At 40.3% G+C, this 72,089-nt stretch overlaps 2 protein-coding genes across 5 annotated transcripts; both read right to left on the reverse strand.

The window, feature by feature from the left end:
• Positions 1-7,843: 7,843 nt before the first annotated feature.
• On the reverse strand, positions 7,844-46,464 carry LOC111871681 (clavesin-2). 3 transcript variants are annotated; one of them, XM_033754348.1, is made up of 8 exons: positions 46,341-46,464; positions 29,607-29,891; positions 27,974-28,065; positions 25,721-25,871; positions 20,135-20,328; positions 12,407-12,517; positions 11,379-11,523; positions 7,844-9,337 (listed from the first exon to the last, which is right to left on the reverse strand). In XM_033754348.1, the coding sequence occupies exons 2-8, from the start codon at positions 29,869-29,871 to the stop codon at positions 9,282-9,284; spliced, it is 1,014 nt and encodes a 337-aa protein (XP_033610239.1). In that variant the 5' UTR covers positions 29,872-29,891; positions 46,341-46,464; the 3' UTR covers positions 7,844-9,281. The 3 variants fall into 3 exon arrangements, with proteins under 3 accessions (XP_033610239.1, XP_033610237.1, XP_033610238.1); XM_033754346.1 differs by lacking the exon at positions 46,341-46,464 and adding an exon at positions 35,372-35,487; XM_033754347.1 differs by lacking the exon at positions 46,341-46,464 and adding an exon at positions 35,332-35,487.
• Positions 46,465-54,861: 8,397 nt separating this feature from the next.
• On the reverse strand, positions 54,862-63,651 carry LOC111871687 (alpha-tocopherol transfer protein-like). 2 transcript variants are annotated; one of them, XM_023864950.2, is made up of 7 exons: positions 63,231-63,651; positions 61,820-61,911; positions 60,732-60,882; positions 59,951-60,144; positions 57,936-58,043; positions 56,849-56,993; positions 54,862-55,330 (listed from the first exon to the last, which is right to left on the reverse strand). In XM_023864950.2, exons 1-7 carry the CDS (start codon positions 63,349-63,351, stop codon positions 55,299-55,301), a joined length of 843 nt encoding a protein of 280 aa, XP_023720718.1. In that variant the 5' UTR covers positions 63,352-63,651; the 3' UTR covers positions 54,862-55,298. The 2 variants fall into 2 exon arrangements, with proteins under 2 accessions (XP_023720718.1, XP_033610244.1); XM_033754353.1 differs by lacking the exon at positions 54,862-55,330 and having other exon boundaries at positions 56,862-56,993; positions 57,923-58,043; positions 63,231-63,650.
• Between the last annotated feature and the right edge of the window lie 8,438 nt (positions 63,652-72,089).

Raw genomic sequence — 72,089 nt, forward strand, 5'->3', positions numbered from 1 at the left:
TCCCTTCTCTTTTCGCTTTTCTGGACGGGGGCCGAACTTGTGCCGCCTGTCTTTCTTAAGAAGGAGGTTCTGCAAATATATTTTGGGTATTGTATTATTTCAACAACCATATTATATTCTTATATATATATATTAAGGAGTTTGTTGCTTTTCGTCCTACCTCGTTGTCGTCCTATGTTTGTTCGCAGCGTGCTGTGTTGTTTTTAATGTTCTAGTATGTCCTGTATCGCGCAATTTATACTTCCTGAGTTTGTGACGTTAATGTGGGTGTTAATGTGATGTTGTATTATGAGGTCGAACATGTTATGTTGTTTATTACTTTCCTTTGCGTGTTTTTGTTCTTCTATTAATTTATTAAGCTTATTAAAATGATATATATGGAAATCTTCTTTTATATTCATGATGTCTCCTTTTATGGCTTTCTCAGTCACTTCCATGATTATTGTCATCGGTCCATACACCCAATGTAATAGTAGTTTCTAAAAGTATTGATGTTCCCTCCGATGATGGTCTATAGGGACCGAAACATGTTAGGGTGCTAAGAAGTGAAGTAGTAAAACCTTCAACAGTCACACTGGACGGAATTGTTTTATCATTTGTAACAGATTAATGAAGTTTATATTACCCCATCCGATTAATCTCAGGTCCGTTTTCAAAATATCCTTATGTGTCCGGGTCTTCCTAGTGGCCTCTTTCCTTCTGGCTTTCCCACCGAAACCCTAGATGCATTCCTCTTCTACCTTGTGCGTGCTATATGTCCTGTCCATATTACCTGCCTTGTCTTGGTCATTCCACTTGTAACTATATTTGCCGAATAGTTCAGATTATGAAGCTCCTCATTATGCACTTACAGAGGAAACAAAGATTCAACATATGAAAGGTGAACAGAAAAAAAGGAGACTGCTCTTTCTAAACTTCCATTGTGATTTTATTAAGTTGAATAATGGGCACACGGCCTTGTGCTCAAAGGAACAAAATGCATTTATGACCTGAGAAATAATACAAATTGAAGATAGGAACATTAAAAACTACGGTAACTGGCTTACCATAACAAACAAGAAGCAGTTAAAATTAGAAAGTCATTACATTTCAACTGACCCACAATGAACTAACTGCATGGAGCAGGTTCTTTCAGGAGACACAGATAGTGCCTAAGCTCTTCAAGGAACTGCATCCATTTCGCTGAATCCGAAATTTCTTTACTTTTTCCAATAATATTCTGTGTATTGCAGCCCATTTTAATATCACCCTCATTGTACACCAACAATTTCCAAGTTATTTTTGTTTTTAGACTTTCTAAGAAAAATTGTGTACTTATATCTCATTTCCTTCATACATGCCTCGTCTACTCTCCATCTCATCTTTCTTCATTTAATAACCTTAGTAATATTTGGTGACGGCTTTAATCATGTAGCTCTTCATTGTGTAATGCTCTCCATACTCCTGACTCCTCCTGTCCCGTAGGTCCAAATAATCTCATCACTCAGTTCTCAAATACAATTTATTGATCCTTAAGGTACATTTCGTATAAACATTCCACAGAATCATTCTGCACATATTTTAAATTCATACAAAATTCTCAAAAAAAGGAAACAACAGTTTTTAAATTATATATTTCCTTCAATATTTCACATTTTGGTAATACTACTAAATACAAAATTAATGTTAACAGCGCTGTATCACTTTTCATACTATGTTCAAACTTAAGTTGCCATATAGCTCTGTCTAAGATAATGTGCTTCTGGGAAAATATTATGTACCCAGTTTATTTTATTAAATGTTAGTCTGTACATCAATTGTAAGCGACGTAAATAATGACAGATGATAGTACTTTATAGTTTTATACAAAATCAAAGATAGGTTTTGTAACACTTCGCTTTCACCTTCAGAAATATAGAGTTTAATTAAAAAATAAATATTCTCTGACTTTCTCTTCTTCACATTTTCCTAATATTTATTTTTATCGCTCTCTTGCAAAAAAATTTCGCTGATATTAATTCTGTTCTTCCATTGTTACACCGCGTGGCTGTGCAATGTTTGACATATCGATCATGAAAATGAAGTCTGCATGCACCTGTGAAAATTCGGCAGTACCGCCTTCAGCCATTTTGTGTAGCAAAGAAAGAACAGAATTAAGATCATTAAACAAACCATTGTGAAATCCTAAAACCAGTTCCAACAATATATTTTGTATTAATTCTGAATAAATACTATTTAATTTCTCTTCACCATCTAAATATCTAAGGAATTTCAGCTATTAATATAGAAAAATCTATATCGTCTCCGTCTGCATCCGCTTGAAATCACACTCCCCTCTAAAGTTGAAATAGAAAAATTGTGTAGAGGAAATGTTATATTAAGAATAGGTAATAGATACTCTTTTCGTAGTTCTTAGGAAGCTGAAGCAGTATGTATACAAAACATACATACATACATACATACATACATACACACATACACACACACATACATACATACATACATACTTCTGATGTAGATAGACATAAGAAATTTCGTAAAGCATTGTGCTACAGATTGTCTTGTTACACAGCGAACATTCAGCGCAGTAACTTCACACACATCTCTCAGTTATTGCAACATATGTAGCGGAAATAGTAAACCATTGTCTCCAGTACACTTGAAAATTTGTAAATATGTGTTATAATTAAAGATTAACTTTCTGAAGCTTTCGAAATTATAAGAAATACGGCCTACCATTGAGTTTTGATAAACTTTTTATTATTATACTTTGCAGAAATTCAGCAAAAAAAGAATCCGATTTTGTATAATATAGAGGTACAAGGAACTGCGAATGTTTATCAATAGTATCGTCACAGGGCAGCTGAGAGAAGACAGTAGATACTATACAGCCTACAAACAATAATTTAACCCAATATAACGCACAGTTTCAAAACAATGCCTTCAACTGAAATTTTATAATGATTTAATTTACAGTTGCAGATTGGAAAGTGTAACTTCCTGTTGTGTTCTTAGGTTGTTGGTTGCTATATTGTCGCTTTTTTTACAAAGGCTACTTCTACGATATGTTCGACCTTATAAAGTCACCATCAGGTAAATGTGTTCAAGTGATTCCTGTACTGCACTGTTTCTTATACTTCATTTTTTCTAAAATAGATTTAAAACTAATTCCAAATATTGTTAATTTTGTTCAAATATAATTTTGTTGTACTTCGTGTTTTCGGTATTTTGTACGCTATTTCAGTTCTTAATATTTTCTATGAAAGATTTGTGGAAGATTAAAATTTATTAAAATTAATTAACAGAAATGAGTACCAGGAATTAAATAAATAAATTTCCTGGGGAGTAAAGCGTGGCCGGAGCGTAAGGCTGACAACCTTACCCCCATCTTTGAGCCGATTGTCTAGGTAATGTGGGACCCTCAACGTGTCACAACCCTATGGGCCTTCAAGGCCTGGTACAGGGATAACTTTATTTTTTTATTTTTACTTTTTAGTAGCTCCAGTGTTTTGCGACAAAAAGCATTACTAGTTATTTCGTTACTGACATATTCAGAACTTGAATACACGTATATGAGGGGTAGGCCTCCTCGACCCTTGCGCCGCGACCTACAGTGCTCTTTTGTGCTTTATATTAAGAACTCAATACTAGCACAGCATAGGCCATGATATGTTTTGGAAGAAGAAGCGTGTCAAATTAAATACAAGGGCTACATTTTTGCATGTCTGCAAATTTTGCTTTTAGCGCCAGTTTCAGAAAAAGACCCGGCATTCGCCATTTATCTATCTTCCTTTTTTTTCCCTTGGCACAACAGCCCCAGTGGACCTAGGCCTACCTCCATGAACTTCTCCATTCACTTCGGTTTTTCTAGATCTTACACATTCGGTAGGACTCCTTGGGCGGGTGATCAGCTCGTCGCAAGGAACAGAATATAAACATCCATGCCTCGAATGGGATTCGATCTCACGATCCCAGCATTCGAGAGGGCGAAGAGATTTCATGTCTTAGACCGCGCGACCACTGGGATCGGCATATTAACCATCAAGCTTATTTTATTTTCTAACAGTGGGATATAGTTTATATAAACAACAGTGGCTCTTTTGCACATATATTGATTAGAGGGAAAGAAAATTCCAAATATTTATGGCTGGTAGCGACTGAGGAATACGAATAAAAGGCGCTGTCATCCACAAAGGAATTGAGCTCATTATAGTATATAATTTCTGTCGTAACAAATTATATGAAAATTATTTTGTAGGGTTTTAGATTGTTTAATGCAGTCGATATATTCAAAATACTCCACTGGTCATGTATTTGCAATAATAACTACGTTCTGTTGCATCATCAGAAACTTTACCTGACTGTTGTGGAAACGGTTTATAGTTCACACATATTTTTTCACAAGACTTAATTAAATGGAGCGAGTAGAATATAGCTTTACTCTTTACAAATTCCATTCCTTCGGTGGAGTGAATTTATTATATTTCCGCGCTAGGTTGAATTATTTGTTAGACATAATCAAGGAACATTCATGTGCTTTCATAAATGAGACTGGTATGCTAGGATTGCATTGAGAAGAAAATGTACACCTTTAAGTACCTAACTGAACAGAGTATATACGTAAAATTGTATTTGTCTCCCTTAAATATGTCTTAGTAAGCAAATAATATTTAGCTGTTCACTTATTAAATATTACTGTGAAATATGAAAATTATTTATTACCTATATTTTCTTTTCTTAAACTGGACAAAATGTCAGGCTTTCATTTGCCCAATAAATACATTTACATACTCGATTAATATTTATGACTTTGCATACTTCTCATTCATTTTATTTGTAAGGTATTTTTTAAGAGTTTAAACATTAAATCTGTTACGAATTAATGGTCTGTGTTAAACATTCTTTTCTGACGTCTCAGTTTTTCGAAATGACAATATCAGATGAAATTAATCTTTTATCTTCCTCTTGTGCTGACTTCTTGTGGTCCGGAGTAGGCTAATAAAGTTTAAGTAGTAAAATAAAATATGTCAGTGCACATAACTAGATGTCTGCATTCTCAAAAGCAAATCCATATATACACACATAAAGGCGTTAGTGCAGAAGGCACATTCATGGTATATTTTGTTGTAAAATAAATTTTAGCTAGTCAAAGAAGCTTTTCGTCTTTTACTACATAGTTTTCACCGCAATCCATCTTGCAATAAGCTTGATTAAACTTAAAAAGTCCATTCCTCCTTGGTGTAGCAGGTAATTAAGTCCATACACCAATTTATATTCCATCAAGTTACACATCACCCTTATTTATGCCATGTGCTTATGAATTAATCTTTGCTTGCTAGAGCACATAACGTTGCCACAATTCAGTATTTCATACTGTTACTAATGTGTTATAAATCTAAGAGATCATAATCACCGCTGAAAACGTCTGATCTACAGAATCATTTGATAAATTAATGTTGCTTCATATTTTTAAGTGCTTTAAAGGAAGCAGATTTAAAAATAATGACCATTAAGATGGAGCTTAAATACTCATACCACAGAGTAGGCCCACTGTATAGCACTACATGCTGTGTAAAATATATGTATATTCAGATGGAGTTTTGGCTTTAGAAGAGAATAATCCTACCGTCAATTTTAAGGTTATTATACACTTCACTCCATAATTTAACCAGATTTTTACTTCAGTCTTAACATAAATCTTTTCACTCATTCATCTTGTGGATGTGTCACTTCATTTAAATAACTCCAGACGGGGAGCGAAGGGACGCACCAATCAACAGCATATGTCCCCCGATACTTAAAGCATTTATCAAAAACTAAAGTGCAGTTCTCATTTGATTTCTATTGAAATATACGAGGTCTAACAATAAAGTTCGCGAACTCGCCACCGTGTACTTGCCATGGCAGCAGTGGACAAAAACCTAAGTATGGTTTGATGACGTTGGCATATCAATGTTTCACAGCTGTGTTGTTGTTGAGGTATGATAGTCTCTTGCTGAGTGGCGTCTATTATTGTCTGAGTGTGTTTCGGTGTGCCGCCGTGCGAATGTCGGGGCTTGAATTAGAGCACTGTCTGTGAGGGAGTTTTTAGCTAGTAAACAAATAGCTGTGCATGAACACCCTCCCTATTCACAGGATCTAGCCCCCAATGACTTTTCTGTGTTCCCGAAGATAAAGGAAATAATGTAAGGAAAAATTTTGATGACCTTGATGACATCAGGAGTAATACGACGGCAGTTCTAAAGGCCATTCCGTAAAACCGGTTCCAAAATTGTTTTGAATGGTCGACTAGGCACGGACATCGGTACATAGATTCCAAAGGGGACTACTTTGAAGGCGACCACAGTGATATTCAGCAGTGAGGTGTGTAGCACTTCTACCGCGTTTAGTTCGGGAAATTTATTGTCAGATAGCGTAAAAAAATATTTTTGGTCGTTCGTTTTTAATGCATTCGATCTCCATTCAATTGACTTTTTGTGATAAATGAATGTGGTAAATAAAAATATATTTATATCTAGAATATAAATGTAGTTAAAGAAGGTAGAACACTTACTCCAAATATCTCAATACTTTTATATATTTATTTGATTTCTATGCACTAGATGGCTTGGCCTGGTGGATTCGACATTTTCGTATATGCAATTATAGATGCTAATATCGTTTTAACAAATAATTGAGATGCATATGTAAACTTCGGCCTGTAACAAATATTTCGCGCCGTAACAAGTTTCATAGTTCTGCTAGTCTTTCCTCACACGCTGTGTTACCAGTAGCTTTGAGCGCCCAAGATTTCTCCATTCCGTCTGGCGTTTGAAAGTGAATAATTATAGAACACATGTCTAAATCAATCTTTTGAGTCAATATACACACCCACACGTAGTTTATAACATACTCATATATACTTATGTACATATATCCATATATAATTTACTTAATAGATTTACGGCTTATAAATTGCCCATTTGAGTGCGACAGATGTATTCTCAGTACTTAAAAAGCAACATTAAAATGTTAGTAACCGTGATTTGTGTCTCATATTAACACCTTAAAAACATATTATCTTCTAAATGATACATAAAACTTCAGTCCTCACCTCACAGGAAACACATTACGTCTCCGCTACAAAGGTCAACCAGTTAATGCTGTTTAGGGGAAAAATCGCTGTCTATTGTGAGAACCATACGGAACATACAAATACACTGTGTGGGCAGAATCAGAGTTGCAGTATGTTAAAACAGGTGGCAAAAATGGTAAATACTGGGCCTTACATAGTTGCTTTAACGAATGTGATTCCTTTTGTTAAATTTTAATTTATCTAAATAATAGCAATGATCATGGTTATAAATTTAATGCGATTAAACAATTTTAGATCATGTCTCTCTCCTGTTTAATATTTTTACGTCTAGTATTGTATTCGGGCTTTACTCACTTAAAAATTCAAATCACATTTACAACACCAAAATCAATCGTCATCCTAAAATTATACTGCCAGCAATTCAGTATCTCTGTACGAGTACAGATAAATGTGAATAACTCAATAGATCGATAACTCTCAACTAGTTAAGCCTGCAAATAATTATTTGCATATTTAAAGATTATTTTCTTTTATGTTTTAGCCATATTTACTATGTAAGTAAAGTAAAAGAGGTATTGTAAAACCCTGTAATGGGCCGTGAAGGCCCATCGGGTTGTGAGACGTCGAGGCTCCCACATTTTCTGCAGAAAATCTGCTCACAAATGGCAGTCAGCCTAACGCGCCGGCCGCCTTTTATCCTTAAGAAAGATTCCTAGTACTCATTTCTGTTAGAGGCTGATTCAAACCCAGGGCCATAGTGCAGCTGAAAGGATTATGTCAGTTAAAAATTCCACCTCATCGGGACTTGAACCCGCGACTTTCCAGCTTGTAGCATGGTGCCTCAACCAACTACGCTACCGCATGACCCCGGCTAAGAGGTGTGCCATTTTAAAGACGAAATTTAGTTAATTTGTGATAAGCTTGGAATGCAATTTGGAATCCAAGGAACAGGCTTGAGAATAAGAGGCACTTTGGAACATAAAATACACTTAGTGAGATATGCACGCGGAATGAATCCTAATACACACGAGTTCTCTGCAAATTTAGGATAATTATACGCGATCCGTGTTGTGACACTTGTGTTTTGGCAATGATTGTGTAGTTTATTTAACTTCAAATGACGTTATGGAATACACATTCTTCTTCTTCGTACACTTGTACAGTTACATTTGAATAATTGTTCAGAAGTCTTTCAATACAAATATGCTGTAAAGGTTTTAATGAGACTGGCGTTCTTATGGCAGAGAAACAGCAGTAAACTGTCACATTGCTATGTTTTGGTGGGCCCAGTATTTTACCTCTACAGGAAATATTTCTGTGTGGAAGTTCACTCATATAAAGTTTGGAAATTATTTTGCTATTTAGGATTTGAGGTTCTCACAGGTGTGGTTGTGGAGATTTACCTTCTAGGATATAACGCCCTGTAGTCCGCTGAAAGTCAAAGAACGTTCCGGAGGAACATATCACCTCCATCTTCAGGGTCGAAGAAAAAGACGAGCAAAAATCAGCGTGAAAGAAAGTGGCAAGCAGATGGTTCTACTTGATTTTCAGCAGACTACACGGCGTTATATCCCAGAAGACAGTACTCTTATTCTGCCATTGGTTGGTAGCTATGTGAATTACAATTCCTATCTCCTTAGGCAGATTTGCATGCGTCAACGGAAAGTGTTCCCAATATACGCATTTGTAATATATTAAAATTTGGAAGTTCTACTCAGGGAAATAGAAAACAGAATAAAGTACATAGAGTGTTGAAAGTAATATAGGAATGGAATATATTAATACTGAGTTATCAGCAGAAATACTCCGCCTTTTTAAGTAATTAAAAATATCAGTAAAATATACTTATGTATGAACACAGATTTACATTTTTAAAGGCCCCAAAGTTTCCATGGTTAAGAGAGACTGAGGCAGTGAATTGGTTTTACAGAATTAAGTAAACTGACCTGTATAATACTGACCAGATCCTAGTGAAAATGCTGATGAAACTTGAAAGAGACTGTTGTTATAATATAAACTGTAAGAATTATATTTCCTTCACTTAAGGCGAACATAATGTAGAAGGAAGGAAAAAGGGGAATAAGGGAGGAGAACAATAGTTTTAAGTGCGCTATAAAGGAATCGTAATGCCCCTGTTTCGAACCTTTAATTCAGGACACAAGGCTGGAAACTGTTCTGTATGCAACTTGCTGAGCAACCATCTTGGTTCAGAATCCGTGATAATAAATCATTTCGTCGCATCTTGCGGCAATTCACGGACTTTATAGCCATACGTCTCCAGTTCTGAAACAATCAGAGCTAATTAATACTAATTAACATTAGGTTTAATATCATGCACAGAATTATACAAATTCCACTGCAGCCGTTACTAAATATCGTCAAAGGAGTTGTGAAAATGGTCATGAATTGAAGACAATCGTCTTCTGGGTTTAGGCGCCGCGTATTTTTCGTTTTGGCCGACGTTTCGGAGCAGTAGCTGTAGCTACTGCTCTCTGCATTCCAAGCCATTCAACTGCTCTGAAGATGGAGGCGATACGTTCCTCCGAAACGTCGGCCAAAACGAAGAATACACGGCGCCTAAACCCAGAAGACGACTTTCTTCATAGTCATCGCCGTGAAAACCTCAAAACTTACATGGTCATGAATTGTTAGCAGACAATGTCACTCACTCATGGAGTTGAGCCCCTCTTAAGAAGCCGCAAATTGTGCAGCTACTCAAGAACTTCCCAGAATTTTGTGGAACCCGAAGATTCATTACCGTGTTCACAAGAGCCCGCCACTGGTCTCTATCCTGAGCCATATTAATCCAATCGATACTATTCCATCCTATCTCTCTATGATCCATTTTAATATTGTTCACCCATCTACGCCTTGGTCTCTTTCCATCTGTCTTTCCCACCAATATCCCAATATGCATTCGTCTTCTCCCCATTCTTGCTCCATTCCCTGCCCGTCTCATCCTCCTTGACTTGATCATTCTAATTATACTTGGAGAAGAGTACAAGTTATGAAGCTCCTCATTATGCAGTTTTCTCCAACCTCCTGCCACTTCATCTCTCTTCGGCCCAAATAAGCACACAATGTCAATGGTTAAAAACTTGAGAGTGGTAAGGTGTTAAAGGAAAAACATGCAAGGTTGTTCTCATGCTTAATTAAGCACTATGCCACGAAAATGCATATGGTAATGGAGGTATAGCTCCACGCATTCTTAACCTCGACGCTAGATATAGGGATCTAGGAAATGTATCCCTAGAACACACTGGAAAAAGAGCTGGGTATGCCCAAGAGCCGATCTCGATAATTTAAAGAAAAGTTAAATCTCTAATCCCTGCCTGAAACCGAACCTCGATTCCTCAGTAACACAGTCTGCAAATCAGTCACGGTTCTTCTAAGTATAAGCCAAACTTCTTGCTTGTTCCTTGCTTGGTTTGTTCTTCGACCCTCAGGATGGAAACGGCAGGATCCTCCGAAAGGTCGGTAGAGTCTACCAGACTGCATGGCGTCACATCCCATCAGATAGGATTCTTCAGGCAGTCCATAGTTTCCGATTAGGAAGCCCTCAAATGAGAGGATAATGTACCATCCCCTATTTCATGCCACATTGCAGTAAATGCTGAGACATAACGTAAGAGCAGTGATGTTTGCAATACATGTGTAATGCTCGTACCACCAAGACTTCGTAAATCAATACACATTTATTAGGAAACCACATTCAGTTGTTCATATCTGTTAGAAATACTGTACCTCTTTGGAAACTAGACATTCTCGTATACAGAAGGATAACAATGCAATGAATCTTGGGGTTTCGGGAATGAATGAATCTGGAACGAAATAGAAACCACTGGCCGATTCCTGTTAACACGGTGATGAAGCTTCGGGTCTCGTTAGAGGCGAGGAATTTTTTGACTACTTAACTTTCCAAGTAAGACCTTGACCAACTGAGTTAAGATTCTTTTTAGATATTGAGTGACATTTCCTTAAGTACGATGGTTTATGGGTGACATTATATCTTATTCTTTTTCTTTACTGGCATTACAACTCTGCGTGGGACTTGTTCTCCTCCGAGGTCCTCCTCGATAAGCTCTGGAGGTTTCGTAACAGTAGATCTTTCATTGGGCGCGATTGTTAGCCTCACGCCCAGCCCCGATCTAAAGGACCAGGGACTACACTTCGCCTGGCCCCTACCCTTTAACCTGTCTGGCATGGGTGGCCCTACCAGGAGTTTACGCTCACGCTAGTATAGCTGTCCGTTGTCACTGGGGCACGCATACCTCTCCACGATAAGAAGGCAGTCCTCGAGGAGCAAGCGACGGTATATACTCACCAATAAACTTGTCTTCGTTCGCCAGAAGTGACAGTCGCCATGTTCTGTTGTCAAAACTAGGCTTCTTGCCGCCATATTCTGCCGGTAGGATTTCTGGGCTGATGAACGCATGCAGTGCGTTAAGGTCCCTACCATGAAGGTAGATCTGCAGACAAATAAACTCCATGAGTTGATAGAAGTATTGGCGGTAAAAGGAAATTCCATAGAGAATACACGTATTTAGAAAATATTAATCAAATTCACACATCTCATCGCTTATCATGCTAACGTGCGGACTGACCAAACAATAACGTTCTAGACTGGTGTGCGGGTTGTGATAACTTCTAGTCTCGGCCGGGATACAGGCTAGCCTGGTTTAGATTTATCGTGCTTTTCCTCTGTTCCTCCAGACGAATGATAACAAAGTGTCTGAATTATGCCATGACAGCCTCCTTTCAGATCCTTTCCAATTCATCATTCACCTTAACATTCGACTATATGCTCTAACTACTGAGAGCGTCACGGAATATCCAACAAAAAATTAATATTCCAGTCGATTTACAGGCTGTGAAGTCTACAGAACCTCTGTTAGTCACTAGTAAAGGGACTGATGCCGATCACTGTAGCGGCGCGATCTAAGGCATCAACTTTCTTCGCTCGCTCGAACACTGGGATCGTAGGTTCGAGTCCCACTCAAGACATAGAAGTCTGTCTGCCTTTATTCTGTGTTTGTGTAGGTAGCGGCCTTGCGGCGGGCTGATCCCCCGTCCAAGGAGTCCTACCGACTGTATCAGGATTAAGAAACTAAAGTGAAATAAAGCGTTTCACGGATTCCCTATGCCCCAAATTGGTAGCAGCAAGAAAGAGAGAGAAAGAGGTGTGGGTATCAACACAGAGTGGACTAAGTACAGTTTCATGTCTCGCAGACCAGAACGAAGCAGGAAACAAGAAGTTCTGGGAGAAACTATTCGCTTACTTTCGTGAGAAAGTCGTAAACTTCAAACCATTGTACTATCTAGCCTTAAGATGTCGATAGAACCCTTACTTACACGTCTCCTTATCTTGTCTTTGAGGAAAGGCTTGAGCACTGCGAATACAGCATCAAAGTAGAACGGCTGATTGATCACATGGAATCCTTTGAATCTCAGAGGAAAAGTTTCCTGCAAGGGATAAAACAAAATATCATGTCACCGCTCCGTTTAACAAAGACTTCTACGGTAGAGCTAGGTGGTATAGAAGTGTTGTCCCGTGTCATCGTACCTCAACTGGTCTGTTGGTTCAGTGAAGACGAACAATAGCTCAGTGACGAAGCAAGACTGGGAAGATGTCAGTCTCCAGACGTTTTCTTTTCTGCACTTCTTGTCTCAGTATTCTGATATCAGGGTCTTCCTGATTCGTACTCGCAAAACACATTAGGATCGTCGAATCGAGGGTAGTGTTGGCGGGGCACGTAATATTAACACATTTTTGTGGCAAGATCTGAAGGAAGGAAACTACTAGAAAAATCTAGACGTGAATGGGAGAATAATATTAAAATGAATCTTAATGGGATGGGAGATTGTGGTCTAGATTCGCCTGATTCTGGATAGGGACAAGTGGCACGCTGTTCTAAACACTGTAAGGAGTAGTCATGTCCAATAATATTCTGGGAGTTTCTTAATTAGCTGAACGATTATTAGAATCTCAAGAATGATTCAGTTTCGCAGTAATTGAATATGATAGTTTGCTGTGTTCATTTTGTTTCGAAACATAGTTATTTGTCATTGCTGTGTTTCTGGTCTTCGCCTGTTATTTTCTGGTATTTCGAGCAGAGTACAACGGTTTGGAAGCGAGTTCTTTTTTCCGTCATCGCATTTAATGGTGAGGATCTTTGGATCCTTCGTCTTCACTAGTCGTCTCCTGGCAACGGACCTTAACACGGAAACTAACACTTAAAATCACTATGCAGTCTTCTTGCCATTTCTTGTTCAGTCGCCCTCGAACTTCGAAACTCAACTAAAAACTCTCCTGGATTCTTCAATAGCCGTAGCTCCAATCAGTTCCTACACTCTCGAGATCACTTCAACTATAGCACATAAAGCCTTCAATGTCTATTAACGCTTCACAGATGAATCCTCACAACTCCTTTCCGTGACGGCTCCACATCCTTGACTCACGGCTTCTCAGCTAGCTGCAACGACCTTCACTGTCCCCCATATACCTTAGGCACGGACCCCATAGAAAACTCCTGTTACTGTAGACGTGTGAACAGTTCTGCTGTTTAGTACTGGGCATGGCGCTGACCACACTGAAAACACTTCTTCTGTTGTCAGAAGCAATGGGCTGTTTACCAAGAATCTGTCTTCGCGGGAACTTCTTTACCAACCCGTTTCCTAGCAATGGGAGTATGAGTAACAATAAAACTCCGTGGCCTGGAGTCCGCAAGCGAACTATACCGACCGAGCGACCGCCGCTTATCGGTGAAGTTAGTGCCAACTTTAGCGGATAGCCCAACGAATCCCCAAGGCCGTTAATCTCGGTTTTCTAGACCCGAGCCGCTATATCCTTGAAATAGCTCCTCAGTTATCCTCACGAGGCTGAGTGTACCCCTTTCCAGACACACTACTTCCCAGAAAATCTGGTAGAGGTGGGAATCGAACCCGGACCTCTGAATCTGTAACCAGGAACTCTGACCGCTAGACCACAGAGGCGGTCGACGTGTAACAATACGATATTTATATATAGCTAGAACCATTTTGAATTGGCTTACGAATTGTTATTGCAAAGCTAATCGCACTGCAAAGAATCGTAATTTCGCTTCCCGCATTACTTTACCTGTGCACATAGATAGTATAGAAAGATGTGTATCTGGCATATGTAGGCCTTAATAAAGAAAGCAAATGCCAATACATTAGGTCTAAGACTGCGATCTGGGGCTGAAATGGAAGTCTCACAGCTTGAGAGAAGTGTCCTTACGTTAAGCTTTTCTACCAATGTCCAACTAAGCGCAACGTATCCACCCATTCCTGCTTCAGCACCCTACGATATCCATGATACAACTCCTCTTCTGACACAAGTGAATCCCTATGTCTCTTTCAAGTAGGCACATTCCCTCAACATCTTGTAAATGGATGTCATTGCTCGCCCTGGTTTATGCGAGCAAAAACTGGACATTCAATCGATCGAAAAGGAAAATTGAGTCAAATGAAATTCGAATTCTATCTTCTGTAGCATGTCACAATCTCCTAGGTAAAAAACAAACTGTAGATATACTGTGGAAGACAAAAGGTAAAGCTGTTCTTATAACAGGCAGTGGAGGCCCATAGGGTTGTGAGACGTCGACGCACCCACATCTTCTAGAGAATTCCGACTCACAGATGGCGGTGAGTTTGTCAGCCTCACGCGCCGGCCGCTCCTCAATCCTAGGAAGATTCCTGATACTCATTTCTATTAGAGGCTGAGTGCACCCCATGGCCATAGTTCGGCTGGAAGGAGAGGGTAAAGAAAAGCAAAATTATCCCTGTGCTTAACTAATTAAGAACTATGACATGAAGGCGTTATGGGGTAGGTGTATAGATTCACGTTTTCTTGACTTCGGAACTAGTTGGAGGTGAGTGGTCAGCTTCACGCCCCAGCCGCTTTACCCCTGGGAAAAGAGCCTCCGTTACCCTTTTGATAGGAGGCTGGGTGGGCCTGAGAGCCAGTCTGGACGACGCGGAGAAGAGAAATTCCATGTATCTTACCAGGAGTCGAACTTCGATCTCTCAATCGTCTAGCCGGTAGCCGGTAGCCAGTCGCTATACCGACTGTGCTATGTCGGATCCTCGGAAAAATTAGGTCAATTGAAAAATTCAATGACTTGATCGGGAACTGATCCCGCGACCTTACGTCTTGTAGCCTCAGTCAACTACGCTACCGTGTGTCCCTCCTACATACTCGTACTATAAATATATGGAACTTCATAGTTTAACTTTATACAAGATGGCGGAAAATACAAACGTTGCAGCCACGTTAACTCATCCGAGTTCCCACCCCTTTCTTATCAAAAACTGCACTGCCTATAATGAATTATTTACTCTGTAAACTGTGAAGAATACCTCAAGTTCCCTGTAAATGAATCTGCTCTACTCCCAAGAACATCGGTCAAACTCTCTGGCCTGTAGTAAGTTTAGAGCGTACTGTCCCAGGAAGCTGTTAAATCGCCTGAGGCGTACTGATCCATTCACACGAGTCTGTGATGGACTACAGCACCAATCGTGACGAAGGAATGAAATGGAAAAGGAGCATGCGTGCCTGTTAAATCAGATTCAAGTAGGTTACTGATCGATTTTAATCGTGAGGGTATATTCGTTTCTGGGCCTGCGCCTCTCATGACATTTAGTGAACTGACGTGTACAGAGTTAGAAAGGGAATTGTGGCCAGCAGTAACATGGGCTCAGTAAGCGTAAGAGCTCTGGTCTGGACGACTGCACTTGCTGCTGACCGCTGCTGACCAACCTGCGGCAGTTTCCTAGACTTGCAATTCTAAAGCACGCTGGGATCAATATGTCGCTTAATAGTCTAAAAATATAACAATAACAATATAAAAAAGGATAATTTTACCTTGAGTTTTACATGGTTGCGAAACTTGGTCTCTGATATTAAGGAAAGAACGTAGCCTGAGGGTATAGTCGCTATACCGACTGCGGTATCCCGGCTCCTACGAGTTCAGGGTGCTGGGGGGGGGTATAATGACATGCGGCTGAGAAAACTGCACATTGAGAAGCTTCGTAATTTGTACTCTTAGACAAGCATAAATACGAGTAGAATGCTCAAGTGAACGAGGATATGATGGTAAGGGTATGTAGTACGCGTTGTCAGAAGAGGAATGTACACAGGGTTTTGGTTGCAAAGCGAGAAGAAAAAAGACCATTATGAAGACCTAGACATAGGTGAGACGATAATATTAAGATGGATCTTAGAGAAATAGAATTGGCTGGTATATACTATATTAATCTGTGTCAGGATAGGGTCCAGTGCCGGGATTTTTTGAAGGCGGTACTGAACCCTCGGTTTTCGGAAAGTGTTGGGAAATTCTTAAGTAGCTGAGGGGCTGGAAGTCTTTTAAGAGGGGCTCAGCTCTATGGAGCTAGTTGATGTCTTAGTGAGCTTCAAAATAACTTTATTATTTGTAGATCAGAACGGCTTTCAAACTGTAGTGACTACTGTACGTGTCAGTTGCTTTAACATTAAAAAGTTCCTGCAATGTAATAATACATAGGAAGGGATGGTATACATTGGGTTGATGTGGCTCAGGGACTATTGGAGGGCTCTTGTGAATACGGCAATGAACCTTCGGTTTCCATAAAATGCTGGGAAGTCCTTGAGAGCTACACAATTTGCGTGGTCTCAAGGACTCAGCTCCATGAATGAGTGAGTGAGTGAGTGAGTGAGTGAGTGACTGAATGTAATTTAATCATTGAGTGTATTTATGTTTCTTCTCTAATTCTCATGCTGAACATCGATTATTTCTACAGAAGTTATAAACCGGTTGGCACTGATAATGGAGACGCAATATGTTAACTGTGGAGAAGGAAATAAATTCGTAAATAATATTTAGATTACGTTCATGCTTCCTAGGGCTAAATCAAAATAATTTCGATGGAATTGTCGAGTATACACGGACGTTTTCTTCGACTATGAAGAATATACGATATAGTTCACTGCAAGCAGAAGCCAAGTAACTGCACCTAGAAGAATCATCGGCTTCAGGAGCCAATGGTCGATCATTTGTCGTCAAGAAATTTCCTGTCTCCTACGGAATCCGAAGGTTCTCTATCGTGTTTCCAAGCTCCGACCGCTCTACCCTAATCGAAATCTGTCTGAACCAAACATGCACTAACATCCTGCTGTTAGTAAATTAGATTCTGAATGGTTCTGACCATGGTGTAACCAAGCAAATCAGCCAAACTTGTTTGGACGTTTCTGTCATCTGGATCCCACTCATCAGCAATGAGGTTTCCATTTCACAGAGAAGACCTGTATGACGTGATAGATTCTTCATGGGTTTCCATAACGTTTTAGTCTCGAGTGTTCAGGTTTTACTCCACAGATGGCATTAGCAGTAAGCACTATTTATCTTCATACATTTTTTTTTTCAATTTTTCTATGCATTGGTGCTCATGCATTTGTTTGGTGGTGTTGTTTTTTTTTTTTTTTTTTTTTTTTTGGNTTTGTAGCATAGATTTCTATCTCGTTTTCTATCATAGTTCCACGCATGTGCGTGATTTATCAAAATTTTTATTGTGTATTTTCTTATTAACGCCTTCCGAATTAGCCAGGTCTCAGGTAATTAAGTAGCTGTAGTGAATCTGACAGAGGTTGTCCAGTGATTGAGATTAGCTCTTTCTATGGAACCCGAAAGAATGTCCCCCCCCTTCATCTGAGGATAGAAACAGATCCAGCTTCCAAAACGTTGTGTTTCTCTCACCTATGTATATCCAGAGCTCTAAACGTTCTCCTGTCTTCAGGATTTCTATCTTAACATCTTCTGACGTAGCTACTGCTTTCCCGAAATATATTCCGAATAGCGTACAGAGGACTTACTGGTCTCTCCAAAATCTCGACAGTTGCATTTTATCTAAGGGCGTAGACCACTGTAAGAAGTGTCACATTACATTTGGAAGGGGCGATATAATTTGATTGAGACCATTATTGCGGGTGCATTGTTGGCATTGAGATACATATAAAATTTCCGTTAAGTTTGACTAAATTTTTAGGCTTAAGAAATCATAGAATAAGAAAATTGTCGGCCTAAATTGGCCATCTTCAAGGAAACTAATATTAAGTGAAGCTTTGCATAATTTACTTAAAATATTTGAATCGTTTAAATTCAGCGTCTCCACTGATATAAGCCACTACAGATATACAGCAGGACACTGTCCAGCAGACATTTCAAAGATTATTAAGGGCCTATTATACAAAACAGACTTCGTTATTACAATGAGAAGAGAGCATAAAGAATCCACCTCCATCCATCAGTTGTCTTGAAATACTTACTTTGAAATATTTTAAAGATTTAAAAATAAATTTAATCTTATATGAAAGTCTGAAAAGAAATATGCGTTATATACATTACGATAAAACTGATTAATTCGCACTAACCAGTAATTATACAGAATTAACGAAATCAGCGATGACAATAGAAACTTTACCGGCAACTATGAATATTTTTCCAATGGCTCTTTCGGCCCGATCAGGGTCCAGGCCCCTTATTTAGTTCCAAAATAATTTTTCACAGACGGTAGAACTCCTTGAACGAGTAATGATCCCGTCGCAAGGCCGCTACCTAAACACAGGACAACACAAACAAAGAATAAAGCATACAAACACGAAACATCCATGCCCTGGGTGGGATTCGAACCCACGATCCCAGCGTTCGGGCGAGCGAAGACATTTCATGCCTTACAGCGCGCGGATACTGTGACCGGCCAAACTATGAACAATAGTAAACTGAAATTATTCATAATTACCGGTAAATTAATATTGTCACGAGTAAATGCAACAATTTATTGTAGTTCTTTGTCTTTATTCTTACGCATTACATGTTTCGGCCGTAACTGGCCATCATCAGTTGTATTTCGTTTACGTAGCTGTTAAAAACACCAGCTTTCTTAATTGTCATTGCTACATTTCAATCGGTCCCGATATACCAGAATCCCCTTGCTGATTTGTCAGTTATGTTTAAAATCTCTGTTAATATACACTCGTCGATTTAAATTTAAAATTTAATTTCTTTTTAAATTTAAATCACAGCGATACCTGTTCTATAACTGCATCTGCTGCAGCGGCTTCTTCTTGCTTTCAGCACCGTTCACGTATTATTCTGTGCAGGTTCTCTGTGTGCGTGTCACTGTTATCTTTAATACGTTTGCAAACTTTATACTATTCTAATTACCGGTAAATTAATATTGTCACGAGATTTGTCACACAATAGTTCTTGGTAATGCTGTATAATTACTCTATATTATTCTAATTACCGGTAAATTAATATTGTCACGAGATTTGTGACACAATAGTTCCTGGTAATGCTGTATAATCACTCTATATTATTCTAATTACCGGTAAATTAATATTGTCACGAGATTTGTGACACAATAGTTCCTGGTAATGCTGTATAATCACTCTATATTATTCTAATTACCGGTAAATTAATATTGTCACGAGATTTGTGACACAATAGTTCCTGGTAATGCTGTATAATCACTCTATATTATTCTAATTACCGGTAAATTAATATTGTCACGAGATTTGTGACACAATAGTTCCTGGTAATGCTGTATAATCACTCTATATTATTCTAATTACCGGTAAATTAATATTGTCACGAGATTTGTGACACAATAGTTCCTGGTAATGCTGTATAATCACTCTATATTATTCTAATTACCGGTAAATTAATATTGTCACGAGATTTGTGACACAATAGTTCCTGGTAATGCTGTATAATCACTCTATATTATTCTAATTACCGGTAAATTAATATTGTCACAAGATTTGCAACACAATAGTTCTTGGTAATGCTGTATAATCACTCTATATTATTCTAATTACAGGTAAATTAATATTGTCACGAGATTTGTGACACAATAGTTCCTGGTAATGCTGTATAATCACTTTACAGTATTCTGATTACCGGATTATTCGCATCTGTGTGTATTCGTTCCTTTAACTAACATTCTTCACTCGGATTCTAGTCCATTAGAGACAAAACTACAGAAACCCCTAAGACAAAGTGTACTTTAAAGAGCAGCTTGTACCTGGATGACCTCAACGGTGCGGCGGGCATAGTACGGTGAGAGGAACTTGGCATGCTGGAAGCCGAAGCCGTTCATATCCACAACGACGATGAGGCCTGCGATCTGTGTCTCAGGCTCTTGGACAATGTGCTCCAGAGCCAGCACATTGGTACGGAAAATGTCCTCAATGCTGACATTCGCTGCGTCGCATTTCTCTGCAACCACACGGATAGGTTACCGCAGCGGCACCACGCTTCTTCTTCCCGAGGGTTTGAATTCTAAGTATAAAATTTGGTGAGTATGGCACACAGAATAACTGGGGTTTTGGACTTCTCCATCGTCCAGCATTCTAGAGAACAGACCAAACGACGTTTCGGAGTCTGGATCTATATCCGTCCTCAGGTGAAGAGGAAGAAGATACCTACTCAGTTGGGCCCCTTAGAAAGAGCTAACCTCAATCACTAGACAACCCTGTCAGATTGGGGTTAGCAGTTTCTTAGGGGTCCAACTGAGTAGGTGTCTTCTCCAGCTTTTACCGGAGGACGGAAACAGATCCAATTCCCGAAACGTCGTGTTTTCTGTTTCCTAGAATACCGGACGATGGAAGAAGTCCAAAACCCCAGTAATTCTGCGTTATAAACCATTATCAGAGCCCATTAGGATCTATTTGATGAGTGTGGCTTGGGATTTCTGCTCGTCTAAGTGCAACACAGTTGGTTGGTTCTTTATTGGACATTATTTCACTACATGTTTCGGCCTAACGGGCCATCTACAGGTGTACAACTTATTGTGGTTCAGTTGTGTGCTGCTTACCCTTAATCTTAGACTCCTAACTACAACAAACTGTACACCTGAAGATGAACAGTTAGGCCGAATCGTGTAGTGATATAGCGTCCAATAAAGGAACAACGAACTACAAGTATGTTACACTTAAAGGGCGCAGAAATTCTAAGTGAGGTCTGTACATTGCAATAGGATGTTGAAGTACTAACATCGATCTTGAGTGCGTTATCTTCGGTCATATTTTAGTTTGCTTTTCTAAAACACGGCGGTTACTGCAAGTAGCACCTGTTTTAGCATCCGTGAACTCTGCATTTTGCTATGATACTAATAAAAAATTATTCCCTGGCCAACATTAACCGACTGGCCTTTCTAATGGATAAACAGAAACAGAGTGTTCTTTATGCTCTGGGAACTGAATTTATAAAATATTATTAGCGTGAATTTCAGATTCGAAGGGAAAATAACTGGATTCTCTTAAGATTAGAGAGTTGTCAATTTCGTACAACATTAGGCATTATATTGCAAAGAGAAATTTTGTTCATAAATATTTCAAAATTCTTATATGAGTACGTCACGAATTTCTGTGAATAGGGTCCTTCGAGAAAATATAAAATTAAGAGTAGTATAGCTTTCACAACTAATATAAGCGTAAGAAGAGAAAGTAAGATCAGATGGGACGCATATGCAGAACGCGTGGAGGATGTGAAAAAAATATAAAATTTAATTCAGAGGCTCGAAGGAAACATATCGCTTAGGAAACTTAGCGTATACGCCAAAATATAAAGCGATCCCTTATTTTCTAAGAATAAAATTAGAATGTAAAGAGTTTTTTGACACAACTGAATGTAGTATATCGATTAGTTCTGATGATGTTAAGCAGAAGTACGCAAAAATCACATTAAGAAATAATATATTCATAATGTAATACCTTCAGTAATATTCTAGCTATTTTCATAATTATCGTTAAAAATCAGTTATTAGAATTCCTCGGGGCACGCGGTAGCATGCTACAAGCCGTAAGGTTGCAGGTTCGAATCCCGGTTTAAGTCCTTGGAATTTTAAATTGACCTAATCCTTCCAGCAGCACTATGGCCTACTACTCAGCCTACAACAGAAATGAGTACCAGGTATTTTCCTCTGGGGGTAAATGGGCGGCCGGCCCGTGAAGCTGACAAACTTACCGCCATCTATAAGCCGACTGTCTAGAAGATGTGGAGCCTCGACCTCTCACAACCATACGGGTCTCCACGGCCTGTTAGAGGAATAGCTTTACCTCTTTTTCAGTGGTTATTTAATCAGTTGCTTAAATATTTAATTACTTCGATTACAAGAAGATAATACAACAGCGCAAATACATGAACGATTTTGTTCTTATACTTTGTCTGTTTGGAGTCTGGATAGCTCAGTCAGTATAGACTCTAGGCTACGGATTGAGCGGCCGAGGAATTGGGGTTCAATTCCCAGTACAATAAATATAATTCTCTTTTTTCCCCCCGCAGCGTCCACATCGGCTGTGAGGCCCTCTAAACTTCCTGATCAAGGATTTCGAGATTTCTTTCCCCGGGCACAAACCGGCCGAACTTAATAAAACGTGGAGCTGCATTTCCCCTCCTTCATACACATGTATTCATATATTGTGCTTACGAGTATGCAAGTGTGGGTACCGACCGAGCGGGCATAGCTTTGTCGCTGTAGACCCGTATTCCGGTGGTGCTCTTCTGAAATAGCGACCGGGGCACCGGATATTCCGGCTGAAATATTTTAGCAGTTTTCGTAAGTTCCTCCAGGTAAATGCCAAGATGCCGCTCACGGTAGCCGAGCGGTCTAAGCCATATGCTGTCTTCGCTCGATTGGAAACCGGGATCGTGGGTTCGAATCTCACTCAGAGCATGGATGTTTAGTTTGTGTGTATGCGTTTTTCTGTGTTTGTGTACAGGTATAGGCCGTGCGACGAGCTGATCACTCGCCCAAGGAGTCCTACCGAATGTGTAAGATCTAGAAAAACCGAAGTGAACGGAGAAGTTCATGGAGGTAGGCCTAGGCCCACTGGGGCTGTAGTGCCAAGGAACAAATGCCAAGATAGTACCTCGATTAAGCCACTGTCGTTTCCGTCGAAAAGCATGTCCACTTCGTCATTCATTTCAACTTCTTTTCATTCAATACTATACAGACTAGCTACATCGTACATACGAGTCCTTCTGCTAGAAGCGCCACAGCTGCTAATATTGACTGTATGGAAGTCGTTTTGTTTCCCCATTGGAGCTACAGCCCTCATTTGGGCCTAGGCCTACCTCCATGAAACTCTCCGTTTCACTTCGGATTTACTAGATCTTAGACATACAGTAGGACTCCTTGGGCGGGTGATCAGCTCGTCGCAAGGCCTCTACCTGTACACAAACACAGAAAAACGCGCACAAACATCCATGCCCTGCGTGGGATTCGAAGCCACGATCCCGGCTTCCGAGCGAGCGAAGACAGTGCATGCCTTAGACCGCTCGGATACCGTGACCGGCATGGAAATCGTTTACTTGGAACCAAAATGCCTTCTCTTAATCATATTTTAATTTTGGTATTTTCTTAATTATTAAAATGTTAATTGTGTTCGTGGTAAATATTTTTTTTTCGGAGCACAACCATTGCCGTGAGACCACTAATGAAACTGATGTAGTTATTTCAATTCTGAAAGTTTCCTTATTTTCTCTTCTGTTTTTGTGTGTATTTGTTTTATTTCTTTCCTCTGTTCGTGCTTACTCCATAACCGACTTTTGGGCTGTTGAATAATTAAATAAACAAAATAAAATTTGAAAAAAATTAAAATAGTTAGACTTCTCTAGGATTTGAGAAGATGTAACCGTGGTTCATTTTCCTACCATTTACATTCAATAGTGTTACATGACGCCTGAAAGCCGGAATAGTGAAATCAGAGGAGAAGTCCATTGCCAAGCAACTACTTCGTAAACACATTCCCGCGGCAATGAATAGGCAAGCAATAGTCAAATAAATTCCGCTCTTATGTAACGGCGCTATAAATACACTTTCTCAACAATAGACAGGTTGTGTTTTCTGCATGTTCCGTGCAAAGTGGTTACGAAGAATATTTCAGTTAAGGCCATTCACTTAGGAGTTGAGCTTCGAGACGCCAGCCTGCCAGGATATGAGCTTGGGAGCAGACGAATTGACTTGAGTCAAGTCTTAGGAATTGGAAATTGCAGTATAATGGTAAGAACGCAATTAGGCTATGAAAAGAAGTTTGAAGTTTCCGGTTTGAAGTGACTGCGAGACTCTTATAAATCCGTTGCCAGGATATGAGTAGTGAAGACTGAGAAACCTACTGCGTGTGTGACGGTGAACTGTAAAGTGTGTAGATCAGCAATAGCGCTGTAATTTCCTGTAGTCCCGAGTTGTGAATATATAAAAGGTAAAGTTGTCTATGTGCTTAACTAATTGAGAACTAAGCCATGAAGGCGTATGGGGGAGTGGGTGTATATATCGACATTTACTTGACCTCGGCACTAGCTGGAGACAAGTGGTTAGCTTCACGCCCTTGCCGCTTTACCCCGGGAAAAGAGCCCCCGTAACCATTGGATAGGAGGCTGGGTGAAACCCAGGGCCGGTCTGGACGGCATGGGGAAGTGAAAACTCTTGCTCCCACTGGTACTCGAACTCCAACCTTTGCCGTCCAGCCCATAGCCAGTCGCTACACCGACTATTCTATCCCGGCTCTTGTTAATATATAAAGTGCAATAAATCCAATCTACCAATACAAAACTCCGTCTTATAGTCACCCCTACACGTGACAATAGTGTTATTTTTTTATGTGGATTATTTGACGACACTTGTTTAGTATTAGTATTAGTATTATAGGTGGTGGGTTTCCCCATGCACCCCGACTAGTAGTCTATTGTACGTCCCCCTTTAATTTCTACTGTCGCCATACCCTACCGGTACAGGTGCTTGATATCAGCCCCGCTCAACCAGCGAGTTCGGCCCCTCTACTGGCAAATGGTACCCGATACTTCACCCATCTACCGGAGGCATTGGAAACTACTTGGGCGGGAAACTTTTTACCTAACTTTGCTCAGAGATCTCCTAGAGACATGAGGATCTTTTACGTGCCGTAAAGCTACGCCCTTAAAAATTCCACGACCTCCGCCGGGTTTGAACCCGCGTACCTTGAGTCATGAGGTGGGAACGTTACCCCTAGACTACGGAAGCCGCTTGACGACACTTTTACTATCAAGAGTCTGTGACCTAATCGAGACATTTTCCTGGACCTGGAGACCTGGAGAGAGTGAAGAAAATCACAAAAAAAAACTTCAGTCTGAAGAGCCGCTGTTCCAGCCGAGATAGGACCCAAGAAAAAAACTCCGTGGCTGTAGTCCGCAAGCGAACTATACCGATCGAGCGAATGCCGCCTTTCGGCGAAGTTAGTGCCAACTTTAGCGGATAAAGTATGTCGTGTGGTCAGCGCAACAAATCCCCACGCCCGTTAATTTCGTTTTTCTAGACCGGAGCCGCTGTTTCCTTGAAATAGCACCTCAATTATCCTCACGAGGCTGAGTGGACCCCGTTCCAGGCCCACTACTTCTCAGAAAATCTGGTAATGCTGGGAATCGAACCCGGATTTCTGGATTTGTAGCCAGGAGCTCTGACCTCTAGAACACAGGGGCGGTAGAGTCAACCCAGACATCTCAGAATGCAAATATTGAGCGTTAACTCTAGAAACAATCTGCTCGGTAAGTCTCAAAGTTAACTCTCCACAACTAGAGGTATGACTGTCCTATAATACCATCTGACAGGCAGATAACAGTGAAATGTACTGACCTACTCTGAATATGTAGACTCTGCGACCACTACCGTCTCTGTCCTCCAGCATGTTCTGAGCTTGCATCTCCAGGATGTGCTGCTTCTCCGACGGCAGCGGTACTTTGAACAGCTCAGGGCAGCGCAGCTTCATGACGTAGTACCGCTGCAACTGCGCAGAAACAGAGGTACATTAGTGAACACGGAGCCAGGTTAGCGCAGTCGGTATAGCGACTGGCTACGAGGGATCGGAGTTCGAGTACAGGTAGAGTCAATAATTTTCTCTTCTCGACGTCGTCCAGACTGCTTCTGGGGCCCATCCAGCATCCTATCCAATGGGTATCGGGAACTCTTTCCCCGGAGGTAAAGCGGCCGAGGCGTGAGGCTCACCACTCACCTCCAACTAGTGCCGAGGTCAAGAAAATGTGGTTGTTTACAGCCACCCACCCCATACGCCTTCCTCTCGTAATGCTTAAGCACAGGGAATCTTTTACCTTACATAAGAAAAGAAAAAGAAATAGGTATTCCAAATTTATTTATTTATTAAATGCTGTTAAAGAAAACACGGGGGCATACGGTAACATAGTTAAGGCACTATGATATCAGTGGGTCGGTCTCGGATTCGATTATCGATGAGGTCATTAGATTCTCTAATTGAACTAATCCTTCCAGCCGCGTTAGGCCCATGGGATCGACTCAGCCTCTAACAGGAATGAGTACCAGGAATCTTCCTAGGGATTAAAGAGAGGGCCGTGAGTAAGGCTAACAACCTCACCACCATGTGTGAGCCGAAAAATGTGGAAGCCTCGATGCCTCCCAACCCTATGGGCCTCCATGGCCTGTAACACGACTGGCTTTACATAAACTAGAAAACTATCACTGGCCTTCAAAGGAGAATATATATTTGAAAAATTCGGCCTTCTAAGTTCTAATTCGTTTGTAATTAGGAGATATCTCGAAGTTTCAGAGGAATATTATTTATTTATTGTCAGTACTCAAGAGTGTGGCTACCCTAGGTCGATGCCCGGTGTATCTGAACTACCTAGTTCCAATAATAGACGCCCTTCAGATAGGCCCACAAAACAATATGTTGATATTCTCAACAACGGCCCTAGCAATTTTGATTACATTTAAGAAATTTACTGAGAGTGTAACCCTAAATAAAGCTGCATCGGTGGTATCCTCAGGAAGTTACGGTACGTGCACTAAGAACCAAAACGTGGAATGCTAATTTTCTCGAAACCAGTTTTAACTGTCAGACGGGTTTCACTGTTTTTCATTATTCATCAACTAACCGCGATCTCTACTGCACACAAATTGAATTAGTTTCTATGATGACTTAGTCAAGACCCAGAAGTTCGTGATGATTGGGTATTAACAGAAATAGACAACTAACTTCATGAAACTGAGTCCTTTTTGAGAAACCGCCAGTAGCTCAGCTGCTCGAGAATTTCTGAATATTTTACGTAAACCGAAGTTTCATTACTGTCCTCACAAGCGCCCTCCACTGGTCCTACTGGCCCTCCAGATTAATCCGGTCCATAACATCCCATCTTATATCTTCAGAATCCACTTTAATATTATCTTCCCACCTACTTCCATTTTTTCCTAGTAGTTCCTTTCCTTTTGACTTTCTCACTAAAATCCTACATACATGCATCTTCTCCACATGTGTGTTACATTTCTGACCTATCTGACCCTTCATGACCTAAACATTCAAATTATATTTGGCGGATAGCACAAGTTATGGAATTCCTCATTATGCAGTTTTCTCCAGACTCCTGTTCTTCAATCATTAACAGGATGATCAGATTTTTCATCCGGGGATAGGAACTAGCTCTGTCGATTGGACCCAACAGAGTAGGCATTTTAATTGAGGACGGAGACAAAACCCGGTCTGCGAAACGTCGTAGCAGATAAAAACTACTACGAAGGATAATATCCAAAAAAAAATATCATTCGCGGTAGCGTAGTTAATTAGGGCAATATGCTACAAGTCGATTTCCGATAAGGCCATTGAATTTTTCAATTGACGTAATCGTTCCAACCGCTCTGTGGTCCTGGGGTCGACTCACCCTCTGACAGAAATTAGCACCAAGGATTTTCCTGGGTGTAAAGGGCGGCGGGGCGGCGCGTAAGACTGACAACCTCACCGCCATCTGTGAGCCGATTGTCTAAAAAATGTGGGAGCCACGACGTCTCATAGCCCTATGGGCCTCCACGGCGTGTTACAGGGACAACTTTACCTTTTTCCATAGTTACAAATATACATACCATATGGAATGCTTTGGCGCAGTTGAATTTCCGAGCACGAAGGAACCTGAGGAGAAAAGCATCGTCTGTTCTCACTCGGAGATTCGTCTCGGCTGGAACAAATAAGCGGAACAGATTGTTACACCGTCGCTGGAGTTCACTGACACCACTATCTGTGTTTGTGTCACGCTGACAGTCAGAAATTCTGCTTCCTGCTGTATAAGAGTTACTAATAATGGAAATCCATTCAAATTTATCCAAAGTAATTACATGAGTGCCCATCACAATAGCCGTACTCTCTAAGGTATGAACTGTCTTCGCTAGCTCGAAAGCTGGGATCGTGGGCTCGAATCCCACTCAAGGCATGGATATCTGTATGTACGTTTATTCTGTATTTATATTGTTCTGTGTGTAGGTAGCGGTATTGTGAAAGGCTGACTACTCGTCCAAGGAGTTCGAGTCCTACCGTCTGTGTAAAAAAGATTACGAAACTGAAGAAGAGGCCAGGGCCCAACAAAGGGCTGTAGAACCATTGATGAAGGAATGAATTACATGAGTACTTGATATATTTGACCCTGATCGATACGTTATTACAACTGCTTGTTATGATTCTAATCGGGATAGCTCAATCAGTATAATGACGGGCTACGTGGTGGAAGGCCCGAGTTCCATTCCCGGCATTGCAAATTTTTTTCTCTTCTCCCCACCATCCAGAGAGACTGTGGGACCCGCTCAGTCTCCTATCCAATGGGTCTCCAGTTCTCTATATGCCTTCATAGCATAGTGCTTTACTAATTAATCACGGAAGCAATTTCATTATGATTGTATGGATTGGTGGGAACTTGACTGATCTGGCTCAGGATCGGAAACAGTGGTTGGAAACTACATAAAATTAGTAGGGGCTACGCTCAGAGCCGCTCTAAAACATATAACTTAGGTAACCAAGAGAAACACAACAAATAAACAACGGACCGCATCCCACAATATTATATTTATAAACTACACGACAACATAGAGGGAAATAATGCAACAACCCCTTAAGTATACCAGCATATATGTGCTGAAATTTGCACACGACCTAACACAACTTCTAGTTTGAAATTTTAAATATAATTTGTTATAATATATTTTTGTATCATTTTATTTAATTATATATATTTATATAGATTATATATAATTATTTTATATTTAATACTTGAGATTTGTTCATTTAAGGCCTGTTGATAACCGACTTATGGTCGAAACATGTAGCATAGCTATATTTGTAACAAATAAGTAAAATTGATATTAACATCTACTACCTCCATTGAAGATATTTCCATACCACTCGTTGTGTTGTGTTCACGGTTATAATACAAAACAGAATCTGATGCTGTACACAGAGCAGGATAAAATCTATCAGGTTTGTAAATTGATGTATTTGTCTGAATTCAATTAAGAGTAATGATGCTGGAGAAGAATGGCCTGCATGTAAGGACATCTAAATAAAATGAAGAAAGAATTAGCAAATTAATTTTAATGAAGTGTACTTCTACTGTCCAGTGGGAAGAAGATGCAATACTACACGTCGTAAGCTTAAGTTAAAAAGAAAAAGAGTTTTGTAACAATAACAATAATTTACGATGGACTAAATGCAAGTGACTGTTAACTGTACCTATCACCATGCTCCTGAGAGAACTGATGGTTTCTTGGACGGTTTCCGGCTTCTCGTTCAGTTCATTTGCCGCCTTCTCGGCCCATTCCGGTGGCAGTTGTGGTGCTCTGCTGAAGGCTGCAGCCAGTTCCTCCTCAAACGCAGCCGCAGTGGTCGTTGTGCTGGCTGCAGACATTAGTTTGTCTGGAGAGGTCGGGTTGATGGGCAACTGGTCAGGGGTGCAGCCCGACAAGGCGAGACCAGGGAACATGTTATCAGCAGGCATCCTTACACCATCCTGCAGCACTACACGGGGTAGTCAAATGAAAGCTATCAGTTCTTCTAAAATCATAATCACAGAAGTTAGTGCCCTGCTCGTCTGATAGAAATGATAGAATTATTTATTTTCAAATTTCATGGGATGTTTGTATAATATGTAAGAAGAAAACCAATATATATATAGTGATATCCGTCTGTCAAATCGTCCGTATTATTCATTCTTATCGCTGGATGGAATTTGGTAAAATTTGGTATGTACGTTACGCCATCATAGGCCATGCTACAATATTAGCTCCTAATTCCCTAGAGTCCGTAGTAGCAATTTGGTAGACGCAAGAACAGGCGACGTCGGAACTACACTGGCGCCAATACCGAAGTGTTGTAACCACGATCTATATATGGCTCTACAGGCCTTTATTGGACCTTGCCCACTTTTCCAGTTTCTTAATCCTATACACAGTCGGTAGGAGTCCTCGTATGGGGATTAGCCCGTCACAAGGCCGTTATTTATACACAGAAAAACCGCACACAGACATCCATGTCTTGAGTGGAATTCGAACCCACGACCCTAGTGCTCGAGCCAACGAAGACAGTTCATGCTTTAAACCGCGTGGTCACTGTGATCGGACTGGTAAACACGAAAACCAATTGTTGTTGTGGTAACCAAATGACTCACGTTAGCAGTAGCAAGAACAGGAACCCTTGCAGCAACGGTAGCTACGGAGCGGAGCGGAAACAAGCAGTGGTGAGTCGTATCCTTAGGAAACGAAGGTGTACCATAATGCAAATTCGCAACGTCAAGTTGCAGATAGCATGTGCACATTCTTTGGACTGCATTCTTCCATATTTGATTCGACTAAAGAAGTCACATAAAACCCATTCAGACTACTAGATGATATTAAATATTGAACAAGTGAGGATTTAGAAGCCGGTCACGGTAGCCGAGCTGTCTAAGGCATGTACTGTCTTCGCTCGCTTGGAAACCGTGATCGTGGGTTCGAAACCCACTCAGGCCATGGATGTTTAGTTTATGTGTGTGCATTTTTATGTGTTTGTGTACAAGTAGAGGCCTTGCGACGAGCTGATCACCTTCCCAAGGAGTCCTACCGAATGTGTAAGATCTAGTAAACCGAAGTGAACGGAGAAGTTCATGGAGGTAGGCCTAGGCCCACTGGGGCTGTAGTGCCAAAGGAGGGGGGGATTTAGAAGGAGGCGGCCGTAGCCTACTTCATGGTACTATTCTGACATTTACCAGGAAAAAAGGATGAAAACCACGAAAGTAATTCATAAGGATAACCGGTAAATCGGCCGTCATTCTTGTCAGACACTTCAAAATTATAAATTTAGAGAACTGTAGGTGCATTGAACTCCTCGGTATTTATTGTTGAACAATTGTTAAGTGACAAGTATTGTAAATTGTTATTTTAAACAGGACTTTCACTGCGACTGTAGGCTTCATTACCTTCATTGTCCTTTCGGGTGATCAGTGGCGTCAATGTAGTGTTAGTATCTGACGTTTTGCTAGATGTCTCCATCATCCGTGATCTCCCTGATCTTGGAGATGGAGACAGTCACAGAAACGTTAGATATTAATTCCAGATTGATATGTCTCATAACCAGAAAAGATTTTGTCATTGGTGTCGGCCTATAAGGTACGCCACTGCTTCGCTCCTTGTTGAACTCCCTCGGCAATATCAAAGATGGTTTGTGAAAGAGGACGCCGTTGTCTTAAGCAGTATTTACTTTCAGCAGTTGATCACAAACGCTTGGGCCAGTTTGTTATAATTTGCTGTGAACATACAGATCCTACGGAGGATACGAGGTAGCGTAGTTGGTTGAGGCACTACGCTACAAGCCCGGAGGTTTTGGGTTGATTTCCCGATGAGGTCATCGAATTTTTCAATTGATATAACCTTTCCAGCAGCACTATAGCCTTGAGATCGACTCAGCTTCTAACAGAAATGAGTACCAGGAATTTTCCTGGGGGCCAGCGCGTAAGGCTGACAACTTCACCGCCATCTTTGAGCCGATTGTCCAGAAAATGTGGGAGCCTCAACGTCTCACAACCTTATGGATCATCATGGTCTGTTATAGGAATAGCTTTTCCTTTTCTACACAAATTCTGCATTGCATATATGTTATTTTGTGGGATATGCCATACTGTTCACCGGATTATTTTCATAATCTAACAACAGCATAAAAATTTCTAAGTTATGGCCCAATATTCTTTTTCTGTTAATTACTGCATATTAAAACTACTGAAAGTTGGAAACCCTAGCTAAAGTAATTTCGTCTTTAAACTTAATATCTGCAATAAATTGAATCCATCTTGACAATATATAATCCTCTATATCTATCTCTCTCTCTCTGCCTGTGTGTCTCTCTGTCTAATCCACTTAAGCCTGGTCCTTCTTGAGAAGCCAAAAGTCGCACCCGAGAAATTGAAAGCAATTTACGGAACCCGAGGATCTATTGTGTGTTCACAATAGCCCTTCTCTAGCCTTTATTCGTATCCATTGAAACCCACCCAGATGCCATTCTTCCTCTTCATGGCCCATTTTAATATTATCGTGCCACATACGTTGAGTCTCCCTAATTGTCTCTTCCCTTCGGGAATTTTATTACAACCTCATATGCAGTTATCTTCTTCAAGTATATGCTACATGTCCTGCCCATCTCATAGTCCTTGACTTGATCATTCTAATAATATTTGGAAAGGAGGACCAGAATATTATAAATAAAAACAACTTTTCTGCTTCGTGCATCCCTGTCTCTTGTCCCTCCTATGGTCATAAGAGCACCGAGTTTCTGTTTCATGTTTTTAATTGAGATCTTCTGTGATATTCAGACGGAAGGAAACCATCATATTCCGAGCTAAGAATGGACGTATCTCTAGTTAGCTTGTATTTTTACACCTTGTTTCATTTTTTTTTAATGGTAAAATATATATTTCTCTGTGTTTTAAAAGCAATTAAGTTTGGTATATAATTTTTTTACCGGGACATATTCCGTAATAAAATATAAACTTCAAAAATGGCATATCCTTTAAGTACTTCAAAAGTACTTATAAATTCCACATTTATAAAATATATGCATATTATTTGTTCTTGAAAATGTTGAAACATTTACAATGTCATGTTTTGTCATTGCATTCAAACGTTCTTGTACCTGTGTATACATTTTAATCTCCTCACAGCCATGAACCCCAAATAATTTGAGGTATTCAAGTGAATAGATTTCCGAGTTGGATCAGAAATATCACGTCTTTCACACTTTTGTTTAGATGTGCATTTTATGAGTTCTCTTTCCTACCATGCAGATCATGTTCTCATTTAATCAATTAATGTTCAGGCATTATGCAATTCTCTAACCTCACTTTTCATTCCGATGTTTTCTCCATTCGTTCGACTTCTGGAGACTTGTCTTTGGTCTCAGTAATTTTTATATTAATTATTTATATTATAGCCCCTTTTTCTTATGTTTGTGTTTAACGGTTTATGAAGCTTTAAATAAATTATTATAATTTTATAAAATTCTTTATTATAAACCGTCACAACACAACAACGAAACAATGTTTAATAGCATTTAGCTACAAGTTTCGGCTTTTTAGAAAGCCACCATCAGGCAAATACAATTACCACATTCTTAAAACTATTGAATTGAGTTTCATATGATTGGTACAATCTTGACAAATATATCACAATATAATAATACAAAATATAAAATACAATAAAAAATAAAGATCTTTTAAAAGAATAAGTTAAACAATTAAAAATATAATTAAAAGCCATGCGTGTAATATATCTTATTTTGCAAATTGTTTCAATCGTATTGTTATGTTATATTTCTTGATTTGTGGTCATGTGGTAATAGGTTTCTTGCTATATACACGCATGAAGTTGGTTAACTACTTGGAGGCCCGTTTGTATGCGTGCAGTATTATTTGGTTTTTATGTTATTTGGCGGGTACCTCATTTCATGTGTACTATGTCCGGTCTGGTAGGAAGACAGATTGCAGTTGCAAACATGTAGCTAAATACTATTAAACATTAAGTGTTTCGTTGTTGTGTTGTGATGGATTATAATAAAGAATTTTATATAATTAACACAAAGGATGCACCCATTGAAAATTAAATTTTAGCTTGTATTGTAATATACTAAACATCATCCCCATATTTTATTTGACATGACACTTCTGGAATTGATGAGAGATCTTTACCAACCAGCCACATAGGCAGAGTCGATAATCTGCCACTTGTACCTAAACCAAAACTGATATATTTCTGATTTTGAGAATGTGTCAGAACTGCTTGTGGATGCAGTGATCGCGCCGATCTCCCTGCTCAATGGTTACTTGCCCATTTATAATTCAGTTTTATTATCATATCTACGCACTTACAGAATGTAGCGGTAGAATGGTTAAATCACCTGGTTCGTGTTCGGAAGGTATCTTGATTAAAATTTAGACCGGAGGTCCACCGAGTTTTTAGCCCTTTTCTTTGTCAGTTCTTATACAATTATTGCTATGGCCTGTCACAAAAGTGAATGGTTCTAATATTACCAGGAAACAAAAAAAGAAAGATTTTCGATTTTAAGCAGAATTATCTGAAATGTTCTTACAGGATATTTTGGTAGTTTTCTTCTTTCTCTCTAGGAAAATTACAGGATAGTATCTTAAATTATTCCATAGTCACCTATTTTCACAGCTTTACAATTCGCTACTCATTAATTGTTCTGTCTTTTGCGGTATATATAGTCTAAGACAATAACTAACTAAACTAAACAAACTTCACAGAGCTGAACCCTTCTTGAGAAACCGCCCGTTGAGCAGCTACTCAAGAATTTCCAAGCACTTTAATAAACTCGAAGGTTTATTACCGAGTTCACAAGAGCCCTCCAGCCAGCTCTATCCAGTCCATACCACCCAATCCTATCTCTCTAAAATCCATTTTAACACTGTCGATCAACCTACGTCTTGGTCTTCCTAGTGATCTCTTTCTTTCTCACTTTCCCACCAATATCTTATACACATTCCTCTTCGCCCCTTTCGTGCTACGTGCATTTCCCATCACATCTTCCTTAACTTGATCATTCTGATTATGTTTGGGGCGGTACAAATTATGGAACTCCTCATTATGCAGTTTTCTCCAATCTTCCGTCACTTAATCTCTTTTCGATTCAAATATTCTCCTCAGCACCCTGTTCACAAGTACCCTCAGTCTGTGATCCTCCCTTAAAGCCAGATACCAAGTTTCGCTCCTACACAGAACTATAGGCAAAATTATAGTTTTGTATATTCTAAATTTTATGTTTCTAGACAGCAAACGAGAAGACAAAGGGTTCAGGACTGATTGGTCTAAAATAGTGATACCATCATTAAAAAACCAAAAATAAATAAATATATTCCCACTTGCGACAAAATAATATAGTTTTACACCACTGTTCAAAGTGTTAAGAGAGATAATACCAGGAGTATAAGCCAACGCTGAGGCTCAGCCAGTACATACATCACGTAGCAGAGGCTAAGCTGGGTTTCGATCGATGCCCTCCGGAACCACAATGTCGCGCCGTAGTGAAAGTGTGATGAATTCCTGCCGTTCTACTCTGACTCTGCCATGCATCACTCGTCCTCCTCCTCCGCAGCTCTGATTTTTGTGACCGGAAACGAGTGCTTTTTGTATCCTTTGCTTTTTTTTTGACCTTATGTAATTACTGCTGTATTGTACAATTAGTGGGACATGTATAGTTACAATATTACCAGGAAACAAATGAAAAAGTTCTGATACATAATGGAATAATGTGCAATATTTTATGTACATGAAGATGAAGAATCGATCTCTAGAGAAACTCATCAGACCAAAGGGCCAAACCTTCATTATTATTATATTATTATTATTATTATTATTATTATTATTATTATTATTATTATTATTATTATTAGCTCAATCGGTGTAGCGACTGGCTACGGGCTGGACGACTGAGGGATCGGAGTTCGAGTCACGGTAGGGTAAAAACTATTCTCCAATCCATGTAGTCCCGACCGGCTCTGGGGCCCTCCNGATTAGTAACACTTGTATTATCTCAGGTCCTTATTCCTAGTCCTAATACTTCTAATGTTATTTAGTTCCTAGTAATACGTTCTTTGTATATTTTCTTTTCATGTTCAGTTCTGTTTTTTCCATATTTGCTATATTAATGTGTATTACTTTCTTTGGCGCTTTCCTGTAATCGTCTTTTAACTATTATAAATCGCTTGATACATGAACTCGGTTTAATTGAATTTTTGTATACGAAACTTCAGGCCATGTCGCTGCTCTGCATCCAACGCTGAATACGATATCCCAGAGACTTGTGCGAGAAGATCAGATTAATCTCATCGGGATTTACCTTCAATCTCTGAATATTGTCTTATAATATTTTGTTCGCCTGTACGATATATTTTCAAATTGTTTTCAATCAGAATTATGAAAGAAGCAAAAACAAACACCGTGGTTTTAGTCCCCAAGCGACCTATACCGACCGAGCGACCGCCGCTTGTCGGTGAAGTTAATGCCAACTTTTTGCGGATAGAGGGTGTCACGTGGTCAGGGTAACGGTTCCCCACGGCAGTTAATCTCGGATTTCTAGACAGGCGATAATTATGAATCATAGCGTAATTTCTATAATGACATTTAAATGAATTTACTTTTTAATTTTAAAATCATTATTTTTACTTTTATTTGCAGGTAAGACCGGAGATTTTTACAGTTCATATCCGTCCACTGTATGACGTGTATGAAACTGATACCATAAGTTATCTGCGTCTCCATGCTAGTAAGTATATGCAATATGAATACTCTAAGTTTTTACTTGTTCATATGGGCCGCGCCATAGCTCAAGCGGTTATTCGCTGGCTTCCCACCGCGGCGGCCCGGGTTCGATCCCGGGTCTGGTCAAGTGGAATTTGTGGTGAACAAAGTAGCGCTGGAGCAGGTTTTCCCCGAGTACTTCGGTTTCCCCTGCCAATCTTCATTCCACCAGTTGCTCCACAATCACCCTCACCTATCATCTGGGGCTGGTACAATAGGCCAGAAGAGGCCGCAGTACAAGGGACTTAGTCCCACCCCACTAGCAATAAATAAAATATTTGTTCACGTAGGGGCAGGGCCTTCAGTAAAACTTCTAAAATCCAAACATATCTCACGTTGAATTTCGGGATTCCTGAATGTCTGGACTTGGTCCATAATCTGATGTTCTGCAAGATCACATCGTTTAGAATGTTCGATCTCCTTCATTTCTCAAATGACAGGGTGGGACATCACTTGTTCATTTCTATCTGCTAGACAGAGAAAATATTAATCACTAGACCATCGGATCAGTAATTTGTATTTGTTCTATCTGACAGTCTCAGTTGGACGGGATATCTAAGCCACTGGTCTAGTGGACCAGTGACTGATATTGCTCTATCCATGAGGCCCAGTTGGATCCGCTAATCTCATTCACCGGTCCAGTTGGGAAGTGATTTTTATATTCTGTCTCGGAAACCTAACTGAATAGGAATGTCCCCACCATTTCATCTGTGTAAGAGTTAGTTTTACTTTCTAAAACATCGTGTTCTTGTAGAATATTAGATGACACGAGATGCATAAACGTAGTACTTATCAGAACCATTTAGGATTGATGTTTTGTTTTTATTTTTAAAATAAGGCAGTATGAAATGTCAGTAAATCATGGAGGTATGATCAAATGCTTATATTTACTCTATCATGGTACGCGGGTTCAAACCGGCGGAGGTCGTCGAATTTTTAAGGGTGGAAAAATTCAGGGAACAAGTCCTCCGGGAGGGACTTTAAGCCGTGTGTCCCGTGTCGTAGCTTTACGGCACGTAAAAGAACCTCATATCTCCAAAGAAGGTCACTGAGCCAAATTCAAGGACGTTTCCCGCCCAACAAGTAGTCTCTAACACCTCTGATAGATGGGGGAAGCATTATAGATACCGCCAAGCTAGTGGAGGCCGAACTCGCTGGCTCGGTCGGGACTGATGGTACGCACCAATATCGGTAGGGACTGGTAGACTATCATGGAGGGAAGCACAATGGACCAATACTGGTCTAAGTGCATGGGGAAACCCACCCTCACCAATAACTAACTAACTAACTAACTAACTAACTACTCTATCATCCTCTTCGTGCATCACTCATAATCGTATTTCACAGCTCGCACGGTTTAAATTAAACGTTGTTTCGTACAGTCCTGTAATCACTGAAGGTAAGGTTGACGTGAAGTGACGTGACGTGATGGTGATGCCTAAAGCTCTAATGGAATTTCTTTACTGTTTTGAATTAATTTCACAGAGATATGTTATTATCCAACTGAACTTTAAAAATTAGTATTGATAAGGTCACGAAAAGAATTACTTCTTCTTATATAGACAGTAATTTTAGTTACGACAAGTGACGTGATCCTTTATCGCAATTTGTGTTTTCGCACGTCAACACACATACTGGTGCTGAGTTGTCGAGCTGCATTACACCGAGCATCAGTCTCTATTTATTTAACGTGGTTTCAGAAGAAGACGCACTTGCGAAATATACATAGCTATTCTTAAAGCATTTTCAAGAGGAAGAAAAACAGGAGGTGGAATGTATGCTTCACTGACAATAACATATACTTCATAAATGCGTTAACTGTGATTTTGTATACCAATAGGCAGATGAAGTGACATTCTGGACTTTTATTCTGGAGGTTCTTGGTTCAATCTCATCTGAGACACACACTACCATGATTGATTTTTTTCGTATCTTTCTTCAGTCCCTCCATGAATGTACCAGAAAAATATCTCGAGGCCATTACTGGTTCCTTGCAAATCTACTCCAAATTATTATTCACCAATCATCATACCATTCGAGGCCATATAGTCAAAATGCTGATAGTGTCGTAAAACAAACAACAGACGTCACAATGTTACGTACGTCATACCCGATAAGTTGGCTCAAACAGTAATAGTTTCGCCTTCTCTTCGTGAGAAGTCTAAATCAGATCCCTGCTCTGACATCCTGACTGATGAATTCTTCAATTTTCTCAGGCCGATTAAACAATGACTGGATAATACCTTAAATTATGTTTGTATCGCTTCATTCCACTCTTTTTCAAATTTATTATTATCACCTCATCATCCAACGCTATGTGCTGTGACTTGATGACAATATTTTTAAACAAAAGGTAAAGCTATCCCTGTAACAGGCCGTGGAGGTCCATAGGGTTGTGAAATGTCGAGGCTTCCACATTTTCTAGACAATCGGCTAATAGATCGCGGTGAAGTTATCAATCTTACGCGCCGGCCGCCCTTTACCTCACAAGAAAATTCCTGGTACTCATTTCCGTTACCCGCTCAGACGAATCCAGGACCATAGTGCGGCTGGAAAGATTAGGTCAATTGAAAAATATAATGACCTCATAATTCGAAACCGCAACCTTCCGACTTGTAGCATAGTGTCTCAATCAACCACACTACCGCGTGCCAAATATAAAAATAAATAATATGGATATACCACTTATCTTTCTATTTAATTTATTGGAGGTATAAGGTAACTACATAACGGTTGACAATGCTTAGTATTACTTAATCCTCAATTGTAGGATCCTATTGAAAAATGCTTCAAATAAGCGTTGTATATCTTTATTAAGTCGGCAATATATGTTATGTACTAATTTCATGAACAGTTAAAACTTGCAGAAAAATTGTTTAGTTCTCTTATAGTTTCATGGAAAGTAGGGGTTTGTCTCACACAAATTTTGGTGCATATTCACTTTATAAAATTTCATCGATATATACAGATTGTCCCAGGAGTTTGGTGCCATAATTCAGGAGCGTACTGAGGGTTCCCTCTAGAACAACTCTGAAATAGGAACCCATGTACGCAAACGTAAAATAGCAGCGCTAGGGCAGCATTTAATATCATTTCGTTTAAACTTGGGGCCTCAATGTCGAAGATCATGCACAGGCATATTACCCCCTCCAAACTCTTAAGACTTCCCTGCTAGAGTAGATGTTGGAATTGGCGCCCTCCATTTTCAATGCATGCGTTACATCACGAAAGAAACTTTGGCGCGCCCTTTCAAATATTAAAGGTGTCTCACGGATCACGTCACATGCAACAAGTATTCTGGCCATTCATTATCCACAGGCGTGTCGTAGATCAGGCTCTTCACTGGCCCCAGATGAAATAGTCTAGACCATGAAAAGCAACATCCAGGTACTCTCGTGATACAATGTTGAAGTGTGCCGGCGCTCCGTCATGCTGTATCCACATTTGCCTCCGCACAATCAGTGGCACGTCTTCTAGCAAAGTCGGAAGGATACGTTCCAGGAACACCTTGTAAAAAGGCCCATTGAGTATCGGTGGTAGGAGGAAAGGCCCATTCAAGTAATCGCCAATGATGCCCGCCAGACATTGACAGAAAATTGCGCCTGGTGGTACAACTACAGCAACGTTGGGGTTTTCGTCAGCCCAAACGTTGCTGCATCGACAGTTGAACCAGCCATCCCTTGTAAACTGAGCTTCGTCTGTGAATAACACGTGATTCAGGAAGTTGGGCTGATGTAAACCCTGGTTCAGTATCCACTGACGAAATTGAACTCGCGGTACGAAGTCAGCTGGACCTACGCCGTGGACTCGCGTTGGATGATACGGATAAAGCTGCTGGTCGTGCAGGATCCTCCAAACACTTGATTTTGATGTCCCCACAATCTTGGCAATGGCACGAGTGCTGGTGGATGGCTGTTCCTCTGTGCAATGCAGTTCGACATTGAGGCGCCAAGTTTAAACGAAATGATTTTAAATGCTGCCCTAGCGCTGCTATTTTACGTTTGCGAACATAGGTTCCTATTTAAAAGTTATTCTATAGGGAACCCTCAGCACGATCCTGAAGTATGGCACAAAACTCCTGGAACATCCTGTTTATATATTGTGACATGTTGACCCCTACCTCCCCAGCTGCACGTCGCGGTAACGTAGCGCTCGCGTAATAGGCGAGTAATCACCCCGCAATCTCTCCCCGCGGTGACGTCACGAGCGGAGCCGAAGTGAGCCGAGCGGAGCCGAAGTTAGCCGAGTCCCCGCAACCTTGAAGCTATGCAAAGCGAATCAACAGCGGTGACGTCACCAAGGGGTAACAGCGTCCTAGGCTATACGCCACGTCACACTAGTAACAGCGCACGGCTATATAAGCGGACTGCACAGCAGCTACGAGTGAGTTGAAACATAGCAGCCTGCGAGTGTGCGATAGCTAAGAAGTCAGCGAGCGGAAGACTTATTGTGTGCTTTCCAGACATAGTGAGTGCTGTAGTACAGTTATACTCGGAGTGTGTATTTCAGGGAGACTTGTATAGCTCCCGCATTATTAATACTTGAAGACTCTTGAAGACAGTGTTAAGAGATTTTGTTGTAAGGGTTTTTAAAGTGTGGAAACCCGTAACAGTGTTACCATTAATTGTATCCGATACTTGTAGATTGTTAAATAAACTAGTTAACGATCTCTACGGCGTATTCTGTAACGAAACACGTTACAATATATATACTGAAATCTTTCAGAGATGAAACACACATGTGTTTAAGTCTTCCTATTATTTGATCATTTCCTGCAATATGATAAAAAAATATGTAAGAATTAGTTGTAAATTGAATCAGTCAACTAATTGTATAAAACAGTTATGGTAAGGGGAAAAATAACGCCGCTAGTTCAGTTAATTATTTACAGATATAGAAGATTATGTCAAAAAACAACCCCTAAATTAATTAAAAGCCATAGTCTTCATAGTTTCGGAGAAGTACAGCTTCCTCCGTTTCTTGCAACACTTTTATTCGCCTTGACTCTTCGATTGCTGAAAATTATCTAATTATATTGTGACGTGTTGCGCTACACGTTACAATATTTAATAATTCAGGTTCTTCCTCACAAGAAAAATACCGTGTCTTCATTACAGAAATTAGACCCTTAATTATATTGTAGCATGCTTAGCCGTTGTTATGCAATGATCGCGAGATGGGTGGATAGGCTATGCCAGACCCGGTTTTGCTCAACGGCTCGGTAAACATGTTCCCGTTGCTAAGCGGTGACTCGGTAAACAGCGGCTGTTGTTACATGTTGGTGGAAGTCTCGAATCTGAGACAATATAATACGATCCTGAACCCCGCGGTACTTGGAGCCGAGAATGACTGCGGTGGCGAGGACCAGTAGCAATTGTAAACGACAGACGCATCCTTTCTTCAAAGATGTTACATAAGGGCTATGACCACAAAGGTTCAATCGAAGAAAATTGCTGGGCGTGAGTCTCAAGGGGCTCGACGCGAAGACGAACTGATTGGCAGTGGCGGTACACCGCCAGTCGTGAAGTAAATGGAAGTCTGTGAAGAAAGTAAATGAGGGTGGGAAGCCGAAGAATCACCACCGTTAACATCCGTTACCAGGAAACGGCTGGTGAAGACAGCAGGCTGGGAAAAGCTTTGCGGGTGCTGTGATGATTTGTGAAATGTGGAGATTTTCGGTGGCGTTGTAATTATCGAACTTGCAGTTACGAGTGGTATGTATAAGTAGCCAATAAGATCCCTTCATTAACCCAAACCCCGTCTATAGCCACACACATACTACATGTGACAATATTAAGAGTAATTATTTTGTGTTTATTCTGAAAATCATATGAAACCCGTAAGTATATTCTATGGGAAGAAATTCAGTCTCCTAATATTAAAGCATTTCGTAGATACGCGTATACGGACTACCATGTTTGAAAGGTTTATATGCCTTTTAAAGTCAACAGAGTGGCAAACGTACGTAGTACTCTCCATCCAATTCAGGCAAAATTTGCAATGCCTTTGTTGTCAGCGCGGCACGAAATACTGTGGCTTCATGGATGACGAGTTTTTTTTAGGGTGGCCAGTCACATAAAGTTATCTACTGTTCTTTTCGTTTTCATGTTATAAAAACTGTTCGCTTCGAATATATATAGGATATGATTAAACAGATATCATCTCCCTGGCAATATATATATTTTTTTAACTATGTTCCGCTTCTATATGAATGAAATCTGGTTACAGAGGAAGCGAAGCAGAATATCTCATGTATCAACTATATCAAGTTCCAAGGGTGCACACGTCACTAATTTCAGTAGTCAACGGAATTTTTCATGAAATCGTCAGTGCAAATCGTTTATTGTATCGTATAGGTTAGCTCAGTAGTGTCATGTTTGTCTTGTTGGAGGTACCCAGTTCGAAATCAGTATTATCGATGACAATAAAAAGTTAAATAAAAAAGTAAAGATACACCTGTAACAGGCCTTGGAGGCCTATTAGATCTCTGAGATTTCGAGGCCCCCACATTTTGTAGGCAATCGGCTTATAGATGGCGATGAGTTTGTCAGCCTTATGCGCCTGCTGCCCTTTACATCCAGGAAGATTCCTGGTATTTATTTCTGTCAGAGGCTGAGTCGACCCCAGGGCCATAGTGGGGCTGGAAGGATTACGTCAATTGGAAAACCCAATGACTTCTTAGGGAATCGAACCCGCGACATTCCGGCTTGTTCTCGTGGCGTAGTGCCTCAAATAAATACGCTACCGCGTGTATGTCAAGTGATGGCACAGCTGAACATCCATCGCCCAGAGACAGGTAGATCTGCTCAATACGTCACTCTATCACTCATAGCTACTCAAGAACATCCCAATATCTTATGGAATCCGAAGGTTCATTACTGTGTTAACACGAGCCCTCCACTTGTCCCTATCCTGAGCCACATCAACCCAATCCGTAACATCCCATTCTGTCTCTCTAAGATCAATTTTTAATATTGTCCACCCACAAACGTCTTAGTTTTCCTAGTAGTCTCTCGCCTTCTAGCTTTTCCTTCATGTATTCCTCTTAGCCCCACTTGTGTTACATGCACTGCCCACCCCGTCCTCCTTGACTTAATCATTTTATTTATGTCTGGAGAGGAGTACAAATTATGAAGCTCCTCATTATGTAGTTTTCTCCAATTTTCCGCCACTTCATCTCTCTTCGGTCCAAATATTCTCCTCAGTACCCTGTTCTCAAATACTCTCAGTCTGTGTCCCTCTCTTAATGTCAGAAACCAATACAAAACCACAGGCAAATTTAGTTTCCTAAATTCTAAACTTTATGTTTTTAGACAGCAGGTGAGAAGACAAAATGTTTTTAATTTAATGGTAGAAGGCATTACCCGACTTCAATCTCCTCTTAATTTCCTCTTGAATCATGTTTTGATTTCTTATATTCGTTCCCAAATATCTGAACTGTGCCACACTTTCAGAACATCTGTTACTAACTTTATGGCATGATTTTGCCCTGAATTTTGGTGACCAGACAGTAACATACAGTTCATATTCATGATAATAAGAATAAAATAATTTCTTATGTGATGACTTCAGTAATTTAAAATGAAGGATGTAAGCGGAAATCAAGTTAGTAGGGATTTTCCTTATTCATATCCACGCGTCACAATGAACAAGTTTAAAGCAAAAAAAAAATAAAATAAAATAAAAGTAAGTAAATGTATCACTGTAACAGGCCGTGGAGGTCCATAGGGTTGTGAGATGTTGAAGTTCCCACATTTTCTAGACAATCGGCTCATAGATGGCGGTAAAGTTGTCAGCCTTACGTGCCGGCCACCGTTTACCCCAAGAATATTCCTGGTACTCATTTCTGTCAGAGGCTGAGTCAACCCCAGGGCTATCGTGCGGCTGGAAGGATTAGGTAAACCGAAAGAAATCCACCTCATCAGGCTTCGATCCCAAGGTTAAGGTATATGAACTTAGTGGTCTCCATCATCATGAATTTTAACATATGTGGGTTAAAATGTATACATGTGGCACATGTGTGCCATCAGAATATGAAAATAAATAAATTCGAAAAGCACGTGCCATTAAGTAAGGCAAGCTGCTAATTCCTTACTCAAAAACCTGGTCTGATAAGCAGAAGTGAAGATAATTTTTAACTGAGAAATGACTAGCATTTTGGTAAGTTCTCCTTAAAGTAATTTAATGAAAGATTCAGTACGTAATGTTCCCAGAGACTTTAGAATTCTAAAGAGTCTCATCTTCCAGAAGAAATCTCTACATCACTAAAACCGACACACACTAACTTCATTTTCAGAAATTCTCACATATAGTTCCACACGCGCCATAGGAATTGTGTTTAATAGATTGCAGGGACGAATTTATAGTTGTGGAGGCACAGGGACACTCAAAATTTTGAGACCCGTATCAGGAACAACAGATTTAGGTTACGGCATTTTGTTTCTGTTCTTATTTCTTGAAATAACTAAAAACAAAAACTAACTTTTCGTGATTTTAGACAAGTGAATTTCTCAATAAAATCTATAGATTTTATTATCGTTTTATGGAGATCCTAGGGAACCGTTGTGGTCACCTTTCCTAAATCCGGCGATGGTAGCATGTACAATCCTGGACGCTAAGAATAGTTCGTCGAATTCTGTCAATACGAACGCTGCTCTCGGTAATGAAGATTTCTTTTTACCGACTGACACATTTCCCTCGAATATCTGACACTAATGTTTAATCAGCACCTGGGAAGCTATTTGTGGTTATGCATCAGTTCATTTCTAATTTGCATTTTCTTATTCTTTACGATGTTGTTAATAGCTAGACTATAAACCAACGAATGCTGGAAAGAGAAATGAACAGTGAATTAGAAAGGAGTATGAAAGTAGTAGTCGTGACCTAAATCCAGACATTACCCCGGAATTTGCCTAAGGGAACCAAGGATACTCATGGAAAACCTCAGTCAAATTAGGATGCTTTTCGGTCAAGATTCTAATCCAGTATTTCCAGAATATAAACCTAACCACTGAGGGCAATTTTCGAATTCAAATCATTGTCTCCCATAGACGTTGCCTGGTAACACAGTTCTTGATATATAGAGACATATATAAGAATCGATGTGAATTTTTGAACTCGATATGAAATATATTCGACTTATATCGGTCACATTAAATGTAATTAAAAATATTCACAGCATTCGTAATATGTTGCTAAGTACGAGTAATACTGACTGTAATAAGTAGTATAGTACAATGAAATTTATATCTTATATAAATAATCTGAGATATATTTCTAAGGAAACTAAAATGTCACTTAGTCAAAACTAGCATTAAGCGAGACATCGGACTTCTGTTTGGTAGCCAGCAAGATGTTTAACAATTACCGAATTGGATATTCACCATTTTAAGCATTTTCCTACAATATTAATTAATGACTCAATTTTATTTATTACTGTTTAGTCGCTTTTACACTGTTGTCTTTTATCTGTTGCTCTATAATTTAAAAATGTCACTGTATATCATATGCTAACTGCATGGTTTACGTCACGTACAGTATTGCATATGGTTCAAAAAGTTATCGTAGCATTGCTCAATAAAAGATATTAAAATATTTAGATCTACGTCGCAGAATTTTTGGTACTCACGTATGTTTAATGATGAAGATGCTTCAAACCTTTCGCATGATGAGAGATTAACTCCGTTAAGTAGGCTAACCTATGCTTGTTGGCGTAGGCATCACAATACACCGCAACAGCATATCGACCGCCGCGCCCCGCTTCGCTTGGCGTCCAAATGATGGCGCTCTCCACAAATCAATGCGACTCTCGCGGCATCTGCAGGCAGAATAACAGAACTAGCACTTGCGCTCTGTGCTATGCAGATAGCATTGTGACCAACTTACGGAGATAGTTCTCGTGTTAAAAATACAGTTACCCCTGTGCTTAAGCACCAAGTCACAAAGAGAAATATGAAAAATATAGAGGACTTACTGAGGGGATTTTTTCTTCTTAAGTTAAAGTTACAGATATGCAACAAGACGAAGATAAATATGAATAATATATAGATTAAAATATATGTGATATGTAGACCCGTTACTGAGTAATGACTCCATAAACAACGGCCGTTGCTACGTAATAGCCGTAGACAGTAACACAGGGACGCTGCTTTCTGCGCGGCCTGAGTGATAGCCATGTGATGTAACAATAGAATAGCTGATGGGAGAGCTGTTTTCTATGCGGACCGTGCCTAGGTGTTACAAGCAGGACAAATCCAGAATTTAGCGAGTTGTGAGACAGTCGCCGGCCTGTAAGAACGTGAACACGGAAGTTGAAGAATCTATGGCGTTGGATAGCACCTGAGTGAGTGAAGCTTAAGAGATTTCCGCCTTACAAACCGTTTCCAGGAAACGGCTGATGAAAACACAAAAAACAAACTCCGTGGTTTTAGCCTGCAAGCGAACTATACCGACCGAGCGACCGCCGATTGTCGGCGAAATTAGTGCCAAATCCCCATTGCCGTTAATTTCGGTTTTCTAGACCGGAGCCGCTATTTCCTTGAAAATAGCTCCTCAATTATCATCACGAGGCTGAGTGAACCCCATTCCAGACCCACCACTTCTCAGAAAAAGAATCTGGTACCACCGGGGATCGAACCCGGACTTGAGGATCTGTAGCCAGGAACTCTGACCGCTAGGCCACAGAGGCGGTCGATGAAAACACAGCAGGCTAGAAAAAGCTTAGCGGGTGCTGTGGTGCTTAATGAATTGTGTAGAATAGCGGTGGAGCTCTGATTACTGGTACTTAATAGTCGGGTGTATAAGTGGTCAATAAATCGAGTCTTGAATCCAAACCCCATCTATAGTCACACACACTACACGTGATAACATGGAAAGAAGCATTTTTGATCTAAATTGAGGCGAGCCTATTGCCTTGCCATATGCCTGGAGAGACTGAGTAAAGCAACGAAAAACTTGATGAGGACAGCCGATCCCAGGGGCTAAACTGAAAGTAGAACATCCCAAATTCGAAGGCAGACTGCCACTATGTTGCGACATTCGGCGAGATTCTAACCTGAATTAGAATTAATCTACAATAAATGTCTCTGCCGGAAGTCCGGCTAAGTGCTGCGTCGGAAGACGAAGTTCAGGAACCCAAAATATCCTGTCCCAGGACATACTACGAGGACCAGTCAGTAAACAGGCTACAAATGGAAGCAAAACAGCTGTAGTGGATGTGATATGTTTCCTATATGTATCACTAGAGAGCTGTTGGGAAACTATTAGAGAGAATATCAAATTTCTGCCAAGGAGTGTCTAGGTTGTACTTCTTTTGGCTTATTTTGGACTTCACCCATCGTCCGGTATATAAAAGACAAAAAAACCACGACACCATCGTCAGAATCCTTTCAAGCCTACCAGTGTCTACTTTATTATGAACCGAAGGAACATAAGTCATGGTTCGATGAAGGATGCTCAGAATTATTAGATCAAAAGAAAGCAGGCCAAATTGCAATGGTTACAGGATATAAGCGAGTTAAATGGCGATAATCTGAACAATATAAGACGTGAAACCAGCAGGTATTTCAGGAAAAAGAAGAGGGAATATCTGAAAGATAAAATTGATGAGCTTGCAATGAACAGTAAGAACAAGAATATTAGAGACCTGTATAGAGGAATAAATGACTTTAAGAGGGGTTACCAGCCTAGCGGTAACTTAGTGAAGGATGAGAATGGTGATCTGCTTGCTGATTCCCAAAACATTTTGAATAGGTGGAGGAACTACTTCTCTGTTATTGAATGTACGAATACATAGGATCAGTGTTGTTAGGTAGACAGAAATCGATACAGCTGAGCCGTTAATACCTGATCCTAGCCATTTTGAGGTTGAAAATGTTAATTCAAAATTGAAACGGTATAAATCGCCAGGTAGTGATCAAATTCCGGCAGAACTTATTCAAGTAGGAGGCGAAATATTACGTTCTAAGATCCACAGTCGAATTACTTCTATTTGACATAAGGAAAAATTGCCTGATCAGTGGAAGGAGTCTATTATTGTACCAGTTCACAAGAAGGGTGATAAAACTGACTGTAGTAAATATCGGGGGATATCACTGCTATCAACTTCATATAAAATTTTATCCAATATTCTTTTCTCAAGGTTAAGTCCATATATAGGTGAAATTACTGGGGATCATTAGTGTGGGTTTCGACGTAACAGATCAACTACAGATCAGATCTTTTGCATTCTTCAGATATTGGAGAAAAATGGGAGTATGATGGACAATACATCAGCTATTCATAGACTTCAAGAAAGCCTATGATTCGGTTAGGAGGGAAGTATTGTACAATATTCTGATAGAATTTGGGATACCCATGAAACTAGTTGGGTTGATTGAAATGTGTTTAAACGAAACATATAGTAAAGTCCGTGTAGGTAAACATTTGTCTGATAAATTTCCTATCCAGAATGGTCTAAATCAATGAGATGCTTTATCGCCACTCAACTTCGCTTTAGAATATGCCACTAGGAAGGTCCAGGGAAACCAGGTAGGACTGAAATAAAACGGGACACATCACCTGTTGGCCTACGCCGATGATATGAATCTACTGGGTGATAATGTAGATACCCTAAAGAGAAACACACAAACTGTAACTGACGCAAGTAAAGAGGTTGGTCTAGAAGTAAACACAGAGAAAACTAAGTATATGTTGCTGTCCCGTCACCAGAATGCAGGGCAAAATCATGACATAAAAGTAGGTAACAGATGTAAGATTTGAGGCTTTCACGGCGGTGACTATGAAGAAAGCAGTCTTCTGGGATTTGGCACCGTGTATATGTGATGTTAACCGACGTTTCGGAGGAACGTATCGCCTCCATCTTCAGGGTAGAAGAAAAAATATAAGAAATCTGCAAGAGAAGAGACCGTGAGAAACGGTAAAAGGAGACCGTTTCTCACGGTCTCTTTGCTTGCAGATTTCTTATATTTTTTCTTATACCCTGAAGATGGAGGTGATACGTTCCTCCGAAACATCGGTTAACACCACATATACACGGTGCCAAATCCCAGAAGACTGCTTTCTTCAGAGGTAACAGATGTTTCGAAAATGTGGCACAGTTCAGATATTTGGGAACAACGATAACAAATCAAAACCTGATTCAAGATTAAATTAAGAGAAGATCGAACTCTGGTAGCGCTTGCTACCATTCAACTCAGATCATTTTGTCTTCTCGTCTGCTGTCTAAAAACATTAAAATTAGAATATAGAAAACCACAGTTTTGCCTGCGGTTCTGTATGAGTGTGAAACTTGGACTCTGACATTAGGGGAGGAACATAGATTGAGTGTGTTTGAGGACAGGGTGCTTGAGAATATATCGTTGAAGAGAATATTTGGACTGAAGAGAGATGAAGTGACATGAGGTAGGATAAAACTGCATAATGAGGAGCTTCATAGCTTGTACTCTTCTCCAAGTAAAATTAGAATGATCAAGTCAAGGAGGATGAGATGGGCAGGGCATGTAGCACGAATATGGAGAAGATAAATGCATATAGGATATTAGTGGAAATCCAGAAGCAAAGGGACCACTAGGAAGACCAAGGCAAAGGTGAGTGGACAATATTAAAATGGATCTTAGAGAGATAAAATGGGATGGTATGGATTGGGGTGATGTGTCTCAGGACAGGGACGAGTGGATGGCTCTTGTTAACAAGGTAAAGAATCTTCGGGTTCCATAAAATGCTGGAAAGCTCTTGGATGGCTGCACAATTGTCTGCCTCTCAGGAAGGGATCAGCTCAATGAGTGAGTGACTGAGTGATAACTAGATAGCAGCACAGCCCAGCTTTATGACAATTTCGGTAGTAGACACGCATGCTCATGTTCAGAGGCTGGTTTCAGTAGTCAGAATGGCTACCCTGCTTGAGGATTGCACTACCGAATAACAGCGATCGGTTTTGTTCTTTTATGTTGGTAAAAGGACTCAATGCAAATGATATTTATAGATAACTATTTCCTACAGTGTTGGGAAGTGTTTGTCGCGTAAAGCTGTTCCGCCTTGGTGACAAACGTTTCGCTGATGACGAAGAGGTTGAAACGGAGGTGCAAAAGTGGCTCAGACAACACTCAAAAGACTTCTATGCTCCTGATTTCGACGTACCGGTAAAGCAATGGGACAAGTGTATCAATGCTGGTGGAGAATAAGTCGAGAAATAAATGTTTTTTCCCGGTTCGAATATCACGTTTTATGTTTTACATCAATTTGTGACCTGTTTACTGACTCTCCCTCGTAAAGACGTCGGTTGCTAGTCAGAGGATGCGTTCCATGAAGGTGGACACACTAAGTGGCTCAACAGTTGGCGTTCCGCGTCTCCCTGTGGTAACTGCCGTGCTCCGTGAGGGGCCGAAGTACCAGAGGCATAGAAACCGCAGTTCCCGTAACAATTGAAGCGATACGAGCAAGAACCGGAAATCAGGTCGAAGAACTATTCAGTTCCCTCGCGTAAGACGGTGTTCCGAAACTGGCGCTACAGGAAATAATGTAATTAAATTTGTTATGTAGAATGTGTTATGTAGTTTTATGTTGCTTCGTGAGATTTTATTTTCTAGCAACATGAAATATTATTCTCTTCTGAGATTTGACATCATGAAGCCTGACAGAAAGTTACTTACATGTCGATGGAGGCAGCAGGACCGCTTGGAAGTCTAGTACCCCTCCATCAGGTTACGTGGTTACGTAACCCAGATGACAGCAATTTTCGTCTTCTCCGTCTTATGAAGCTCAAAATGCAAGGCATAACAGGTTCATTTTCAACTGGACCACATAGAAAACGGTAATCTTCTATTCTTGAGTTCGTGTCCTTTGCCACGGGTATGTGTTTACCGAGCCGTTGCCCAGAAACGGATTGCGTAACACTGTTTATAAAGAATCCGCTGCCCGACAACGGACCTCACTTCGTGACCATTACCCAGCAACTGGTCTACACGCAACAGTATTATGAATAATAAATTAAGGACGTGAAATAAGGCCGTTGTGTCCTAATTTGATGTACCATCCCGACATTTGCCTGGAGGGATTGTACAAAAACACGAGAGAACTTCAGTCAGGGCAACCGATCTCAGGACTGAGGTTTGAATCCTGGGCCTCCAGAATGTAAAGTATAAATAGTGATTAATGGACCACGACGTTCTGTGAATTAATTTTTATAAGGCCGATCGTCTTTTACATGTTCATCTAGATAGAACCTGTATATCTTTCATGACTTTGTTTTACGTGTCGTTCTGTCTCCACACTCTTTGAAACAGAGAAAAGAGAATGAAAGTTCTAAATGTGAATAGTTGAACGCAGGAGGTAAAGCAAAATTGAACTGTTTGTTTCTGATCTCTGTTGCAATTTTATTCATTTTTTATGGATATTATATCCCTTATGTACAGAAGAACTATATGCATCTATAAGCTCAAAAAAAAATTGAGATAGAAGAATTAAGAAACAGGGCGACGAGATTCAAGACCTAAATGCCAACACGTCTGTAGGCTGTCGAACCTACTTTTTAACACAGTCTTGCAATAAGTCCGTGCTTGAAAATGGGAAACCAGTAAACAAACACTACGTTTCTTTCGACAGCGTTACAAGAGTATCTGCGTCATCACGTTTCCCGAGATCCCAGCTTTGCAGATAACATTCACGTACAAATCTGATTTTTGCACGTACTTTCCGCTTTTCTTCGTGTCAGTTACTCCAAAAAATATCCTGGAGAAGGAAATGCCCTCTATGCTGTGACCTTCAGAGATAGAGAGAGAGAGAGGAACTGTGATGGCTATTACACTATTCGGTCACGACACGCCAGTTCGAAATTTGATCGAGTTTTGGTCGCTACTGTTCGTCTAATCATATCTGCAATACCAGCTTTTGGCTATTACCATATATTTTATGCTTCTTGTGTTTGTTTTACGATTCTGTCAGTATTGTAATGGTTGCTAGGTGGTGCTATTTCTAGTAAAGAGGTTTGCCTAATGGAGATTCCTTAGGCCATATTATACTTAGCTGCCACACACAGGCAACCATGTTGTTGGGTGGCGTCCTGTCGCCATTTTGGTAACATGAATTCCACTCATGCCAAGGCCGTATGGCTGAAGTAATGCAAGGATTGAACAAAGTTGTGCATCAAATTACTCGTAAACCATTTGCTGAGTTATATACGTAAATAAATGCGTCAAATGAAATAAATATCTATGGATATATAAACAGTTGTCGATATGTAATTAATAACCTTGAAGATCTGATAGAACGGCTTACGTTACACTGGGTAAATTAGTTTCTTAATATTATAGATGTGAAAATGTCATTGCAAATGCACTCGTCAGTTTCTTACTGATAAAAGTAACAGGAGACATATATACCGGTATATAGGTTTTACTAGCATATTCATATATGCAACGACTTCCAGTTAAACAATCGTGTATATTAATGACTTACCATTATAATGTGTATTATTCAGTGAATACTTTGGCTACCATGACTACAAATGGAGAGAGAATAGTCGTTAAGATAATCAAGATATCCGTCGAGATTCTTAAAATCCAAAGATTCATTGTCGTGAAAAATACGACACACAATCTATCTATTCCTGTTGCTCCCTCTTAGATCCTAGGATATCCGTGAAACGCTTCGTTTCACTTCAGTTCTTAATCTTACACAGTTGATAGGACTCCTTTGACAAGTGATCAGCCCGTCGCAAGGCCGCTACCTACAAGGGACATCACAAACACAGAATTAACGCACACACAAACATTCATGCCTTAAGTGAGATTCAAACCCACGATCCCAACATTCAAGCTTGCGAAAACATTTCATGTCTTAGATCGCGCGGCCACTGTGATGGGCGCTAAAAACAATAGATTCATAAAATTATTTTGTAAACTAAGACATAACCAAATTATTCAACAAGAATAATAATTATTTTGGTTTCATTTCCAATTTGTCCACAACAAAATGCGGGACACATGAAGAAGCACGTTAGAACTTCTTTGGTCGCATTTTCTTTCTTCGTTCGCGAAAGATAGGAATATGAAGTAGCATTGGTATGAAAATTAGGCTCATTAATGTTCCTGATGTGGACATTAGCAGGTTTCAGTGCTTTCGTGTTTCATTCCGTTCACATTTTCGACGAGCCTCAGTTCCGCTTCCTTTTGCCGGATATCTGAATTTTATCCTTTGTCTGGTGTGCCATACAAATCATAACGTTTCGCAAACTGCGCCTGCTTCCGTCCTCAGGAAAGAAGAGAGGAATGTGCCGCTCTGAGTTGGGTCCATCAGAACTTGCTAATATCAGCGGCTGGACCTCGTGCAGTAATAATCTCCCGACTCAACTCTTAATATTCCTGTTTCCTTATGTACCAGGATCGATTCTACTTTAGAAAACTGGCTCTCCTGAGAGAGGTTTCTGCTCTTCCTTGAAGCACAAGACAAATTTATTTTTATTTTTTGCATCCTATTGGTTTATATCAACGAGATATTTTTGCTGTCAACAAGGAAGTGAATTAATTCAAATTTTAATAAAATTAATTAAAATACATACAGCATAATGGTTTAATCAATTTTATTGTCTAAGCACTACATGTTTCTAAGGGTGTTTGAGAACAGGGTGTTAAGGAGAATATTTGGACCGGAGAGAGATGAAGTTACAGGAGGTTCATAGCTTAATAGCTTGTACTCTTCTCCAAGTATAATTAGAATGATCAAGTTCAGGAGAATGAGGTGGGAAGGGCATTTCGTGAGTTTGCAGTTTGATAGTAAGATCTTTGCACCTTCCTTTTGAATATTTATGTAGTTCAGTACAGTTTAAGTTAATTTGCAGGATTTACAGTAAGATACGAAGATGAGGTGGGCAGGGCATGTATCACGAATGGGGGAGAAGAGCAATTCATATAGAATATTGGTGGGAAAGCCAGAAGGAAAGAGACCACGGGGAAGACCAAGGCGTAGGTGGGTGGACAATATTAAAATGAATCTCAGAGAGATAGGATGGGATGGTGTGGATTAGATTGATCTGGCTCAGGATAGAGACCAGTGGAGGGCTCCTTTGAACACGGTAATGAACCTTCTGGTTCCATAAAATGCTGGGAAGCTCTTCAGTAGCTGCAGAGTCGGCAGCTCCTCCAGAAGGACTCAGCTCCATGAGTAAGTAAGTAAAGCACTACATGTTTTGGTCGCGCAGACCGTCATCAGGTAGTTTTATAAATAAATTAATAACACATAAGTATAAAATTGACTGCAGCCATCTGCCCAAACTTGTTCCTCGCCCGTGGATTTTTCTACCCTAAAGATGGAGGCGATACGTTCCTCCGAAACGTCGGTTCACATAAGATCTACACGGTGCCGCATCCCAGAAGACGGCATTCTTCATAGTCGCCGCTGTGAAAACCTCAAATCTTACTACATTTCTGAAGTTAAAAATTTATCACGTAGGAACATAATGTAAACGTTTCAGTCGGACAACAGACCTGTACAGATGATGGCTAGGAAAGTATCTGGACGGATAGACATTATCTGTAGGATGCGCGCCAATTATACCGACTGAGCGTCGATGTCGCTAAACCATTTTTACTTCTCATGATTTGACGTATCCCAAGGAGAACAGTTCTGAAAAAGAAAGCTGAAATTAGAACGACAGGTTAATTGTATACATATCTACAAGAATAAGATTTTAAATAAAATATCGAGACTTATTTTACCATATTTTAGAAAGAAATGTATCAGTAGGACACGATGTACCGTAGTTGGTTGAGGCAATATGCTACAAGCTGGAAGGTCGCGGGTTGGATTTCCAATAAGGTCATTGGATTTTTCAATTGACCTAATACTTCCAGCCGCACTATGGCCCTGGGGTCGACTGAACCTCTAACAGAAATGACAACCAGGAATCTTCTTGCGGCCGGCGCGTAAGGCTGACAACCTCACCGCCATCTGTGGACCGATTGTCTAGAAACTATGGCAGCCTCGATGTCTCATAGTCCTATGATCCTGCACGGACTGTTATAGGGATAGCTTCACTTACCTTTATGTGCATCAGTTTACTATACAATGTAGCACTCACGCGCAGTTGCACATTCGGAATAACTGTTTAATCTGTTATTCAACAACGCTCTCAGTAGCATGAAAATACAGCGTCGCGTAAGAGGATGATACATGAAAGATTGGTTGGAAGGGATTTGGAAGGAAGTGACCGTGAACTAGTCGACGTACTATATCGGAACATATCTGTAAAGACTGAGGTGAATCACGGTAGTCGGTATCCTGCGCGAGATTTGAACGGAGCACAACCCGAATACAACAATTCCAACGTCGTACCGCTCAGCTCCTATCGTTATTTGCCTATTATTTAAATATATTTTATATCAATTTATATCGGTTTTGGTTAGGCTTACGTGAGTCTGGGTGAGGGCAGTTTAGGTAAGTTAAGGTAAGGTTGTTACATTAAGTTCCTGCGCAAGTGTAGTTTAGTGTAGGACAATATATTACTACGTAAGATTTTAGGTTTTCACGACGGTGACTATGAAGAATACCGTCTTCTGGGATGTAGCGCCATGTAGATACTTTGTATACCGACGTTTCGGAGGAACGTATCGCCTCCATCTTCAGAGTATAAAAATCGGCGAGCGAGGAACCAGCTAGAGCAGGTGGCTGCAGACTGAGTGACCAGTCGAAAAACACCCAACCCCCCACACAATCCTAATCTGGCTCTTGCTTGCTTCCTGCTGGCCCATCTATACAGATTCTTCCCCTCTCTTCTCTATTGATTTCCCATATTCCCAATCTCCCTACCTTCCTGTTCTTATATAGTTGGGTGTTTTTCGACTGGTCACTCAGTCTGCAGCCACTTGCTAAAGCTGGTTCCTCGCTCGCTGATTTATCTATCCTGAAGATGGAGGCGATACGTTCCTCCGAAACGTCTGTTCACACAGGATCTACACGGCGCCACATCCCAGAAGACGGCATTCTTCTGTGTATTACTATGCTGCAACTTACAGTGAGACAATATTAGTATTACAGTACAAATGGTATTTGTATAAGGAATATGGATGAAAACATGGTTAAAATAGAATGACTCCATATGTAATGTGATATCTGAGTATATTAAATACAGTAAAATGTCCTTACCCATTAACTTGTCTTCATTGTCGTATAAATATTTGTGCATTTTTGGGAAGTCCACTTGAGGTTTATAACCACCATACTCCTCTGGCAGGACTTCAGGTGGAATGAACTTGTGCACCGATGTCCAGTCTTGCCCGTGAAAATGGATCTGTAAGCGCGAGACTCGCTACTCTTGTGAAGAACATGTAGCAAAACCCAAATAAACGATAGCAAATTAAGGAATTTGAAATATTTGTACGTATTACAAATATAAAAAAAAAGAAAATATTGGGCAAGCATTAATGCTTAATGCGTGATACATTTTAGCATCCTATATCACAGAATATGTGTCTTTCCTCGCCCCCCCCCCGTCTGAGGATGGAAACAGACGCAGTTTCCGAAACTTTGTGTATGCTAGTTTTTGGAGCGGACGCTGGACGAAGTCCGAAAACCCAGTGATACTGAGTGTTATACACCATCATCAGAACCCCGTAGGATCTAGTGCATTACTGTGTACACAAGAACCGGCCACTGAAGATGATCCTAAGTCAGATGTATCCACTCAGTATTACCACATGCTATATATATAAGGTCCATATTTATTATTTTTATATTATATTCATGAGTTCCCAAGCCAATCACGGCAGCTGAGCAGTGTAAGGCATGAACTGTCGGAAGCCGGGATCATGGGTTCGAATCCCACGCAGGACATGAATGTTTAGTGTTTGTGTGTGTGCATTTTTCTGTGTTCGTGTACAGGTAGAGGCCTTGCGACGGGCTGATCACCCGCCCAAGGAGTCCTATCGAATTTCTACGATCTAGTAAAACCGAAGTGAAAAGGAGAGTTTCATGGACGTAGGCCAAGTCCCAAATTGGGGCTGTAGCTCCAAAAGAAAAACAAAATCATGACTTCCCAAACTGTCTTTCCCTATCAGGTTTTCCAAGTAAAACTATATACACACTGCTCACATCTCTCATGCGTGCTATATGTCGAGCCCATTTTCAAATAAACAATTAATCTCTTGTGTACATTCTGCACACCGACTGATTAATTATTTACTTCTGTCTTAGTCCATGGTGATTCAGTACAATAGTTACCAATTTTACGAACATGTTGCTTTATTCCCGAGCCGAGTAGAGGGTACACGATGCTGACTAACTTGTCCAAAAGTGAGGAAGTGTTGACCACATGAATATCAATTTTCTTCCATGGTCGCATCTGCAATCAGAAAATATACAACTATATAGCGTCTTATATATCAGGAAGTTACATATTTGTTAATTTGTTACTATGCAAGGTATTGTCAGATTATTTTCAAATTTCGTACACAGATTTACGATACTCATTTTTTAAATTTCAGTACGAGTTGCTACGAGATTTAAATGGATATTTCCTGAATTGCAGTGCATATTATCAACTGAAAAAAATTCGAGACCATTAAAACAAACATTCATAATATTATTTTGTTTATTTTTATGTAGATAATTGACCATTGGAAAAGGATGGGGAATTATTCTGATTTGACGTCCGTATCATCTGCGTGGGTAAGATTCACGGGCCACACATGTTGATGGGTGTTACATTCTACATGTAAAACTCAATTATACACCTTTTACCTATGTAAGAAGTGAAGAGTGCATAATTAATAGGAGTTAAATTCCTAATTCAACAGATCAAAATATAACAAATATATATAAAAAATTGTCCTTTATTTATATTATTTTAATCCTTAACATGATTAGATTATTTTATATTGTAGCTTGTAGAGCCGTTACAAGAAAACGACCGCGAGATAACCAGATATACCAGAACCGTTACTGGGTAACGCGCTTCGTAAAGAAAACACGTTCATAAAGAAACGATTTGATCAGTCAATAGAAACAATTCAAAAAAAGATTTGATCAGTATCTCCACAGAAACGAATCAACACGCAACAGTGGAGGTGCTGCTAGAAACGTTTTCTACGTTGGTCCGTGTCGAGGAGTTATAAGCCCTGCTCCTGTAAGATATAAATACGGGGACCTGGCCCTCCAGGTTGAGGGAAGTCTCGTATCTGAGACAGTAAAACATGGTCTTGAGTCCCGCGGTACTTGGACCCGAGAATGGCTGCGCTGGCGAGGCCAGCAGCAATTGTAAACGACAGATGCATTCTGTCTTCAGAGAGGATGTTACATAAGGACTATAGCAGCAAGTGTTCAGTTAAAAAAAATACTCATCATGAGTCTCAAGGGACTTGGCGCCAAGACGAACCTATTGGCGGTAAACCTCCAGTCGTAAAGTAATTCTGACGCTATCCAGTAACATGCTGTATTTGCGATATGCACTCTTGACGAAAGGCCAAGCATATTCATAACAGACAAACCCATCTCCTCATCAGAGAGGATGTTACATAAGGACTATGACCGCAAGGGTTCAGTTAAACAGAAAAAAATCGCTGGCTGTGAGCCTCAAGAGGCTTGGCGCCAAGAATGATTGGTGGTAAAAGACGAGTTGTGAAATAACGTTGACTTTGACTTCGACTTTTTACTTAGTTCAGTTGGAAGGGAGCTGCTATTCAGAGAGGAACTGGGCAAGGAAGCAGAGGAACAGCCACTGCTGGAACCGCTACGAAGCAATTACAAGGGAAGACACTGTGGCCTGGAAAAAATTGGCGTGTGCTCTAGTGATTTGTAAAGTGTGGAAATTAGCGACAGCGCTATAATTACTGGTAGTTATGAGTTATGCGTATAAGTGACCAATAAATCCAATCCAAAATCCCGTAGAGAATCACTCATACATGGGACAATATTGTAAGTGTACCCCCACGCAACACATGACTCTGTTATATATTTACTGAAAGCGGTTTGAAAGCGTTGGCCGGTGGGATGAGGCATCACGACCGGATTATGTCTTCCAATGTCGTAGAAAATACTAACGAAATATGCAAGAAAGGAAGGGAGTTCGGGAAGATGGAAGAAACAAACAAGAATGGAAGGCGACGACATGGAAATTAAGCAAATTTTAGGCTACATGCACTACATTTCTCTGTTGCCCAGGGCACGTCGTATCACTTGTGTGCCGATGATTTAGCAAGTGGACGAATGACAAACCCAGTCACATGCGTGCTATTTGAAGTTGACTGTTACCTCTTCCTTTAGTGCACTTATTATCGTCACTTTAGGAGTCAGGAATTTAAAAAGTCTCATAGGAAGACCGCCCAGATCTAGAATGATCGCAATTCCGTTCTTCTGGGTCTCTTCTTCGTCCATCGCCAGTTCCATCCATAAGTCATTCAGTCTGACGCATTCCATGACGGACGTCTTGTTGGTGTCGATATCACCTGTCCAATAAAACACACATTCACAGCACTAATAACCATCAGCAGCGACAACCATTAAGCTATTTGCTATCTTTCTTGTCTGATCACTCTTATATTCACAAGTACTGGAACATCAGCATATTATCAGTCCTGGTAGGACAGAACTGTTTAGTTTTAAAAGTATTGTTGATATATGATGACGTTCAATTGTCCCTCTTTCCAGTCTAAACCCTGTTACAGATGTTCGTTGAATTTCAGTTGTATTCGATAAAAGTTATGCAATTCTGTAATAGAAAATGTATTTAATACATTTTCTCGGTCATCCTTTTAGAGATACAATTTATCTGTATTCTCCTAGAAAACACATTGAATTCAGCGCCTGAATTTCATCATGATAATTTGTTGACTTTCATATCAAGGAAGAGAAAACTTAACTTAGAAAACTTAAAAGTTTGTAGAAATATAAAGTAGAGAAGAATTCCTAAATTCTGATAAAGTAAAACAAATTATATTTAAGATTTATTCATACAAGAAGTATATATTACCTAAAGACTGCTTAAGTAAAATACATTGTCTACGTGTCAGCGAGACCAATTTGTTTGGCTTACCCAATTTGGCCAAAATTAAACGACGTCCAGTTTCATCTCTGTCCTCCAGAATTGTGATGAAATTTTGTGAAAGAAGTTCCTTGTATTCCGAAGGAGATTTGCTGCAAAAATATTTCTCGTGTTTGGCCTTAAATTTGTAGACTTTCACCATCTGCAAATGAGTTTAGCTCCTGTATTTATTTATTTATTCCTTGATCGTGGCATTGCAAGAAAATGGTTTCCAGTGACATTTGACACGTGCCACTAGCGTGTTCGTGGCCTCTTAATTGTTACTCTCCTATAACAGATAAGCCCATAAAATTTCTAACTCACGATTAAGCATAGAATTTACAGGTCAAATTAAGGGTAATTATTCCCTTTTAATTATAATCGCTTGTCTCTCTTTTCTTACTATAGGAACCATCAGTGATATCCTTCATTCATCATCATCTGCCGAGCAGTCCAGCACACATTAAAATATCTAAAATCTCAATTCTCTTTTGTATGATACATGAGTCTATTCATTTAAGGAGTTCTAAATTAATTTTACCTTAGCCTTGTGTGTTTCTACGGTTTGAAATATTTGAAAGCTCCATCTATGCCCAAGTTGTAAGGTCTACAGAGCCAAATGAATTTTCCAAATAATCAGTGTGGGGTTGTTTGGAAACCCTCCATTATATCTGGGCAGCATTCGTACAATTTATATTTTTTAAATTATTTAAGAGTAATTTGTGTCTCCGGGGGTTCATGTCTCTTAAGGTTCCAAAGTTTGAGCTAATATTTTTTTTTATAAACAAGATATACCAATAGAAGCCTACTCCATAATAAACTAACACCATGGAACAAAGCCCATCTTGAGAAGTCAGTAAAGCTAGTCGAGAAATTCTTTGTAATTTTTGCAGTCATAACGTTCACTGCCGTGTTTACAACAGCCAGCAAATTACTCCTTATCGGGAGTCAAATAAATCCAGCCCACACAATCCTACATTAATTCTTTAAGATCCACTTACTACTACCTCCATATAAGACTATGTTTCCCAAAAGATCCATTTCCTTCAGGCTTTCAGTACATCACCATCAATTATTCGAAATATGATTTACTTTCGCACCTTTTCAAAAGCTTCTTTAGGCCTGAAATCGCTGGCCCTCAGGTATCGTAACATGAAACTGTCGTCCTTTCTCACTTTCAGCTTCTTTTCCTCTGAAAAAAGGAGACACTTTTAGTGCAGAACATACGAAACTTACCGCCAGTTCATTCACTAAGCGTTCAAAGGAAGTGGAATAAATTCAGCGGCTTTCCACGGCAGTAAGACCGTACTGTATGAGATCTGAAATTGTCACTCTCTACAGAGTTACTTAGAGAACGTGCAAATCATTCACGATTTTCTAAAGACCAACTAAAAGAGATCATGAGATTATGAATGTAAAAAATAGGTTTGTTGGCTTTAAACAAATACTCGTATTTCCACTATATTACGACATGACACCTGAAAGCCGGAATATGACCTTCTGGTGGCCGGCCCTTCGCTGAGCACATAACCATGGCAAAGCGGAAGAGACTGTTGCTGGACAACGGTCTGGTAAACACACATTACTGTGGCAACGGATACGCAGTTTACAAAGGAAGAACCGTTCAAGTGTATGTTCTGTTTACGGTCCGCACTGGGTCATACATGGACACGTAACTGATTTTCCAAATACATTCCAAACCTGTATCTAGTCACGAATATAGGACAATATTGTGACATGAGGGCTGCAGGCCGGAACAGTAGAGCCAGAAGAGACGACTATTGCTAAGCAACGACGTGGTAAATATCCCTCCGAAGCAACGAATGCACATGCAACAATAGAGGAACTATTGAACCACTGCTAGGCAACGCGGTGTTTTTATGGTGTCCGTGCCATGGTTATATAATAAGGTAGCGCGGCAACGAATCTGAGACAGTAAAATATGGTTGCGAGTCCCAAGAGACTCGGACCCGAAAATGACTGCGCTGGCGAGGACCAGCAGCAATTGTATACGACAGACTAGTCCAATCGTCAGAGAGAGCGCCCCAAATCAACAAACCCGTAACTGTCTTACAGTAATAAAAATCTGGTCTTAAGCCCAAGGGGGGTGCTTTATTCCAAGATAGACTGGCCGACGGGCAGTCGGTCGTATCACAAGACTCGACTCACAGGAGTGAGTGAAGAAGAGATATCCAGAATTCGAGAGACTAGAGACCTGTCCGAGATTCAGACAACAGTGACAGATTCAACAGACAGACGTCGTTCAAGGAAGTTCAAGATGTGAGCTGGAATTCTTCGTTCGCCGTTCGTCAAAGCGGAAGAGCAGACGCTCGTGGTCCAGTAAGGAATGGAGCGAGTCGTAGACAGACATTGATTGTGTGAGCCGTTATAATCAAGTGTAATTTTAATAGAGGCGTCCAATAAATCCAGTCATCAAATCTACAACCCATTAATATCAGTCACACTACCCCTTATACGTGACAATATGATATAAGATAATATCGACCTCACCTGAAACTAGATCACGCAAACTGCTTATTACATCATGAAGTTTTCCCTCGTTATATTCTATGTTCCTCTCATCGGGTGCATGAGCTCCAGACGAAGAATTAGATTTGCCCTTCTTCGACATCTTCACTGCACCACATCTACTTCTCTGTTACAATCATTCGTAAACATATTTCGCTAAGCAGGCTACCTAGAGAAGACAATCGCAGATATTATCTTCCTATTAAGCTATGTTATCTTATCGTATTATACACTAGTAGATAAAGACACTTTATTCGTTTCAAATAAATAAGTCACGGAGTCAGAATTGTTGGGTTTTTTTTTTTGGACTTTGTTTCGAATTTGGACTTAGATCCAGTTTGCGAAACTTTGTGTTCTCTAGGTTTTAGAACACCGGACGATGGACAAAGCCCGAAATACCAGTAATTCTGAGTGTTATACACCGTCGTCAGAACTCTTTAGAAGTCACAGATTGAAAATAAATTAAATTTGTAGAAATCCTTATCTGCCTATGGTCTTCCTCGTATGGTCTCCATATGATCTATGTGCCTTACTTGCGGCCTCCATAGTCTAGGGGTAACGTTCCCACCTCGTGACTCAAGGTACGCGGGTTCAAACCCGGCGGAGGTCGTCGAATTTTTAAGGGCGGAAAAATTCAGGGAACAAGTCCTCCGGGAGGAACTTTAAGCCGTGGATCCCGTGTCGTAGCTTTACGGCACGTAAAAGAACCTCATACCTCCAAAGGAGGTCACTGAGCCAAAATTGCGGACGTTTCCCGCCCAACAGTAGTCTCTAACGCCTCTGGTAGATGGGGGAAGCATCGAGATACCGCTGAGCCAGTAGAGGCCGAACTCGATGGCTGAGTCGGGACTGATGGCACGCACCAGTACCGGTAGGGAATAGAGACTGATAGAATATCATAGGGGGACACACAATGGACCAACAGTTGGTCTAAGTGCATGGGGAAACCCACCCGCTCCAATACAATACAATACAATACAATACTTGCAGTAAATTTTCTCGAGTATGTTGATCAAGAGCGCAGAACGTGTTCAGGTTCGAAGTTCTCATGGCGGTAAGCACGAAGTGTATCACAGTCTTGGATACAGCAACCTGTAACCTGGTAGAAGTTTACCGATGTTATCTTAGGAACATTCTACTTCCAGCTATAGGAATGAAGAGTAAACCAAGCAAGTTTGCTGTTCCTTGATTGGTTTTCTCTTCGACCGTTAAAGTGGGGGCAGTGAGTCCCTCTGAAATTTCGGTAAATTTGCACCTTATTTAATGGCTTCAGACCCCAGAAAATAGCACTCTTCAATATTTCTGTTTATCTTTGCGTTAATAGAATTTTACAAGTTCCCACATTATATATTTACTTTTGTCAGTTCTACTGGAAGGATTGTATTAAAATTGATCTCATATATATAGACTAACAATTTGTTTCATTGCACTCGGGATACAGACCAGTAGCAGATTCTTATAAATACAACTATGAAATTTCGAATTCCAACTATAGGCCGTAGATGCGATCATTTATATATAACAAACATTAATGTATCATTTTGATAAGACTGGGAGCCCGTATAGCGCAGTCGGTATAGGGATTGGCTACGGGCTGGACAACCGAGGGTCAGGTATTCGAGTCCCACTAAGGTTAAGATTTGGCTCTTCTTCGTGGCGTCCAGACCAGCTCTGAGGACCACCCAGCCTCCTATCGAAAGGGGTACCTGGGTCTCTTTCTCCGGGAGTAAAGTAGCCGGGGCGTGAAGCTGACCACTCACCTCGAACTAGTGCTGAGGTCATGAAAACGTGAATCTATACGTACACTCTCACATATGCCTTCACGGCGTAGTGCTTAATTAGTTAAGCACAGGGACAATTTTACCTTTTTCCTTACTTTTTGATAAGCCTATCGAATGAGATGTATTTTAATGTCTGTATTTAAATATGAAATTAATCCTAGATGCCTCGGATGAAATTATTCCATTTTCAGAATGGTTTAAATACGTATATAAGGCACTAAAATGTTCACACTACATGAACATTAAATTACAATGTAATGCAGCAAAGGGTTACGTACATGTAGAAGTAGTTTTTGGGTAAATTTGGAATCACTACAATTAGATGTAAGATGGAAAAAACACAAAAAACTAAACTAAAACTGCATAGTAATAAGGACATGAACCGGAGAGCTGGGGTTACAAGGAAGTAAAAGAAATTCCTGACTAATCAGAATGTTAACACGACAGCGGGAACCGCTGACAATACGGAAGGGCTATAAGAAAGGTGTCATAAGCACTAAGGCAGACGAAAAATGCTGAGTAGGAGGAGGCGGCTTACCAAAAGAGTCAACCCCTTCTCGATTGACAACCAATAATCAAGCTACACCGACCCAAAATCACGTCAGGGTAGGAGGACCCCTATACCCGGAAGACAACGAGTCAGCATAGCAGAGGTTATAAAAACCCGAGACGACCCATTTTAGGGGCTCTTTTTAGCTTTTTAGCTTCTTAGCTTTTTTTGGCTATTCGATTCGATTCTAGTCGGATCTATTCTTATTAATGTCATTATTACATTAGTACCTCAATTGTGGCCATGAGTGGACGCTGGATCGTGATGACAAGCCTTCTCCTCTTCAGCTCACGTAAGTGGAACCATTTCATATAGCCATGATCATTAAGTGTAAAGTGTAAAGTGTAACCCGGGAGAGATAGGCTAATCAGATGGGCTAGGTCATTCAGTGATTCCAAGCATAGAATACCAACAGCAGGGTGATAGGTGGTGGACATGATGAGACACTGCAAGATTATTTTAATGTAAGTCGAACCGACAAACGTCGGCACGGTGTATATAGTGTATTTAAAGACGTAGGTAATAGAATAGGCTAGGAATGTGACGAGTTTCATTCAACCTCACGTATCCACGAGTGTTATCCTCTTCCTCCGACTCCAGGACTTCCCAAAGCTTCGGCGATTTACGGTTTACCCCAGACAGTAATGCAAGCTAAGATAAATACGAGATTTCTTGAAATAACAAGATGGTGGCAGCCTACTAAACAGGGTGACGGAGAGGGATATTTCCTCGTCCTCCGTCATCACGGCAGGAGATAAGTGTAGCGGCAGCGAGAGAGGTACCTCCACGCCCCCCGTCACGCCGCAACATACAAGCCTACATAAAACTTCTTAATTGCAGCATTATTTTACATATGTACGTAGTTCACGACAGTAGATAAGTTGGCAATTCTAATTAATAATTCGATATTAGTATACTTCTGAATATGATAGGCAGATAATACATGAAGACAGCCGCCTCTTAAACACGTGAACTTCTTCACTGAGCGAATATTAGCGTCTTTAGAACACAGCTCTCTCGCTGAAAAAATATCACATGCCTCTTCAATATTTCAGTCCCGCATCTTCGATTTCACTATCATCGCTTCTTAACCCCAAGTCTACTTATGCGTAAAAGTGTAGGAACTCCCATAATTATGCAAAATTGAAACATTGTGTTGTTACTTGTCGCTGAGCACAGTGACCGCGCGGTCTGTCACGAACTGTCTTCGCTCCCTTGATCGTTGGGATCGTGGGTTCGAATCCCACTCAAGACATGGATGTCTGTGTGTTTATTCTGTGTTTGTGTTGTTATGTGTGTAGGTAGCGGCCTTATGACGGGCTGATCCCCCATCCAAGGAGACCTACCAACTGTGTATAGGATTAAGAAACTGAAAAAGCGGCCAAGGTCCAACGAACATTTAATAACATTTAATTTTATATAATTCATTCACATCTTTTAAATGTTATCAGCTCGTGTACAGAGCTGGTTTGTACTGGATATCGAACTCAAGTAAGAGAACGCCCATTAAAATATTTAGCACGCGGTAGCGTAGTTGGTACAAGCCGGAAGGTCGCGGTTTCGAATTCCGATGTCATTGGATTTTTCAATTCACCTAACCCTTCCAGCCGCACTATGGCCCTGGGGTCCACTCAGCCTCAAACAGAAATGAGAAACAGGAATCTTCCTGGAGAGTAAAACGCAGTCGGCGCTCAAGGCTGACAATATCACAGTCATCTATCAGTCGATTGTCTAGAAAATGTGGAAGCCTCGACGTCTCAGAATCCTATAGGCCTCCACGGCATGTTACATGGATAGCCTTGCCTTACCTTACCCTAACCTTACCTCCTGCGTAGCATCTATTGCTGTACAGATAATGCTGTGGGGATAATGGTTTTAGCAGTTAAGTACCCAGTTCATTTATATACTCTTTTCAACAGAGAAGCAAATCATATCTTTTAGAGACAAACGTACTTTTTACTCGTTTGTTATTTACTTCCTGTGACGAAGCATTCATTCATATCAGAACAACAGCACAACACGCGAACTTTCATAGCAAGGCCTTGGACTGTGTGTTCCGTTACATAATAAACAAGCCTCTTGTTCACCTGCGGTACTTAAGTTTTGTATTAAAGCATTTAACGATGTGATACGAGAATTGGTAACCAGATGATGGAGCTATACCTCCACTCCCACACACACATCTTCGTGGCGTGCTGCTCAGTTAATGAAATAAAGGAATAATTTCATCATTTCGTCTCATTTTAGTCACTCTCTCTCTCCTGTTGCTCCCTCTTTGAAGCACAGGGCATCAGTGAAACGCTTTGTTTCTCTTCAGTTTCTTAACCCTAAGACATTCGACAGGATTCCTTGAACGGGGATCAGCCCTTCGCAAGGCCGCTACCTACACAAACATAGAATAAAAGCACAGAGATATCCATGCCTCGAGTAGGATTCTAACCCACGACCCCAGTGTTCGAGCTAGCAAAGACCGTTCATGCCTTAGACCGCGCGGCCACTGTGACCGGCTTGCATATGAGTAGGCTTAATTAATTAAATAAATGAATACTTTCTCCTTTTCCTCTCTTACCGCTTTTCCTAAGCATGTGTGGCGGGAGATATCGGAGCACTGGCAGGATTGGCAAGCACGTGCCCAGGTGCGGCAATCCTTCTGCCCGTCTGGCCTCACGAAAAGCTGTGCGACCAGTTTCTGCGGAGGAAGTCGTCTGGCACATCTGGGACGAGGCTCCTGAGTTGCCTTAGAAACTTTCAAACTTCGCAGTTTCTGTTTTCTTCTTACTGTACTGTAACGGCATGTCGGTCAGGCGGTTTAGTATAATTTCTTCTACGAAATAAAGCAAAATGCCTGCACTATCTCCACACTGGAAGTAATATTTTTCAGGCTAGTAAATCAGTAATGCTCTAAGCTTGACACTCGGGATTACTACGTTTATTTACTTTGTTCATCAATTGGTGTTCTAAAAATATAGCATTTCAGAAATTGCATCCAGTTTCCAAAAGACTCTGTTCTTTATAATACCGAATTCAGAAATTCGTGTTATACACCACTGTCAGAACTCTCTAGAATCGGCTCTAAGACTTCAATTTGGAGTGCGACATGATAGAATTAAGGCCATGTTACTAGCTTTCATTATACGAGGTTTTCATGATGTTCCTTCAGTTGAATGACGGGACAATACCTTGTTATAGGCCACTTTCCCACAAACTTCCAAACGTACTGTCTCGCGTAGGTTGGTACGCGTGACGAAAATAACGGGTTCTTGTTCGGATGATTGGATTTATTAGCATCTTGTTTACAAGTTCTCTTAATCACACTTTAACACAGCGCTATCGCTGATTTACACATTTCCAGTTCATCGTTGCACACGCGCTAGGGTTCTCCGTCTTCACTAGTAAGTCTCCTGGCAATGGATCTCAACACAGAAACTAGCATTTCAAATCACTACTACGTCATCTTGCTGTTTCGTCTTCAAACACTCTGGAACCTCGGAACTAAAAATTCTCCTGGACTCACTCCTTCAGCTTACGACTGATTCGTAACTGCCCTGAACGAATTCTGTCAGTCGCTTCTCTTAAGAGCAGTCTGCACAGACCCCATGGAAAAAAACGTCTCTATTGTTGATGACGTCACCGCCTATATAGCATGGTCCGATATGCGAAAATGTGTTTACCGTTCTGTTCCTTATAAACGGATTGCATAACCCCGTTATTCTACTGGTGTTTCGAGCAGACCGCATAGAAAACACAACCTTATCTAATGTTGCGTAACTTAGCAACGGTCTGTTTGCCAAAAATCTGTCATCGCGGGAACTTGTTTACCAAATGTTGCCTAGCAGTGTGTGCGCATGTAACAATATTTTATGCAATGTAAACAGCGTCATTCAATAACCAGCAGTCATTCGTTGGAGCAGTAACGATTGCATATTTACAAATACATCAGCTGCGACAGCTCAGTAAAGTACTAGCTATCATCTGGAGGACCGCGGTTTGATCTCCGTAGGAGAAGAGAGTAGTCTTTTTGCCTCCGCATCCAGACCAGATCCGGGGCCCAGCTACATTCTGGGGATAGATGGTTTCTAGGAGCAGTTTCCCAGGCACTGTAACCGACTGATAATACAGGCAACTAACTAAGAGTCATCCATTTTTAAGGATTGTATCCTGTTGCGTATATACAATGAACATATATAATTTTACCGTCAACACAGCAATACTTTATTAGTTATTTATTTATTTATTTATATAGCACGCACATGTTTCGACCTCGAATGGATCATCTTCAGTGGCTGCAAGTTTCTCACATTGTAAGAGTATGAGAGAAACTTGCAGCACCTGAAGATGTCAGATTTGAGGCTGAAATATGTAGTGCGTGCTATATAAACAAAATAATAAAGTATTCTTGCGTTGACGGTAAAAATTATATAGGATCATTAAGATTCGTCTGCTGCCAAGTTTGAAAATATGTGAAGCGTTTGAAAATATGTGAAGCATTCTCATTGCTCACCAAAAATCTACAAGTCTTATTTGCATAGTGATTAAGCTCAAAGACAACTTTGCATCTTGAGCTTTGTCCTCATATTAGTTCATCTATTATTGTTCTCTTTTGCCCTTCTATATCTGCACTCTTACATCAATCTATATTTTCGTTTCGTGTGCGCCTTATTTTTTACCTCATGCTTTTCTTATATTTCCACACAAAAAAGAAATCCCACTAGAAGGCCGTGGAATCCCGACAGAGTTGTGAGATGTCCAGGGTCCCACATTTTCTAGACAATCGGCTCACAGATGGAGGTGAGGTTTTCAGCCTTACGCGCCAGCCGCACTTTAACCCCGCGAAAATTTCTTTTAGAGGCTGAATTGATCCCAGGGCCACTGTGCGGCTGGAAGGATTACATCAATTAAAAAAATCCAATGACCTCATCGGGAATCGAACCAGCGACCTTCCGGCTTCTAATATAGTGCCCCCCCCCATGATTCCATATATCATACTGTATATTTCTCAACCGGTAACTATGTCTCCTTTGTTACTTTCCTTTCACATTTTATTCTTCAAGATAAATATTAGTTACTATAAGATTCTGACGATGGTGTATAACACAATGATATGTTGGGATTTGGGACTTTATCCATCGTCCTGGTTTTTAAGATANGATAAATATTATAATACTGTCGGTAAAACGGCACGTCCTGAATCCCGATATAACAAAATTTACGTAAAAATTTCCACTGAGGACCTGAGATTCTCACAGCGGTGGTTATGAAGAATTCTATCTTCTGGGTCATAACGCCTTTCCTTAAAGTGTCAGCCGACTTTTCGGAGGAAAACATCACCTCCACTTTCATGTCGAAATGTAAGTCAAGCAAGAAACCAGAGCGAAGCAGGCAGCAAACTCCGCTTGCCTAAACACGGCATTACATTCCCCCACNAAAGAAAAAACCTATGCCTGTTTCGTGCAGTCGATATTTATCGATCTCGGAACTATGTTAGTTACGCAAGGAACGCTGTTAGCAGCACTTGTCAAGACAAAGGCATTTCAGCATTTTTAACATCATATACACATATCGGATTAATTTTATTAACATTCACGATTCCAACTTTATTAATTGCATTCTGAATCATCTTCACACCAAATGATCCACTCTCATTAATACGATGCTACTAAATCTAGATACTGACTGACCAACTGGCTGTATAATTAATTCTATGAGGCTTAGTCCTTCTTGAGAAGTCAGCAGTTGCTCTGCCACTCAAGAAATTCACTCTTTATAGAAAATGAAGTTTCATTACCGTAATCGCAAGTAGCTCTCATTAATCCCTCTCCTGAGTCACATAAATCAAGTTCACAATCCCAACCTAAGTGTATTTCACTAAGTTACTCTTTAATATTATCCTCTCATGTACGTTTAGGCCTTCTTGACGGTGTCTTCCTTCCAGGTTTTCCTACCAGAACCAGCGCCATTACATAAATAACTACTGTAAGTCCATCAATTATAACTAATTTAACAGAAGTAAATACAAGTTTTGCCATTATATGTTTCGACCATTACTGGCCATCATCAAGAGACAAAGTCAACGCTATAAAGAAATACTTTACATACTGTGACGTACAGGCCTATTGCTAGTCAACGACTCGATAAACACCAACAATAGTAGACTCCATTGCTAGGCAATGGATGTTTTCTGTGGGTCCAGAAGCCAACAATAACTGGTAGTTCACAGCCGTGTGGTGGCGTGGTCGAATACCGCAACCGTGAACCTCTGAATCGTAGAAGGCGACGAAAGGGGATGTCTCAAACTTGAGACAGTAAAATATGGTAGCGAGACCCAAGGGACTTGGCCCGAGAAAGACTGCGCTGGCAAGGACCAGCAGCATGTACAAATGACAGATCCGTCCTCGCGTCAGAGAGGGCGCCCCACGAAAAACAGGACCGTAACTGTCAAACAGTAATAAATATGTGGTCATGAGCCCCAGATGGAGCTCGACACCAAGATTTACTGACTGACTGACCGTC

The sequence above is a fragment of the Cryptotermes secundus genome, unplaced genomic scaffold (assembly GCF_002891405.2).
Source record: "Cryptotermes secundus unplaced genomic scaffold, Csec_1.0 scaffold262, whole genome shotgun sequence".
NCBI classification, from domain to species: domain Eukaryota; kingdom Metazoa; phylum Arthropoda; class Insecta; order Blattodea; family Kalotermitidae; genus Cryptotermes; species Cryptotermes secundus.

Bases quoted from the DNA above. Each gene is read 5' to 3' on its own strand.
- LOC111871681 (XM_033754348.1), bottom strand. From the start codon at position 29,871: ATGCCTGCTGATAACATGTTCCCTGGTCTCGCCTTGTCGGGCTGCACC. The intron at 12,518-20,134 runs GTACAAGCTGCT...TATCCCTTGCAG, and splicing joins GCACCGTTGAGGTCATCCAG to GAAACTTTTCCTCTGAGATT. The intron at 11,524-12,406 runs GTAAGTAAGGGT...ATTTGTCTGCAG, and splicing joins AAGACAAGATAAGGAGACGT to ATCTACCTTCATGGTAGGGA.
- LOC111871687 (XM_023864950.2), bottom strand. From the start codon at position 63,351: ATGTCGAAGAAGGGCAAATCTAATTCTTCGTCTGGAGCTCATGCACCC. The intron at 58,044-59,950 runs GTAACAGTCAAC...TTCTGATTGCAG, and splicing joins TAAGTGCACTAAAGGAAGAG to ATGCGACCATGGAAGAAAAT. The intron at 56,994-57,935 runs GTTCGTAAAATT...TCGCGCTTACAG, and splicing joins GCTCGGGAATAAAGCAACAT to ATCCATTTTCACGGGCAAGA.